Here is a 72,089-nt window from a genome sequence, read left to right as displayed (position 1 = left end):
GTCAACTTTATGTGTCACTTGTTCAGATACCGTTTGGTATCACCTTTATCTGCAGGCACTGTTTACATGAAGATCTACTGGTTGCCTGTTCAGATATGTTGAAAAAGTCAACAATTTCCAGATTATTGGTATATTTAATTGCACTGTATACATTAAACTTGATCGAATAGGATTACACATTTCTTATTTTCGTGGTTAGATTGATTGATTTTTGCAAAATAAACATTCAGAATGTTGATAGTTGTTTATAATATTCTACAAATTACTTATAATTGCTCGTTTTCTCTAGGTATACGGAGCCACCCAATTAAATTTTACTGGGTGGAAATATTTAGATCTCACCACTTTCTATTAGGCTTTTGTTAAAGTAATTTGCATGAGCACCTAAAGCAGTCCACTTGAGCTCTTCACGCTGAAATATTTTCACCCATGTCACTTTTATTTTATTAGCTCTATATTATAAGCAACAGTAAAGAAAATGTGAAGAATATGCTTTATTATACTGCTTTTGCTTATATTTAGCCACTGAAATCTTTCAAAAGAAACAAAAAATACAATATTAATCAAGCACTACTGCAATGAAAATGCAAAACCAGTTTTACTTAGACAGGCATAGAAGTTTTTTTGTCCTTAATACTTCTAACTTTTAAATGGCACTGAAGAATTTAATCTCTTGCACTCTTCTTGGCCATGTTAGTTTTTTGTATATGCTTTTAATTCTGTAACATTCATTGACATTAATGATAGTGAAATTATTTAAGTGCTCCAGTAGACTACAGAATACTTTTCTCATCCAACCTAACCCTTGCTTTTCTTATCAAAGGAGTTTAATAAACACCTACTATTAATTATTCAAAATAATTAATACATGAAAGAGATAATAAGAAAGAAATACCTGAATATAAGTTTTTCATGCGAAAAAATATTTGAGGGTTTATTATCTCAATCAATGAAGTAAGTATATTTTAAGGTATATTATTTTTGTCAGCTAGAGCAAGCACTAAAGCTTATTGAGATTCTCTCGTTCTACTCTCTCTCTCTATATATGTATTTAAATATTAAGTATTGATCTCCATGTGCTCTAACTCATTTGAAATGTTAAAACTTTGAACAAAATCCAAAACTCAAAACAGTTTTCTTTTCATATGTTTACAAGAATTAAAGGTAGATCTATATTTTTTAACATAGACGCGAATTTCTCTCAGCTTCTCTCACAAAAGGCATCCCTAAAGGTTCTATCCCAGCTCCTCTTCTATGTTCCCTTTATCTGCTACCCTTGAGGATCATCTTTTACAAACATGATGTCACGTATCATTGTTATGCTGATGATATGCAGCTGTACCTCAAAGTTAGTCCTGACATCACTTTCTCTGTAAAACCGCTGTTGAAATGCTTTGTGGATATTAAATATAGGATTGCGCAAAATTTTTTACAATTAAACAAAAATAAAACAGAGGTCATTATTTTTGGTCCTACCACATATCCAGTTGAAATCGGCATTCAGTTAGTCTCCTTGGTCAGAAACCTAGGTATCATTTTCGAGTCATCACTAAGTTTTGAGAGACAAATCTCCATGGTAGTAAAAGTCCAGTTTTTACCAACTGAGGCAAATTGCTAAAGTAAAATCCTTTCTTTCACAGAAGGACTTGGAAACAGTCATTCACGTCTTTATTACATCTCAGCTAGATTATTGTAATTCCTTATATGTGGGTCTGACAAAATTTGCTCTGTCGCGCCTTCAGCTGGTTCAAAACGCTGCAACTAGATTCTTAATTGGGTCAAGAAAAAATAATCATATCTCCCCTATTTTAGCCTCTCTCCACTGTCTATCGGTAAGGTGTCACATTGATTTTAAAATCTTGTTGTTTGCTTTTAAACTCTTGCATGGTCTCGCTCCAAAATATATCTGTGGCCTCCTTCACCCCTATGTGGCACCAAGACCACTGAGGTCATCTGGACAACTTTCTCCTTGTAGTTCAAAGATCTCAGCTGAAGTCTACGGGAGACAGTTTTCTAATATGTTGCTCATAGGCTTTGAAATGACTTGCCTTTTCACATTAGGTCTTTATCCTCTATCAAGGTTTTTAAAAGTCGGCTTTCACTATGTACAGTATAATGGGATTGTGGTGGATGTTATAATTGGTTGTTTTATTAATCTGCTTCTGCATGGTTGTTTGCATTGTGTTTACTTTAATGCTTCTTTATACATCACTTTGGCGCAACCTCTGTTGTTTTAAATTTCTGTTTATAAATAAATAATCTAATCTAGAATGGTGTCACAAGTGTAATCATTGAGCTGCCTTTACAACAAGCTAATTAATGAAGACACAGTAATGAGTGGAGCCTCAAGCCAGACATCTAGAATCTGTCTTTTCTCTTCAGACCCCAATGACTGAGTAGGAGAATATTAACAACCTCTATCTCCACCCACAGGATTTTGTTTAAAAGTTGCCTTGACTGAGTAATTGTGAGTCTAATGACCTGAGGGAACAAAGGGTCAGACTCCATGTCTGAAAGGGAAGGAGAGAGAGCAAGATCAAGTCTGAACATCAGCCTAAAAGGAACTTCTATGGTAATTGTTGGTAGAGCTCTAGTGTTTTTTCTTATTACTGACATCTCATAACTAAACAGAAACAACACTAGTATGAAAAATTGATATAATTTTTCAAAGTAGCACTGCAGTGTACTGGTTAGCACTGCTGCCTCATTGATCCAGTGTGTCTTCAATAAACTTGCACCTCAATGAGGGAAACAAAATCCAGGAGATTCACCATTAAAGCCTAATTTTATGTCATATGCAGACTTAAGAAATATGCTAATTACTTTTTTTAAATCAACATTATTTTTGCTCTACATACCTTGGTGCAGCAACGTTTACAGCCAGTTATTGTTCCCTGCTGAAGATGTGAGCTCGCTGATGCTACACTGCAATAAAGATAATAAGGGAAGCTGTAAAGATATTAGGACAGTGAAGATTTAAAAAAAATAAAAATAACATATGTTTAATTATAATCTACATGTACACAGTTTAACTGGTATTATAATTAATTAGAGTAAAATCACAACAATTTAATTGCTTTTATATTTAACTAGCAAAATACCCGTGCTTTGCAGTGGAGAAATAGTGTGTTAAAGAAGTTATGAAAAAGAAAAGGAAATATTTAAAAATAACATAACATGATTGTCAATGTAATTGTTTTGTGAGTGTTATGAGTGTTGCTGTCATCAAGGATTTGATTAGCATTATTTCTTTCAATCAGGTTCGTATTTGGAGGATGTGTTGTGTTCAAGTTACATTCCGTGTTTGTCAACTGTTGTAAAGATAACAGGTTTCATTCATCGAAGTGTTCACTACCCAAATTGGTACTCGCGAATCTAAGATGTTTAACAGGCATTCCCAGTATTAAGTTGTGGATTTGCCTGCGAAAATTTAGCAGCATCGTGTCTATGAACTTAATTTAAACTTAAGCTTTACACCTTGCTTTCCTATTGATCTGTCTACAAAGGCTTGCTCAGCTTCAGAGGGTTGTTTCTTTCTTACTGCATCAATAAACAGCTCGTCTTCCTCTTTATCTGAGACATCACACACTGCATGCACAGGTTTACCTTTCCCAGTCCTGCAAACTTTAGCGAAGTGGTTCAATTTACCACATTTTTTACACTGTCTTCCTTTAGCTGGACATTGACTTTTTCCATCGTGTGCTTTGTTTCCGGAGTAGCTGCACTTATGAATATGCTTGTATGCGTCACTCGCTTCATATTCTTTTGCTGCCTTCTCAATTGTGTAACACGTTTTTTGTTCAGCGCTCTTTGGAGCTCTTGCTTGTTGTCTGTGTATTGCGTTCACAGTCAGTTAATGTGAGCCGCTTGGAGTACATGCATCAAAGGTTCTCAGCTGTGCTTGTGCTATCTTGTGCGATCTTGCGATGTCCACGGCTTTATTTAATGTTAGCTAAGACCCGGCACTTAAAAGTGTCTCTCACACTTTCGCTGAGTTTGTGCCAAACACTAGTCAATCCCTGACCATCTCATCTTCGTTTGCATAAGCACAGTCCTTCACCAGCAATTTTAACTCTGTTACAAAGTGATCAAAAGTCTTGTTTATACCCTGCGTCTTCTCATTAAACTTGTATCTCAAGAATATTGTATTCGTTTTAGGCATGACAAACGCCTCAAAACGGTCATAATAAGTTGTCAGTACCTTGGCTTCCTCCTGGGTGAGAGTCCATGTGTTAAAAATGTCTCTTCCTTTTTCCCAGTCCACAGGAGCAGGTAGCTGCATTTCTCACTCTCGTCTTTGCCTTTTAGCGGGCCAGAAAACATCAGCTCTACGTGCTGTCAAACTTTTTCCATTCTCCCGGCAGGTTAAGAGAATCCCAGTCAATTCGTGGCGCGGGAACCCTAACAAAATCCATGACTGTCCTCTATTCTGACACCATGACTTGTTTTCACAAATTGTGAAAAATGAAATGATGGCGAGACTTTCTTTTAAAGTATGCAGGGGAACTGTATTTATTACAGCTCTTACATTCACAGCATCCATGATCTAAATTAACTTCCATAATAGTAACCTTGAGGTCCCTTTTTCTGGTGTATTCCTGATGACATAGGTGCCTAAACCATGCCTGACAATAATACATTTCAATGACATATAAATATTACAATGATCACCTCGATAGACATTTCACCACCCAAATCACTGCTCGTGAATCTAAGATGTTTCATAGGCATTCTCGGTATTAACTTTTTGATTTGCCTGCGAATATTTATCCACAGCGTGCTTATTGGATTGCTGCTGACGGACGGCCTTATATGGGCAGGCACTCAATTACATGGGAGGCGTGGGTATGGGGGACGCAACTCCGTCTCACACGGCGACCAAGCTGCAGGCAATAGCCATATATATGTACGTAAGTAGGATTCAGTTATGACCGTTATGCGTAGAATTTCGAAATTAAACCTGCTTAACTTTTGTAAGTAAGCTGTAAGGAATGAGCTTGCCAAATTTCAGCCTTCTACCTACACGGGAAGTTGGAGAATTAGTGATGAGTCAGTGAGTGAGTGAGTGAGTCAGTGAGGGCTTTGCCTTTTATTAGTATAGATTAGAGTAAATTCACATTCATCTTTCCTTGTGTTCCTGCCACACATTTAGCTTTAACAAAGCACATGTATTGTTGCTTTTTCTCTTATTTTTCATTTTTCTTAACGCAAAAGAAGGCGCACACTCATGCTTGAAGCGAATATTTGGGTCAAAACATGAGAAAAGGGCCAGTGAGGGGGTAATAGGGGCACAGGCTGGAGCAACTGTGTCCATACTTTTGTGCACATCCCTGCTCCAGATCCCGAAAATCAGCCGAAGGAATCTCCAGCAGCTTCTTGGAATGGCCAAGCAGGTCCATTGCAGTCTCTGCAGTACTCTATTTTGCTAAATTGGATTTTATCCTCAATGTAGCACTGGAACTGAGTGCCAAAATGGACTCTTGCTCTTTACGTGACTCATTTATGTGGCTCAATATCCTTTACAAATATGCTCACTGTTTCTGCACTAGATGGGATTTTGTTTGCGACATTGCAGGCTTGCTGTTTTTACAGGCCATCTGCTGCAGGCTCTGAAGCTGTCTATCTTCATGATGGAATGCTTGTTGATACAAGTAACTCCCTCCCTGGCGCATGCAACTTGCCAGCGACATTACAATACACATTGTTTATTCTTAAAGCAACATGATACACAGTGAGCGTGGAACAGTAGATGCAGGGTATCTCTTAGAAACAGTGCTTCTTTATTGGCAGTATATTTTTTTACTGAATTATGTGGTTCTTCGTAAAACTACTGTTTGACATAGCACCATTTCATTCTGAGAAAAGTTCTTTGCATTTGAATTTGGTTCTTTGTGCTTTGAAAAAATCTTCCTAACATGTATAAAAAGGCTTAAATCTTTAATGTATGGTAAGCTACCTAGCAAGACAAACAGATTAAGAAAACTTGAACTGAACTTGTGTTATTGTATGCAGCCAGAATGCTTTTAAAATCATGACCCATTGCCATTTCACAAATTGGTTACCATCTAGTCATGATTATTTACTGTATGCAGCCTGTTACTGATCTAAATAAATAACAATTCTATCTAGAACCTTCACATGAATGGGTCTTTTGAGAACCAGAAATGGTTTCCCTATGGTTTCAGTCTGAAGAACCTCTGTGACACCTTAATGCACTTTGAAGCCACACTCTTTTTAGCTTGAAAGTTTGGTGGTGACATTGGAGGAGGTCAGTTGAGGAATGCACCCCATAGGACAATCAATAATTAATCATCTATAACTTAATGGAGAGCTAGGCTTTATTTTGTGTTATGTCAATTCCCACATTACACTGTATTTGCCTTATAATCCTCTATGTGCTTTTAAAAATAAACATAACATGTTTTAGATCTGTGGACCCTTGCTGTCATTATCTCAGCAGTACAGAAATGCAAGGAGAGTTCCTCCTGATAATAAACTATTTACACAATGTGTGTGTCTGCAATTTGTCACCAGTGAACTGCATGAACATCACCATATTCTCTTAAAAATGTTAGTTCCTAAATGGCTACTTACTGAGTTGTATGGTTCCTTGTGGAAACTTTCTTTGACAAAGAACCATTTCATTCTGGTAATAGTTCTTTGCATATCAAATGTGTTCTTTGGACTTTGAAAAGGTTCCTAATATTAATGTAATGTATAGTAACCTTCTTAGCTGGATACTAATAGTTCTTTTGTTGACCTGAATAAAGCCTGTGTTAATGTATGCAAAAATCAGAAACCCATTTGCATTTCACAACTCTATTATCATCTATTCAAAGTGATTTATATAGCTTATTACAGACCTAAATGAATAAATTAATTTTTTTTTATTATTATTTTCTGGAAAATCGTATGGATGGTTCTTTTGAGAACCAAAAATAGTTCCCCTATTGTATCGCTTTAAAAAATGCTCTGGCACATTTTTTTAAGATTGTAGTGGGAGGTAAGAAATTTGGTTCTGCAAAGCCTGTCTTTTTTTTCTCCTCAGGACAAAGTAGTTGGAAGTCTCGAAGAAGCCCATCCAAGGCAGAGACATTAATGGAACATAAAGCCAGGAGGTAAGTACAACCAGCTACTCATTCTGTCTCCAAAGGCTTAGCAAAAGGCAACTCCTTACCATTTTGCTGCAATCACCTGAGGTTGCATACTTGTATTTCCAAAAAAAAAAAAATTTAGGGGAACTGAACACTGTGCCAGTCTTTTATTACTAGCTTTAATAATATTCTTTGTTGAATCATGGCATACTAGTTAGAGTTGCTCAATAAAACCTTCAGAGACATGGTTTTAGTTTCTGTCCTGTGTCAGCATCAAATTTACACACTCTTTCTTTGTGTGAGATTTTTTTACCATATACTTCCCATAATCATACTTCATATTTGCATATTTCAAGAAATGGTTAGGTTAACATAGCAACTTTGAAATTGTCCAATTTGATTATGTGTATATATGCAAGTGCCTCAGCCAAGACTGGTTCCTACCTTGAATCTAGTACTGTCAAGATCGACTCTTGTCTGTGACACTAAAACTAAGCAAAGCAGATTTGAGAATGATTGTATGAGTGTATATATTCACTTATAAAAAGCTTCTGTCTTGGTTTTCCTGATTAACCTCTAATCTGTATGTAAAAATATTTTACTACCTCTTCCAACTTAAGTATATTTTGTTGTTTTTTTTTTCCAGTTTTATTCTTTCATTATGCCCAACCTTATTTTTTTGAATTCAGGCATGTTTGTTATTGTCACCACTGAAAAAAATAACTTATTGGAGCTATTTAATAAAATCATGACACCTATTTCCACTGAATTGAGATAAATAGTTCTAACAAATGTGGAGATCTAATGTTCTCATAATTTGTTATTACAAGAGTTTATTGAAAAAATAGATTGTTGATTCTACTTAATAAAATTATGTTACATATTTACATTCAAACAAATAAAGTTGCCTTAATTTAAACCAAATGTGTAGATCTAATGTACAACTTACAACTAGCAAGTCAGACAATGTACACACGGAGTAACTTCAGGTACGTTTAGTGACTGATATGAAAGTTGGAACATTTACTTTATCCAATCATTAGTTATTACAATTTTGTTTATTAAATAGTTTTGTAACAGTGAACCATATTCAAAAGTAACAGCGATAATAGAATGCAATTTCATGTGTTAGTAGATTACATTAAATATGTGCTTGTTAACAGCCCTTTTAACAAGGAGTTAAAAATGGAGCACAAATAATCTTGTGGTGGCTCAATAGCTTTTCTGCATAGTAGATTGTAATTCAAGTGATGTGAAAATGGCTTCAATTGATGATTGTTATTGGTGAAGGGTCTGTGACTAACTGTTGTTCAATTTTCTTAAACATAAGATTTTTGAAATTATTCCCAATACTATGAAAGGACAAAAGGAACTGAAATAAGTTCTCTATCTAACTATTAATATTAGTTAAAACACAGCAATTAGTTAAAATTATATAAATAAATAAGAACTTGGAAAGGAAGTGATTTATTATATAACAGCAACACGAGTAATACACAATGGACACGAAGATCAAGGGCTTGCTGCGACTGTTTGTGTATATCAAGGAATAAAGATCAGGGGCTTAAGCCACTGTAAAAAAACGCCACTGTCCATTTTAAACCTGTTTAAGGCAGCTACACCTTTCCAGTGTTATTAATAATTCAACGCCCTTCATAATGTTGGTTCTTTACAATAATAATCTGCAAAAGATACCGTTCAATCAGTTCAGCCCTGTATATACTTACATATTTGTTTTCCCCTTTGATTTATTTCCAGAGAATGACTTTTTTGTGCTGTATCAGTTAACATACCTAAAGCAGCAGGAGAAGGGTGCTGCTGTGTGAGCTGTTTGCATGCAAATGCTCTGCCTGGTGTCCGACTAACTTGCATTGAGCATCCAAGTGGCTGTCAGACTAGTTCTTCTTCTTTTGGCTGCTGCTTTTAGGGGTCGCCACAGCAGATCATATTTTTCCATATCTTCCTGTCCTCTGCATCTTGCTCTGTTACACCCATCATCTGCATGTCCTCTATCACCACATTCATAAACCTTCTCTTATGCCTTCCTCTTTTCCTCTTGTCTGGCAACTCTGTCCTTATCCTTTTCCCAATATACCGAGTATCTCTCCTCTGCACATGTCCAAACCAACACAATCTTGCCTCTCTAGCTTTGTCTCCAAATTGTCAAACCTGAGCTGACCCTCTAATGTATTCATTCCTAATCCTATCCATCCTCATTACACCCAATGCAAATCATACCATCTTTAACTCTGCCACATCCAGCTTTGTCTCCTGCTTTTTTGGTCAGTGCCACCATCTCCAAGCCATATAACATAGCTAGTCTCATTAATGTCTTGTAGACCTTCAAAGAGGAAAATGTACAAAATATGTACATTAAAACAACTTCTCTCAAGGTAAAACTGAAACAGTAAACTCATTTTTAGTTGAAGTTGCACAGACTGTTGGTCTATGGAGGGGCCAAGATGTTTCAGGCCAATGGACAGACAGTCAAACAGACATGGGCTTTTGCAATAGGTGCTTCACACACTATATGTGAATGTACCTAAAGAACACTCAATCATACCTAAACTTTTGTTTTTTGTGAACCAGCCTCCATATAAATGTCAATACCCGTGAATAACCAATTATAACCAAGAATCTAATTAATATGCTACATAGCCTCCCGCCTTCATATGGAGTGTACATGTTCTTGTGATGTGTAATTCATTTGTCTGGTCACTGAAGACACCCAAACCTAAATCCATTTCCAATATCTGAAGAAATACTTGCTTTGCTTAAAGATTAATGATCTTTGTTAATACAACATCCAAAAAAATGAATGTCAACTGTATAAGAAGCAGATATGTACAGCTCACAGTCTCACTCGTTTTCATTTGATTTGACTTAAAGTCGGTGTATAATAGCACACTTTCCCAAAAATCACTGTTAAAGTTAGAAACATGTTAATTTTGAATAAAGTACACATAAGGCAATTGAGTAATGCCAATACATCCTAGAAATTATCTGTGTGATTGTTGCTGATGTTTAAAGCAATGAAATCCATTTATTGTAAGTTGTTTAAACATAAATTATCTTTGTAAATGTCACACCAAAAAATATAATTCAGTTTTGCTAGAAAAGGACCTGTAATGCTACTGTTGAGTAAACTTAATTCAAATCAGCTGTATATTTGCAACATACCCCAAGAATCATTTTTCGAGTGCAGAACAAAATTGTAAGAATGGTCAGAAATGCCTATTCTTTCTAATGAAACTCAATTGTCTTAAAGTGGATAATACCATAATGACACTTTTTATGCTTTGTTTTTATGTATTAAATCTACTGTCTCATTTAACTTTTTCAGTAAGGTAGTTTGGAGCTTTTCACATTAACAGCACAGTCTAAACAACATTGTCAAATCTAGTGGCAAAGTTACAAGTTTGCAGCCATCCTTTTTCTCACTGCGTTGTATCACAAACAAGATAGAAATACGGATGAATTGATTCAGATATCAACTGCTCTCTGTTTCCTAAATTTTATTTGTTGCTATCAGGTTGCACAGATAAAAACAAAATTTTGAATTTACAGTGCATCCGGAAAGTATTCACAGTCATCACTTTTTCCACAATTTGTTATGTTAAAGCCTTATTCCAAAATGGAATAAATTCATTTTTTTCCTCAGAATTCTACACACAACACCCCATAATGACAACGTGAAAAAAGTTTACTTGAGGTTTTGCAAATTTATTAAAAATAAAAAAACTGAGAAATCACATGTACATAAGTATTCACAGCCTTTGTCATGAAGCTCAAAATTGAGCTCAGGTGCATCTTGTTTCCCCTGATCATCCTTGAGATGTTTCTGCAGCTTAATTGGAGTCCATCTGTGGTAAATTCATTTGATTGGACTTGATTTGGAAAGGCACACAACTGTCTATATAAGGTCCCACAGTTGACAGTTCATGTCAGAGCACAAACCAAGCATGAAGTCAAAGGAATTGTCTGTAGATCTCCGAGACAGAATTGTCTCGAAGCACAAATCTGGGGAAGGTTACAGAAAAATTTCTGCTGCTTTGAAGGTCCCAGTGAGCAAAGTGGCCTCCATCATCCGTAAGTGGAAGAAGTTCAAAACCACCAGGACTCTTCCTAGAGCTGTCCAGCCATCTAACCTGAGCGATCGGGAGAGAAGGGCTTTAGTCAGGGAGGTGACCAAGAACCCGATGGTCACTCTGTCAGAGCTCCAGAGGTCCTCTGTGGAGAGAGGAGAACCTTCCAGAAGGACAACCATCTCTGCAGCAATCCACCAATCAGGCCTGTATGGTAGAGTGGCCAGACGGAAGCCACTCCTTAGTAAAAGGCACATGGCAGCCCACCTGGAGTTTGTCAAAAGGCACCTGAAGGACTCTCAGACCATGAGAAATAAAATTCTCTGGTCTGATGAGACAAAGATTGAACTCTTTGGTGTGAATACCAGGCATCACGTTTGGAGGAAACCAGGCACCGCTCATCACCAGGCCAATACCATTCCTACAGTGAAGCATGGTGATGGCAGCATCATGCTGTGGGGATGTTTTTCAGCAGCAGGAACTGGGAGACTAGTAAGGATAAAGGGAAAGATGACTGCAGCAATGTACAGAGACATCCTGGATGAAAACCTGCTCCAGAGCGCTCTTGACCTCAGACTGGGGCGACGGTTCATCATTCAGCAGGACAACGACCTTAAGCACACAGCCAAGATATCAAAGGAGTGACTTCAGGACAACTCTGTGAATGTCCTTGAGTGACCCAGCCAGAGCCCAGACTTGTATCCAATTGAACATCTCTGGAGAGATCTTAAAATGGCTTTGCACCGACGCTTCCCATCCAACCTGATGGAGCTAGAGATGGTGCTGCAAATAGGAATGGGTGAAACTGGACAAGGATAGGTGTGCCAAGTTTGTGGCATCAAAAAAGACTTGAGGCTGTAATTGCTGCCAAAGGTGCATCGACAAAGTATTGAGCAAAGGCTGTGAATACTTATGTACATGTGATTTCTCAGTTTTTTTATTTTTAATAAATTTGCAAAAACCTCAAGTAAGCTTTTTTCACATTGTCATTATGGGGTGTTGTGTGTAGAATTCAGAGGAAAAAAATGAATTTAATCCATTTTGGAATAAGGCTGTAACATAACAAAATGTGGAAAAAGTGATGCGCTGTGAATACTTTCCGGATGCACTGTACATAATTTAGTTATATCAACAGGTTCCATGTAACTAGTGTAATTATTTTGTAAGAAACCTTTTGTTGCAGTTCTACACATAAACCTTGATTACCACAAGTTTCTGTTGTTGTGCAGCTACCACATGCTTTGAACACAGTAGTTTATTAATAACTTAATATGTTTGTGTTCAACTACTTAACCTTCTCCAGTAAAACATGGCCCACACTTGCTATCAACACAAACAACATAACACATGTTTTTCTAAAGCTGTGCAATGGTTCACACATCATTGAATATGATGGAACATGGGTTGTATTCATTGATTGGAGTTTCAATGAAATCCTAATTACTTCTTATGGTGTATATAAGAAAAGAAGACAAAGATGATTTTGTGATGTAAGGTGGGCTACAAATTTGCCAGTGTATCAAAAAAAAATTATGAATTAGCTTCCACAACCATACAACATCTACAGCGTTCAGTAAAAAATCAGTTAAGTCACAATGCAGAAAAGGGGTGGTTCTTAATGCAAAATATCATACTTAATGAAAATATAGGAGTCATGTACATAAGGCTTACTTATTTTAGGATAAATCAACTTAATGCAATTATGTATAATGAAAATGGGCATACCATGTTTTGTGTAAAGAAATGGTAATTTTGAGTTGATGAGATGAACATAAAATAGGTGAGTAATGATAACAGCCCTGGAGACAGATTATGTCTCTCTTAAAAAGAAAATAAAGCAATGGTTTTGTTTCAATGTCAGTCAATTGTGTTAAAGTTACACTTAAGAGATTTATGCCAGTGTAAAATACTGTATCAGCAAGCATGATCATTTTAAGTTAAATTAACTTAATTAGATATATAAAATAAACATTCCAATTACTTCATTTTTTCTGCCACGCAGATTTAGGTTGTGAAAAGTCAATAGCAGCAGATTTAAGTAGTCTTTTATCCCAAGAGCAATGAGCATTTGGAATTCTACCTGCAGAGTTAACCATTCTTATTTGTAGAAATGTTTGTGGTGTGTATACTGATAACATCAATGATTATCATATGTTATCTACTGGCTTTATTTCTTGTGTCTGTATAACAATGTCTTGACATTTCTGGACGTTACTCATCTGGTGTGGGCTGCACTACGTGTGCCGCAATAATGCTTTAGGTCGCGAAGGACACTAGGCTTCTTGAATTGCTTAAATATTCAACCCCTTACTCAGAGCGCAATGTTTTATTCAGTAACAGTGCGATTTGTTAAGTGAAAGATTCTCAGTTATAAAGAGTATGAAGAACCCCCTCCCTATGACTCTACAAACTACACCTGTTTCTCGGAATGCTAGCATGCAGAACGGATGTCCAGCCCATTTAGGGTGTGTTCACTTCAGCCTTTTTCATTGAAATATCCCAGTCTTCACAGACAAAAAGCTAACAACCGAAGGGGATCCTCGAAGGCGCGGGCGTCCCTTCTCTTCCCTCCTCCTTCTCATACTCATTCTGGGGTGGCGCCTAGTCGGGGAGACTCCCTCGTAGACACACCTGTCTCGCCGGTGAGTACGATACTCTGCTCGGATGACTCGCAGTTCGCTTTTACTTTAGGCTAAAATATTCAAAGAGCCATCCCAAGCCTCAGAAATCGGACAGAATAACACGGGGATCGTCGCACGAATGGAAAACCCCAGGCGCGCGTTTCGGGAGTTTCTCACCTACGTGACTTCCCTGTGGTGTCTTTACCTCTTGTTTGTTCCTTATACCTGGTGGCGGTTTTTCCTGTTTTTTGAGTTTTTACGTTGACGTACGCAAGTAATGGCAGTGCATTGTGAAAGTGTGGGTACACTGAGTAACCGTAAAGGAGGGTGTTGAGCAAACTTCAGATGTTTTCTCGTCGCTTTTATGGGGCGAAGCTGGCGTGCTCAATGTTCCGACTGTACGATCGTTGTCGCGGATACATAAGTTAATCAAAGGGGCACTTCTGGCATAGCCGAGGGGGCAGTTGCCACACCAGCACAGCTCTGATCTCACCAGTCTTTTCTTCGATTAATGGGGGTGGGCATGTGGGGTGTAGGTGGTCAATTCTGAAGGTTTAAGAATATGCTGCCACAGCTATCATTATTATTATTATTATTATTATTGTGACTCCAAAGCCTCGAGGTGCAACTTGTTGTTTTGTAATAATAATAATAGTAGTAAGTTTGTATTTAGTATTAAGCTGTTAAGCGCAGCTAAGAGTACCAAGAACCGTGATGTTTCATTAGGGTGCTTTATAGAATGACCGTTGCAGTCGTATGTATATTGGACACTCAAAGACTTCAGGCATCCATTGCCATGGCTTTGGGCTAGCACTGTATCCTGTGGGAGTGACAGCAGGCTACTTCTTCACCCTAACAGTTGTCTCTGTGGTGGAAAAATTCCTACTGCCCTGAAATGAGTGATATTGTGGCATAGCAGTTAATGCTTATGTCATGTGGGTTTCATTTGAATATTCCTATTTATATCATGTTCGGTTGTGTGGTGATCACAAATTGCCTGTGTGCATAAGCGTGCCCTATGAAGACGTTTCACCTCGTACTTGTTGGGTATACTCTTACAAATACTGGTTCTTTAATGGCATTTTATGGTTCTTTTCTGGGTTGTGTGGTCCCTCATAGAACTATTGCTTGAGAAAGCACCCTTTAATTCTGGGAAAGGTTCTTTGCATATAAATTTGGTTCTTTATTCTTGGAATAACTTAATGTTTAGAAAAAAAGAAATCTTTAATATACGGTAGACTACATAGCAGAACACTAATAGATTAAGAAGATACAATAATCTGTGTTATTGTATGCAGCAAGAATTCTTTTAAAATCTTGAGCCATTGGTATTTTAGAAATCTGTTAACATCTCTCCATGTTTTTTGTACTGCATGGTGCCAATTATGGACCTAAATAAATAAAGGATTTCAGAAGCTGATCCAGAATGCAGCTGGCTGTCTTGTACTTAACCAGCCGAGACTGGCACATGTCACTCCTCACTTCAGATCGCTACATTGGCTCCCTGTAGCAGCACACATTAAGTTTAGATCCCTGTTGTTTGCCTACAGAGTAGTCAGTGGGTCAGAACCTGAGTATATGGAAACACCTGTGAGGTGCTATACTCCATCTCACCCACTTAAGTCTGCCAGGGAACAGCATCTGGTGATGCCACCTCTTTGTGGCATCAAGTCTCAATCCAGACTCTTTTCCTGCGTAGTTCCTAGTTGGTGGAATGGGGTGCCGATGTACGTCCATACTGCTGACTCTCTCAATGTATTTAAGAAGAGACTGAAGACCCATCTATTGTGTAAATATCAGTTGAATTGCTGAAGAAAAAATATCGTAGAGCAGGGTTTTATACTCTTGGTTAATTTGTTTAAGTTGAATTGCTTTAGTGACAGTAGGCTATGATTGCAAATGTATGATTTATTACATCTTTTCACTTGAGACAATTAAGTTTTGTTACCCGTCCTATTACACTTGCTGAACAAACAGGCCCCAGCCTAATGTTACTCAATTATGTTTACTGCTTTTGCAAGTCATTTTGGAGAAAAGCATCTCCTAAGCAAATAAATGTAATGTAAAACAAATGATGGCACACTCTTCTACAATATTTAGGAGCCTGGATCAAGAGGCATGGTTGTTTCAGAAATCTGTGGGTGCCTGACGCTCAAGATCTTGTTAGATTTTTCCATCCATCCTCTTCCGTTTATCCAGGGTCGGGTCGCAGGGGCAGCAGCTTAAGCAGAGAGGCCCAGACTTCCCTCTCCCTGGACACTTCTTCCAGCTCTTCCGGGAGAATCCCAAGGCGTTTCTAGGCCAGCCGGGAGACATAAGCCGCTTTTCCACTGCATAGTACGGCACGACACGGTTCAGTACAGCTCACTTTTGCGGGGCTTTCCACTGGGAACAGTACCTGGTACTTTTTTTAGTACCACCTCAGCCGAGGTTCCAAGCGTGCCGAACCGTTACCAAAATGCGACGTGTAAACTCTGCTGGTCACTGATTGGCCGGAGAAAATCCTCATTACTGCGTCACTGAACTTGCGACACGAGACACAACAGACCCGCGAAGGTTCGAACTGGTTTTAACCAAAAATGGCTGTTCCGTGGTCTGTTGAGGAAGTACAGACGTTCCTCTCGTTGGTAGCAGAGGAGCGGATCCAGCGAGAGCTGGATGGGGCGACGCGGAATGAAAAAATTTTCCATGAGGTTGCTCAGCTCTTGACCGCACACGGCTACCATAGGACTTACAAACACTGTAGGGACAAGTTAAAAAAAATGAAGAGCGAGCAGTAGAGGCGGCGTAACGACACGTGAATAATCCCGCCCACTCTAAAGCGGTACTAAACTGCAGTCGAAACGCAAACTGAGCTGAACTGAGCTGAACCAAGGTGAGCTGTACTGAACCGTGTCGTGCCGTACTATGCAGTGGAAAAGCGGCTATAGTCCCTCCAGTGTGTCCTGGGTCTTCCCCGGGGCCTCCTCCCGGTTGAACGTGCCCGGAACACCTCACCAGGGAGTCGTCCAGGAGGCATCCTGATCAGATGCCCGAGCCACCTCATCTGACTCCTCTCGATGCGGAGGAGTAGCGGCTCTACTCTGAGCCCCTCCCGGATGACTGAGCTTCTCACCCTATCTTTAAGGGAAAGCCCAGACACCCTGCTGAGATAATTGTTAGATTTTGTAGGCACATTTCTCTAGTCTGACTTTACGAGGCTACCATTTAAATGTGACAGCAGTAACTGCAACTATGACCCTGAACGACATTCAGTAGAATGTTCTTTCTTCTTGTCCTTGTTGTTTCCAGTTATCTATGGGTTGGTAGAGGTATCAGACCCTAAACATTCATAAAAACAGCTTTTTTTGCCTCAGTGTTTTGATGCTACTTGTTCTCAATATAGATGAAACACCAGTATCTAGGATCCTGACCCTCCTTCAAGGTTTTCGGAAGAGAAGTATTGTCGTAGGCTATCTGGACTGCATCACATTATTTAGAAGCCTTTGCCAAAATGTCTCACATGTGTGCCATGGCCTTAGCATTGGGTGTTGTGTATGGAAGAGGCAAAAAATCTAGGAACCTGGCTTGTTGCTTCAGACTTGGTTATATTTTTTTTCATATAAGCTTAAGAAGAAAGTTTACAAGTTACTTTATCTCTTAACTCTTTTTTTTTTTTATTTTGCAGGAAAAGATGGCAGTGACAGAATCTGGAATCTTGTTAATGATATTTGCATCCTTTCTTTTTCCTGTATGTCACCCCAGCCAGTCTGACGACTTAACACTGGAAAATGGTGAGGATCCACAATGGCGGAAAATTTGATTGAAATAAACACCAAGACCTCAGTAGGCCTGGGGAATTAGTTCGGGCAGTTACTCGAGACATACCATGGCTGCAAATGTGTTCCTCTTGGGGAGTAGCTTGAAATCTCCAGAAAGATTTACTTAAGTACTGCTTAAGTTGCGATTTCAGTTCAAATGTAGTATGTATGTGTTGTGGTCATATGAAGTGTGACAATCAATCTCAAAAAATGTTGGGTTGCCAGCCGGTTGACCCTGTTTATTTAATGTAATGCCTTTAAATAGAAACAGTGCATGACAGTACATATAAGGAAAAGTAAAGTTAATAGGAAATGTTGCTGTACAGGTCTGGTCCAGAGCTCCATCTCACTTGAGTCCCCGCTCTGTGAGCATCTCAAATACATAGTCCTAAGACTGGAAGGGGCAGAGTGAGTTGCCCTCACTGGGCATCTTCTGCTGGCTGTGGGAACAGAAAGAGACAATATCATTAGCAACAGTGTCCCCTCTCGTCCAAGGGTAGAATTGCTTACCCAAGATGAGTCATGAGGATGATCTTCTAACACACATGCATGACAGTGTGTATATGTACATTTCATGTGCGTTACTATACTGAAGATTTACTTTATAAGCCATGTGACCAAGCAAACAGCTCAGAAAGAGTGGTGAGAGTAATTGCTCTTTAACCTAATTTGTATGCAGTATAAGGTATAAAATGTGTTTAGTCATTTAGTAAGTCATCCTTTGGTGTGGACATATTAGATTACATGATCATGACAGTTTTTCCCCAAAGTTGCCGTTCAAGAGTTGTGGCTTGCCAGTGGTCTATTATTAAGACAAATGTGTAGCTTCATTGGTGTAGCAGTGGTTTCAAAGGTTCCAAGGAGCCTCTTATAACCTTCATCTCTACTATGTGTGTGTGTGTGTGTGTGTAAGATGCTGGAGATTTCAGTCAGGGTGGCCAGGTTTTTCAGGATTATCATCGTTGCTATCTTTTGTTTCACAAAACGCTCTTGATTTTGTGGTTGAATGCAGGGTGTGTGTGTTTTTTTTTTTCTTACTGTGCTATCAAGATTGCATGTACCTTATTTTGGTTTTAAAATTAATCGATAGCTGGCCCAGGTACTATAGGAAATTTATGTGTTCTCCACAAACACACCTGAATTTGTCCCAGGTATTTTGGTTTCATCTTACCTTCTGCATGATAGGTTCATTGGCAATTCTAAATTGGCAAAGTGTAGGTGTCCGTGTGCATGAATGTGGCCTGCAATGGTGTGCGTTATTGGTCCCTTGCACTGTAGGCAGTGGCTTTGCATAATCCTAAGAATGAATAAAGGGGCAAAACACATTTGTAATGATCTACAGTAGTGATCATGTACCCAATGACTTAGTCACCTGAATTCACTCCATGGGTGTATCTTTTTAGGTGTACAATGATTTGTCTTTAGGATTTGTAGTTTATTTCTCTCATCGAGAGATCATGATACTAATCTTGTACCTCACTCATTACAGGCAAGTTTAGAGCCACCAGTTAAGTTAACCTGCACATACAGGCCATGTCGCATTGCGTGATTTATTTCCAGCTATTTTCAGTTGTAGCCTTCATATACATAATCTTAGTGAGTTGAAGGAAGTCGGCGGCATGCTCCTGAATCAATTCAACTTAGACTGTGACTCTCTACAATAAAATCATCAGGTTGTAGGGGCAGCTCTGTGTGCATGAGAGCTGACAACCAAAGAGAGTAAAATGCATAGAATACAGTGATGAGGAATAACAAAGATGTATGTTTTGGACCTCACAAGTAGAAGAAATGCCTATCATTCTGAAGTCTTGTGTTTATGTACAAAAACAGAATGGAAAAAAAGAATTAAATGTTTCCTGACTGAATTTGAATTCACCGTTCATGTTAAATTGTTTAGACATAGTACAGTGCCGGCTCCGTTAGGCCGCACTTTATTGGCTGTCATAAAAAGGGTTGGAAAGTTGGCACTCAGTTTGTAAAGTAGACATGGGCAATGATTATTAGTCATTTAAACTGACATAGTGCAATGATAAGATCAGTGAGTACAATCAGCAAATCTGACATAACCCAGAGCTAGAAGTAGTGTAATGTGACATAGGCTATGGGACAAGGGTCCATTTTAGCCTTTTTGTGGCTCCCACCACTTTTTTCCATATGGTTTGCGGTCCTTCCTCTGGTCATGGGACTCAAACCATTTGTTTAGCTCATTTATGCCTGAAACCAGCTGATTGTAAGAAGTAATCTGGAGTACCCAGAGAAAAATGGATGCAGACACAAGGATATCAGGGGAAATTCTGATTACAAAGTATAAGTCCAACTTAATTATGCAGCCATTGAAATGTTGCCGATCTTATATTACTTAAATGCCTTATGGTGCACTCCTCTGAATACACTGCACAATAAAGTTTTTGCTTCTTGAACACTGTTGGGTGTTTCTTATAGATTTTTGGGTGCTGATCACGAATATCACATCAAAATTTACCCATCATGTACCATTTCAGTTTTGTCATGATTTTTTCTTATATTTGTATCCAAACATTTTCACTCCCATAAGTCACTTATCAACAACAGTTTGTGCAGCCTGAGCATATCCAGGCATGGAATCAGGCCAGGTTGGAAGCTGTCCTGTGGAAGCTGACATCCTGGACATGCCTGGGCAGGTCTGAACGAGCTTGACGCTGTTTCAGCGTGCTATAAATGTGGCTTGCATACACCGATCCTGCTCATTTGGTTTATATAGATAGTCAGTGTGTATGTATAGTATCAGTATAGTAAAGTATAGTATCTGTAGCAATTTAACAGTAAGTAAGCTTGATGCTACAGACGTTTTGGTGTCGAGCGATATGTCTTGTCAATGTCGTAACAGCCGCAATACATTCTGCTATATCAGGGGTGAATATACACTTGCGCCTCAGAGACGTTGGATGACTGCTCTTGTGAAGAAAGCTTATCATCTGTATTTCAGCTGCAAAATTGGAGATCAAGACAAGGAATGGGCGCCTAACATTTGCTGTGCGACATGTGCTGTCAGTCTGAGAGCATGGCTCATAGGCACTCGAAAGACGATGCCATTTGCTGTTTCGATGATTTGGCGAGAACAGAAAGACCATGTGACGGATTGTTACTTCTGTTTGACTAATGTGTCTGGTTTCTCTGTCAAAAACAAGAAGTCAATTGAATATCCTAATCTGCCTTCAGCAATTAGACCCGTGCCACATGATGACAGTCTTCCAATTCCGAAACCACCAGAGGATTGGACCTTAGACGTACCAGATGAAGAAATTGGAATGCAGGGTACTGACAGTGACATTGACCTCGATTTTGAACCGTGCTCATCAGGCGATCCACATCTGATAACACAGTCCGAATTGAGTGATTTGGTCAGAGATTTGGGTCTGTCAAAGGCAAAAGCCGAGCTGCTGGGTTTGAGACTGCAGGAATGGTGTTTGCTGTCACCAGGTACGAAAATGTCTGTGTTTTGAGGCCGATATCATAATATAACCAAAATGTTTTCTGTTGTGACATTGAAGGATTGTTCTCGGCCTTAGGTTGTGATCACAACCCGGAAGAGTGGTGTCTCTTCATTGATTTGTCAATGTTAAGCTGTTCTGCTACACAATGGCAACATGTATCCTTCAGTACCTGTTGGCTATGCAGAACACATGAAAGAAGCATATGAGAATATGGAACTGTTGCTGAAGCACGTCCAGTATAGCAGATACAACTGGAATACATGTGGAGATCTTAAAGTCATTGCTCTGTTACTAGGACTGCAGCTCGGCTATACAAAGTACTATACAAAGGCTTGTCAACCCAGCAAAGATATTTTTGCCTCCTCTTCACATAAAACTGGAACTCATGAAGAATTTCATGAAAGCACTGAACAAGGAAGGCAAAGGTTTTCGTTATTTAAGACAGATGTTCCCAAGAATAACTGATGCAGAGATCAAAGAGGGCAGCATTTTTGTTGGCCCTCAGATCAGACATGTTATGAGTGACAAGTGGTTTGAAGATCTGTTAGTTGGGCTGGAAAAAAATGCCTGGAAAGCCTTCAAAGATGTTGACAATTTTCTGGGCAATTATAGAGCCCCAAACTACGTTCAGCTGGTAGACAAACTTCTCAAAGCATACAAGACAATGAAGTGCAACATGTCACTCAAGATTCATTTCTTCCACTCACAATTGGACTTCTTCCCTGCAAATCTTGGTGCTGTCAGTGACAAACACGGTGAAAGGTTTTACCAGGACATTGCTACAATGGAGAAACGATACCAGGGCAACTGGAATCCGTCAATGCTTGCTGACTACTGTTGGACACTGCAACGTGATGCACCAGACATTAGAATACAAAAGCAAATCAGGAGCAAAACATTTTTTAATTCTGTTGAATTTAATAGCTTATCCATCCATCCATTTTCCATCCATCCATCCATTTTCCAACCCGCTGAATCTGAATACAGGGTCACGGGGGTCTGCTGGAGCCAATGCCAGCCAACACCTTATGCGAAACATAAACGTGACTAAATAGATTATGGTCAGTAAACTTATAAATGTCTATTTCTCAGAGTTCCTACGTGATGCAGTAAAACCAAAACTATATTTGTGCATACCCAGTAGGTACCTGTCACAATCAGTAAAAACTTTTCAGGAAGCAAGACTTTCAAAAAACTTGTTGCGCAGTGATATCTAATCCTTGATTGCCTGTTCACCTTTAGCTGCCTTTCTTGTAAATACAAAACAATTTAGATGCTTAGCATTTTGACTTTTGTATGTTGCCTTCAATAAAGATATCTGCCAAATACAGAAAATAATAATATTAATCAAATATAATAATTGAATCCCTTTCAGCATTGCGATTCCATGTGTGTCATTAATTAAATCCAGCTGAAATGGACAATAGCAGATGAGTGGATCATTTCTACTGTTGGTGTCAATCTTTACATTTATTAACAATGAGCATAAATCAAGCATGGAAATTTCCGTGCATTAATATGCATATGGTGGTAACGAACGTTGAGCTCTGTACCACACTAAGCCATTTAACCTGCACATGTGTCTCCTCTGGCGGGAAAGGAGTGGAACTACATTAAATACTAACAGTAGGTGTTTATAGCAAACACTTTCATTATATTAATTATTCTGTTTACTTAATAGATTCATTAATCTAAATGCTTTCCAAATCTGTTCATTTCAGTTCAGTTAAATTTTATATAGCACTGTTCATTCATTGCAAGCACAAAGTATAGATTTTACAAATTAGTAAATACAGAATTAGTACAAATAAAGACAGATTAAAAAAAAAACACAGAAAACAAATTAGAAACTGACTAACATAAATTGAAACCAACAATATTTGTCAATTAATTGCTGAACTATGGCCAGTTGATAACAGAGGAGAGGAATACCAAAACCTCCAGTCAGTAGCAATCCTAGAGAAAATAAATCTTGTTTGGGGTTCCATAGTCAGTTCGGACAAATAGCTGTTCACGCCCTCAGGCTCAAGTATTTAAGTGTGTGTATGTATGTGTGTGTGTATGTATATATATATGTGTGTGTGTGTGTGTGTATATCAAACCATCCATTATCCAACTCGCTATATCCTAACTACAGGGTCACGGGGGTCTGCTGGAGCCAATCCCAGCTAACACAGGGTGCATTGCAGGAAACAAACCCCAGGCAGGGTGCCAGCCCACACACACGCACACTAGGGACAATTTAGAATCGCCAATGCACCTAACCTGCATGTCTTTGGACTGTGGGAGGAAACTGGAGCACCCAGAGGAAACTCCTGCAGACACGGGGAGAACATGCAAACTCCACGCAGGAAGGACCCAGTTGTGTATATATAATTATATATACAGATCTATATATATATATATATATATATATATATATATATATATATATATATATATATATATATAACTTATTGTTTGAGGTAGTACCCAACTATTGATGAGATGTAAAAACTACAGAGTCAAATACTACTTTGCTCTGTACTGTACATTTGGAGGCAAAATTGTACTTTTTGTATTGCTTCTGTAAAAATGCATGAGAAAGGAGTGCAGAATTCATGAGCTGCATTTTGAAATTGTTTGGATAAAGAACAGTTTTTCTCCCAGAGTCTTCAGTGTAAAACTGATTTTTTTATTTTTCAGCATTGCAGGGATTTCCTACTGCTTCCCAAGGGTGGAAAGAGCAGGATAAGTAGTAAAACCCTGCTCCCCTGACACCCATTCCAAGGTTAGATATTGCTTTCCACATGATGCTGCTAGAATAGGTGTCAGTTCCAAAGGAACCTGCATTGGAATACATGAGTTCAGTAAATGGCTGACTATGAACTAAGCAAAAACTAGGTGATTGATATTATTTGATAAATGCTGCAAAATGATTTACCTGTTTGTTATAGCAATTGTGAGAATCTTTAGGATCTTAAGTGAATGATGTAGCCTGCTCTGATCTACACAGATAAGCAGCTGTTGGAATTTTAAATGATTTAAGTCCTTAACAACTAGAGGCAGTAACATAATGAGACATGAGAATAAGCATGAAAGTTTTTCTTATTGCTGTGATACATTGCCTAACAAGAAACCTATCTCTATAGTCTTTATAGATGAGAAAGCAGCACAATCATTTTTCAGCCGCTCCTTACTTTATAACAAGTGGGATTTTGAAGGCATTATTCCAGGCAATTTGGAGCGTGAGTGCATTGAAGAGGCCTGCAACTATGAAGAAGCCAGAGAGATTTTTAAGGATGACAAAAAAACTGTAAGTCCACGTGATATGTACTTATCTGTAATGGAGCCCACTGCTGTAGATATTATGTTCTTATTGCTTGTTTCCAAGGTTATGATTTCTTTTTGTCTAACCTACAGAAAAAGAAAAGCTGAGAAAGATTACTCTCCCTGTAATGTTCAATTTCATTAAAAAAATCACATTGTATTATAGTGTCAAAGTGGTAGATGTGTTGATGAAGAAAGAGGCAAATTGGCTAGTGGCTTTGCTACATTATGTGCTTATTCAGGCCTTTTGAAGGATGCATGTCTGTATATGACATTCCAGTGAAGGTGTGTTATTTTTTTTTTTTTTTTGTTTTTTTTTTTACAAATACAGAAGCACAAACAAATTCAGACAGCCAAAATGGGTGGATTTTATTTTGTTTAGACAGCTCATGTTCTCAGCTAAGTGGCCAGCCAAAGGTACACTTGACTCAGATTCTCTTTAAACAGTTATTTGTTTTGTAAAAGGCCAGTAATATTACTAGAATAATGGTATTGAATAAATGGGAGGCTATTTTTGTGGCTCTTAGACATTGCAGAGAAGATTTGTAGTCAGTAATGAACTTTCATTGGGGTGAACTGCTCATACTATAGTTGGAAAATTTGAATTGGGATAACAATAGGCCATTATTGGCATGAGTGTCTAATGCTGGAGCAATGCGATACCATGATTGGCTAAAAGAAAGTACATGGATGAACATGGGATTATAACTGACACAATGGCTGTAATCGTAAAATTGAGCAATTTTGGGCTGATATCAGCTGACTGATCTAATTGTGAAGATAGCCATTAGTTGCATACTGTATGATTTCTATGTATAACTGATTGTGTGATTAAAAAATTTGTGCCAGAAATTCTTAAGCACAATTTTAGTATCTAGTTTTTTGGCATGGTTGCTCGATACGGGGAGACCATAGTAGGCCAGTATAGGACTACTGTACTGCCTATGAAATGAGTGGACTTACTGACAGTTTATATAGTAAAAATATTACACTTCAAGAAACATTGGACTGCTTAATATTAAGTTTTGCTATTAAATCAGAGGAAAGAGGTGGCACTGGACCAATACGGTGCTCCTGCTATTGCCTAATAATATTGGTAGAGGTGAGTAGTTTTTACCTGACCACGTATGCTTTGTTGATTCAATGTTAGGATATCATTGATATTTAGCATTATTTGTTTACTGATCCAAATATACCGTGCAGTGTACTACATCCATGTGGCACAGTCAATCAGTAGCAAACAGATTGCTTGTAAAAAAACTGAAAATGCAGCCTTAAAATATATTTTTAATTTCTCCTTTCACTTTTTTCAATATTTTCTTTGTTTTACAAACACTGTAGAAAGTAAATGGCAACACACACATGGTGGAAGAATCAGTGTAAACTTACCAAGTAGGGGTTCTGTCCATTTATATACAGATGGATATGAGGTTGGTCACTTAAGGTAAAAAAATCTATGTCTGGTATCATGCAACAAGCAACAAACCCATACAGGAAGAGAAATATATACATTTATGCTGTCACAGATGCTTGTGCTTAAAGTTATTTGATAACCAAATATTATGCATCTTGGCCAGCAGAGGGAGACACATTTAAGATTTCTATTTACTGCTTTTTATTTGCAGATAAGCTAAATCTTCAGTTTTACATTTACAATTATACCAATCTATTGATTTTGTTACACATAAATGGAGACCCTCTAAAATATACTTGTAAAGTGATTGTTTTGTAATGCCCTAAATTCTACCTTATCCAGGTTTAAATGATGCACTGGAGAGTTATAATATTTTTGAAAATTTTCAGACACTTAAGTAAGAATTTCACTGACCTCTATGTATGTGATATTAAACCTTCACTTGAATATAAACATGAAATTTTTCAGTATGAGACTGGGAAATGTTGGGTGACTTTGAAGAAATAAATTACTGTCAAACAGCATACAAAAAACAGTCATATTATCTCTTACCTATTTGGCTTTTAATGAAAACTGCAATTGGTGTCTACTTTCACTTTCTTCATTGTGACTTGTCTGGTAATAACCAACATATCTTTTTGTATTTTACAGCAAATATTCTGGGCCATATACAAGCACAATGCTACAAGCAGTCAAGGTAAGTCTTTGTAGGCTTAAAATATAATCACATGAAATACTTTGTAAATATTTGTAAAAATAAATGAGTAAGTACTTTACTTCACAGTTAGAGATTTTGTGTTAGATATTACAAAAATTATCACCAAGTCTGAATACTCAATAAATTGTCAAAATATATGCTTATATTACTATGAAGCTTTACAGGAAATGAAAATCATCTGAAACTGCACACATTAGTGTGTTTGTGTCTGCTTTACACTGTCTATATGAGGGTGGCTCATTTGACTGTTAAACCTAAACCATAATCATTTAGGTACTGTACATCCAATGGAAAGAAAATCAAGATGAGCTGTGAATCAGTTGATTTTTTTCTCTACTGTGTTTTAGGGGATTGGATTTATTTATTCTCCTCTACTTTTGTATTATCTATATGGCAAAAAGCAACTCTGTTACAAAGGTATGAGAATATTGATTATTATGAGACTATGAAACATCTGACTTTCTATTACCTGTTTCAATTTATTTTGGATATCAAAAAGGGACAGCTAATGAACTTTACATTATGTTGGTATTGCGTACAAGAGCACAGCTAAGTACAAAAGAAGAACTTCTGTATTTATTGGTTACTTCAGCTGCATGCTTTTGAGGTTTCCCGAAACAGTGCATTGTAATGAAGTATCCTGGAGAAAATCTACTCATGCAACAACTGGTTTCCAAGTACATTCATTACATTTACAGTATGTGATGCTGGGTAGTGTATTTGTATTTGATCCATGTACAAAGCACTTTCATTGGAGTTGGCAGTTTTGTACAATGTCTATGTGGACCAGGCTCCCAGTGAAATTGTAATAGAAAGAACAAGTTCACGAAATCGATAACATAGTTAATTTCTTGCATTTAGCTTAACAGTCAGTATGATTTATAAGTGATGGTTCATAATTTTGGCCAGCAATACTCAATTAGAATGTGCTCCACAGAACTATAATTTATTTAATTATCAAATTTTTATTTTTCACTCAAGCACTGGTAGAAATAAAAGAACAGGTGTACCCTAAAGCTGCCTCATAATACTTTTACAGAGACCAGCAGAAGCCCAAAAGAAGCATCGCAATCACTGCTCAGTAAATCTCTGTTAAAATATGTGGTATTTTTTTAAGGAATCTTTATTTATAATCCTAATAATATAAAGGAGAGCAACACTGTAAGTGTATTAATTGAATGGCTGCCTTGTTCCTACAGAGTTATGTATTTACATCATAGCCTGGTCACTGTCTTTGCAAAGTTTGTACATGATCCCCATTTTCATTCTGGATTTGTTCAGTTAGCTCTTTTTTTTTCCATTTCAAAAATGTCTTCTCAATTTTGGAGTTGTGCTGTATGAGTATGTAGATAGGTGGATGAATAAATGAGGGTTCACGGCAATGGACTGACTCCATCACTCAGTGTAGCCTCTGCAAACATATAAAGGAAAAAGCAGAATCTGAAACTGAGATGAATAAATGAGGCAAATATGTAAGAGAACAAACAAAGCAGAAATTTTAGTAATTGTGATAAATAATAGTCAATACAAATTAAAATTTTAAATAATTATACAAAGATAAAAAATATGATCAAAAACATATGTATTTTTTGGCATACAAAACAAACCAAAAACAGAAAATCTGTCAAAAAATGTTACCTTAGTTCTGGCCAAACCAAGAAATGGCGCCTTTTCCAAGATAAGGCTAGCAATTCCCGCTTATAAAAACCACACAACTTTTTTCTGCAGATATAAAACAAAACACAAACTATGGAGCATTTTAGTATGTAGTGTGTAAGTTACAAGATTATGTGCAAGTCAGAAATGAACACATTAAGCACTCTAATAGACATTTTAACAAGGAATTAAAAGGACACTTTAATCCCACTGTTGCATCATTAAATGTAAACATGGTGTAACACTAATTTGTATATAACAGATCGACATGTTTTTACTTGCCTTTGGACATAAACCTAGTAACTATTATAAATATGCCGACATTTATAGTCTGTTTCACAAATTATCAAGTTCATCTTATAGCTGCTTAAAATCTAAACAAAATAAAAGCATGTGGCTCAAAGCACTTTAGAATAAATGGAAACTGAAAAAAAAACCTTAAAAGCAGCCAGTATTCCATTCATAAATTTAAACATTATGTTATTACCTGTATAGATTTTAAATCGGTCTTGAAGCATGAAAAGAAATTCACAATATCATGTAATCCTGTAACTTAGTAAATTTCTATTTTTTAAATAATGATAACTAGGGGGCTTCGCTCGCCCGCCCCCGTGCTTGGTTTACCAGATATACAATTTAAGGAGATTGTTATTTTTATGGGAATTGTTACATTTGCATTATTTTCACTTTTACTTTAAAAACTTTTGTAAAAACAATATTTGTCCTTTATTTCCGGCCCCGGGCTTGGTTACATCTCTTTCTCGCAGGACGTATAACGCTACTTACGTTGTGAAGGCGATGCTGTCGGATCATCTGCTGTCTTTCTGCTGCTGGCGAGCTGCCTGTTCTGCTTGTCGCATGTTGTTGTTTTAAGAGCTGGGAGCACATGATGCATGTCTGCCAAAAGCAATCCAACAACTGCTAGGTTAGATGACCGTGGACTTGTTTTAAATGATGGCTCACTGCCTTGTCTCGTGTGACGTTGTAAAAACAGTACTTGTCCTTTATTTCTGTCCCCAGCTGTGGTTAAATGTCTTTCTTGTACGTATAAGGCTGCTCACGTTGTGAAGGGGGGCAGCATTGATCATTTTAAAGCCTGTACAGCCGCTGTCCTTTTTGCCACTTTGTGTCTCTGCTGCTCGCGTCGTGATCACTTCTCCATGATCATAAATATACACATGACCGAACTGTGTTTTCTTTGAAATTAAACTTGTTGTTGCTTTAACTGTTGCGGGACCACAGATTATCATAGCATATGGTCCATTATTGTGTAAATCTATGTTTTGTGCATTGAATGATATGAAGGCAAAAAGACTTTGTTTTCTGCTATTTGCCTTTTATTTCTGACCTCGCTTTGTCCTGCTATTTTTTTCAATTACACCTGGTCCTGATGATTAATTTCATTTTGTTTGCGCTAATGCTATCTTTATTTGTGTTTAAAGTGTCACAAAAGTTTTACTTGAACAATTGCCAACTTCGTAACCCCAAACACAACTTTCTAGCACCCTCTCCAACCCCTCATCCCCCGGGTCTCGCCCTCCCCCCACCACATCAATCAATACCCCGCTATCAGTCTTCTGTGCTGTACCCTGCCCTCCCTCAATCGGACCTAACAGTCACTTAAAAAAAAAAGGCTTCAACCTGTCTGGGATGCTACAATACTTTCTTTCGAATTTTACTACTTTCATATTCTTTACCTTTCTCCGCATGTGTATCGCGCCATCGTTTGTTTGAGCCTTTCAAATTCCACTGCTTTCACAATCTCTTATCTGCATTTTTTCTCTCCAATGCTTTTGGGTCTCTTTTCTCCACGCTGCTCTTTCTTCTTTGCTTAGTCGTTGACGTTTCATCTAGAACGTATTGTCCTTATACGCTTTATATGTGCTGAGAGCACAGGATCTGTGTGGGCTACGTGCCTTTACACGACTGAGTGTTTTGCTGGCTCTGCTCTCTTATTTGATATTGGGTTTTTTAAGTATCTTCCGAGAAGATCACGTCTCGTCGCCCTGCTTTTCCTTTCCAGGATTTTTTTTATAATAGAGAGATATAAACTGCCCAGGATTGGTTCCTGCCTTGTGCCCTGTGTTGGCTGGGATTGGCTCCAGCAGACCCCCGTGACCCTGTATTCGGATTCAGCGGGTTAGAAAATGGATGGATGGATGATGGATGGAGATATAAAACAATGTCCAGTTGAGGATCAGTGAAGTTCTAATTCAGAACAAACACAGCTGAACAAGTAGTCTTGTTGTGAAGCTGGATTCACAACATACACTTTGATATAGACAAAAAGATTTTGATCTTGGCTTGTGCGGTGATCAATTGTTTATGCAACCCAAATCTGCAGTTTCTGTGTCTACAGCCCCACTTCAAGCCACCTGACAGTGAGCTAACACATTCCCTACTTTTGATTACCAAAAGGTACAACAACAACAACATTTATTTATATAGCACATTTTCATACAAACAGTAGCTCAAAGTGCTTTACATAATAAAGAATAGAAAAATAAAAGACAAAATAAGAAAACAAAAAGAGTCAACATTAATTAACATAGAATAAGAGTAAGGTCCAATGGCCAGGGTGGACAGAAAAACAAAAAACTCCAGACGGCTAGAAAAAATAAAATCTGTAGGGATTCCAGACCATGAGACCGCCCAGTCCCCTCTGGGCATTCTACCTAACATAAATGAAACAGTCCTCTTTGGATTTAGGGTTCTCACGGAAGGACTTGATGATGATGGTCACGTAGACTTCTGCCTTTTAATCCATCCATCATTGTTGGAGCATCATGAAGCTTTGAGTAGGTGGAGGTGGCGCAGGCCACCACCACAAAGAAACCGGAAAAAGAAACAGAAGAGAGAGTAGGGGTCAGTATGGACTTTAGAGCCACCATGAATAGTTATTATGAAGAATTGAACATACAGAGTATCAGGATTAAGTTAAATTAAGTTAAATGAAGTTATAAAAGGCCATGTTAAAGTAATGTGTTTTCAGCAGTGTTTTAAAGTGCTCTACTGTATCAGCCTGGTGAATTCCTATTGGCAGGCTATTCCAGATTTTAGGTGCATAGCAGCAGAAGGCGCCTCACCACTTCTTTTAAGTTTTGTTCTTGGAATTCTAAGGAGACACTCATTTGAGGATCTGAGGTTACGATTTGGAATATAAGGTGTCAGACATTCCGATATATAAGATGGGGCGAGATTATTTAAGGCTTTATAAACCATAAGCAGAATTTTAAAGTCAATCCTGAATGACACAGGTAACCAGTGTAGTGACATCAAAACTGGAGAAATGTGTTCGGATTTTCTTTTCCTAGTTAGGATTCTAGCAGCTGCATTCTGCACTAGTTGCAAACGATTTATGTCTTTTTGGGTAGTCCTGAGAGGAGTGCGTTACAGTAATCTAGTCGACTGAAAACAAACGCATGAACTAATTTCTCAGCACCTTTCAGTGATATAAGAGGTCTAACTTTACTATGTTTCTTAAGTGAAAAATGCTGTCCTAGTGATCTGATTAATATGATTTAAAATTCAGATTACAGTCAACAATCACCCCTAAGCTTTTTACCTCCGTCTTGACTTTTAATCCTAATGTATCCAGTTTATTTCTAATAGCCTCATTGTATCCATTATTGCAATCACTAAGATTTCAGTTTTCTTTATTTAACTTGAGAAAGTTACTATTCATCCATTCTGAGATACAAGTCAGACATTGTGTTAGTGAATCAAGAGAATCGGGTCATCAGGTGCTATTGATAAGTACAGCTGTGTGTCATCAGCATAGCTGTGGTAGCTCACGTTGTGCCCTGAGATAATCTGACCTAACGGAAGCATGTAGATTGAGAATAACAGCGGACCCAGGATAGAGCCTTGTGGAACACCATATCGGATATCATGTGTCTTGAGTTGTAATTACCACAACTAACAAAAATTTTCTCCCTGTCAGGTAGGATTCAAACCAATTTAAGACACTGCCAGAGAGGCCCACCCATTGACTAAGGCGATTTCTAAGAATATTGTGATCAATGGTGTCAAATGCAGCACTCAGATCTAAGAGGATGAGAACAGATAAATGGCCTCTGTCTGCATTCACCGCAAATCATTTACTACTTTAACGAGTGCAGTTTCTGTGCTGTGATTTGTTCTAAAACCCGACTGAAATTTATCAAGAATAGCATGTTTATTTAGGTGGTCATTTAACTGCATAATGACTGCCTTCTCTAGAACTTTACTTAAGAAAGGCAGGTTAGAGATGGGTCTAAAATTTTCAAGAGCGAGGGTCAAGATTATGTTTCTTAAGTAGGGGTTTAACTACAGCAGTCTTAAGACAGTCTGGGAAGACCCCGTATCTAATGACGAATTTACTATGTCAAGAACATTATCAATTAGCACGCCTGATACTTCTTTGAAAAACCTTGTTGGTATTGGGTCAAGGGCAGGTGGAGGGTTTTAATTGAGATATTATTTTTGTAAATCAGGTAAATCTATCCTAGTGAAAGAGTTTAATTTGTTTATAACAGGATGCTGGGGTTTAGGAGGATCCTTAGTGTTGGAGATATACTATGTTATTTCTAATATCATTAATTTTTTGATTGAAAAATACAGCGATAGCCTCACAGGTTTTACTGGAAGTACTTAGGAGGCATTCCTTTGAGTTACCTGGGTTTAGTAGGCGATCAATTGTAGAAAATAAGACTCTGGGATTACTAGCATTGTTATTTATAATCTTAGAGAAATAGCAGCCTCTCAAGACGGACAGTGTTATTGTATTCTGTTATTTTAACTTTTAATATTTCATAGTGGATAGTAGTTTAGTCTTCCTCCATTTACGCTCAGCTCTGAGGCATGTTCTCTTTAAATCAGACACTCTTTGTGTCTTCAATGGTATATCAATGCTAGAAGATTTTTTATTGTCTTTTCAGGTGCAACTATGTCAACAGCAGCTCTCACTTTAGTATTAAATCTTTCCACCTTACTATTTACATTATCCTCGCTATTATAGTTGGCACTATAAACGGACTGATTGCTTAGAATGTTTGTAAGTTTTAAAGCTGCTGCTGAGTCAAAGAAGCATTTTTTAACAATATGCTTCTCATGGGGTTTTTATCATTATTTCTATATTAAAAAGTAGAAGAAAATGGTCTGATACACCAATATCAATGATCTGCTTTATATCAACTTTCAGTCCTTAAGTAATCACTAAGTCTAACGTATGACCTGCTTTATGTGTAGGCTGATTTACGAGCTGCCTCAAATCAAAATTCTTTTACTTTTAGATCACACTGATGATCTATATGAAAATTAAAGTTCGCCAACTATTTGGAGTGTGTCATAGTTAGTAATTAAAATTGACATTAAGTCAGAGAATTCCTCAAAAAAAGACGCATTGAATTTTGGAGGTCTATACACGGATAATACTAGAACTTGAGAATCTCCATGAATAACAACGGCGAGATACTCAAAGGACTTGAACTTACCAAAACTGACATCTTTACATTTTAACCGGCTCAAGTAAATGTTTGCCAAGCCGCCTCCCCTTTTTCCCTGGCGGTCTGCACGAGTAAAACTGTAATCCGGAGGCGCAAATTCGATTAAAACAGCCACGCCGTCTGAGTTAAGCCACGTTTCACTTAGTGCAATAAAATCTATTTTTACAAGTACAATATATACTGACCTATTGAAGCTAATAAGGCAGTTACTTGAGGCAAGGGGTGGGATATTAAGCCTGGAATACAGTGAAGCCATAATATTGTATTGGAGGATTAAATAATTAAGTCATTTCTGTATTCTCCCAATAATAATATGTTGGTTTTCTGGGAGAACATAAGGCCAGTTTTTGGCAGGTAATGAAAATTTTCACTCATACATTTTACTGAAATAGAAATGTAAAGGAAAATATAAATTTCACTAATATCTGTCCCTATAGTGAACCAGAAGTGTGATTTCTGTTACTGTACAATCCAAACTTCACTTGTGTCATTTTTAAAACTTTGAATTACAGTTAATTAAAGCAAATGCAGTATTTTATTAAGCAAGTTAATCTTTTAATTTATATTAGTGCACTAACATGTTGTGACCACTAGAGGGCTCTAGCTATTAATCTTTTAATAAGCTTTTAATTACAACCATGCTGGAGCACTTTATGGATTTTAACTAGAGAGCAAGTTCTGTCCTCCAGGATAAAAGAGTTGGCATTCTAAGAAAATAAATGTGTATATGTATATATATTGTCTGACTATGGTTATTAGATTGGGGCTCTCTTAAATTAAAGTATTCAGCATCTTGCAGGTTCTTGGGTGGAGTTCTGAACCTTTTGAAAGTGCTGGGCAAACTGCCTTTCTGGTCCTTTTGGGACCACTTGGGATGGGCTGGCTCTTTGGCATTTCCACATACACTCCTCAGTGTGTCTGCACTGACAGACTTCCAGTTCCCCCTCCTGAAAAGAGAATAGAACAGGTCATCTGGCATCTAGAGTTCCCACCCTTTTCTCCAGTGGTGTCCCCTCTTGTCCAGGTCATTGGAGCAGCACAGTATTGCATAAGGTAAAAGCATTTTACAGTTTCAGAGAAGTGGGTTCTTTAACTAGCCTAGTCACTGTCTGTGTGGCATTTGCATGTTCTCACCTCATAAAAAGTCAAGTCAAGTTGGGGAGCATGCACTGGTACAGTGCATTGCTGCATCCACCACATGACGAAACGCCTCGGGTTCCTGGTTGGCATCCCCCAGGCAGACACGCGGTCTAGGCCCACCCTCCGGAAATGACCCCCTATCTGCCGTAAGCAGGTGTTGTGTGGGCATCCCCTTGGCCTGGTCCAGCTACTCGGGTCCTCAACAATGAGGATCTTGTGAGCCAGATCACCCTCTGGGAATTGAACCACATGGCTGTAGTGCCGTAACTGATGCTCCCTCATAATGCAGGTAATATGCCTCATTCAGGACTTCATGAGCAACCGCTCATTCGACACAAAGTCAAACCAGCGGTACCCAAGGATTCTCCAAAGAGACACAGTACCAAAGGAGTCCAGTCTTCATTGCCCAAGGACTCTCCAAAGAGACACAGTACCAAAAAAGTCCAGTCTTTGTCTCAGGTCACTGGATAGCGTCCATATCTTGCAACCATATAGCAAGACAGGAAGCACCAGGACTCTAAAGACTTGGACCGATCTTCGTCCTTTTGCCTAGATATCGGGAGTGCCACACAATCTCTTACAGCAACCTCATGACCCCACCATGCTCTCCTAATCCGTCTACTGACTTCATAGGAAGAGTCACCAGAGACATGAATGTCACTGCCATGGTAAGTAAACTTCTCAACAAGGTCGACACTCTCTTTGAAGACAGACACACTGCGATGGCTGTGCCCAAGAGGTCATTAAAGGCCTGGATCTTGGTTTTTATCCAGGACACTCGCAAGCCCAGACACTCGGACTCCTCGCTCAGTCTTTTGAGAGCCCCGATCAGAGTCTCGATTGACTCCGTGAAGATCACAGCATCATTGCTAAAGTCAAGATCAGTTAATCTTTCTTCACCAACAGATGCCCCACAGCCGCTGGACCCCACGACCTTGTCCAGCACCCAGTCAATGGAAGCATTTAACAGAGTAAGAGCAAGAACACACCCCTGATGAACCCCACAGTCAACTGGGTAAAACGCAGTGGTTCTGCCTCCAATCTGCACAGTACCAGTGTACAGGCCGGCCATAATATCCAGCAACCTTGAGGGGATCCTGCAAACCCTCAGGATGTCCCACAGGGCAGTTTGATCAAGTGAGTTGAAAGTTTTACGAAAATCGACAAAAGTTCTGCACTCCATGAGAACCATCTGTGCCAAGATGTGGTTGATGGTAGACTTCTTAGGCGTAAAACCAGACTGCTCTGGTCACTGGTAGGTGAACAAGTGATCACGAATCCTATTGAGGACGACCCTAGCAAGGACCTTACCTGGCTCTAAGAGCAGTGTTATCCCCGTGTAGTTGCTGCAATCCAGGCGATCATCCTTCCCTTTCCAGACAGGGATGACAAGTCCTATTTTCTAGTCATTTGGGATGAAGAAACAGAAGAGAGAGTAGGGGTCAGTACGGATTTTAGAGCCACCATCAATAGTTATTATGATGAATTGAACATACAGAGTATCAGGATTAAGTTAAAGTGAAGTTATAAAAAGGCCATGTTAAAGTAATGTGTTTTCAGCAGTGTTTTAAAGTGCTCCACTGTATTAGCCTGGCGAATTCCTATTGGCAGGCTATTCCAGATTTTAGGTGCATAACAGCAGAAGGCCGCCTCACCACTTCTTTTAAGTTTAGCTCTTGGAATTCTAAGGAGATACTCATTTGAGGATCTAAGGTTACGATTTGGAATATAAGGTGTCAGACATTCCGATATATAAGATGGGGCGAGATTATTTAAGGCTTTATAAACCATAAGCAGAATTTTAAAGTCAATCCTGAATGACACAGGTAACCAGTGTAGTGACATTAAAACTGGAGAAATGTGCTCGGATTTTCTTTTCCTAGTTAGGATTCTAGCAGCTGCATTCTGCACTAGTTGCAAACGATTTATGTCTTTTTTGGGTAGTCCTGAGAGGAGTGCGTTACAGTAATCTAGTTGACTGAAAACAAACGCGTGAACTAATTTCTCAGCATCTTTCAGTGATAAAAGAGGTCTAACTTTAGCTATATTTCTTAAGTGAAAAAATGCTGTCCTAGTGATCTGATTAATATGCGATTTAACATTCAGATTACAGTCAACAATTAACCCTAAGCTTTTTACCTCCGTCTTGACTTTTAATCCTAATGTATCCAGTTTATTTCTAATAGCCTCATTGTATCCATTATTGCCAATCACTAAAATTTCAGTTTTCTCTTTATTTAACTTGAGAAAGTTACTATTCATCCATTCTGAGATACAAGTCAGACATTGTGTTAGTGAATCAAGAGAATCGGGGTCATCAGGTGCTATTGATAAGTACAGCTGTGTGTCATCAGCATAGCTGTGGTAGCTCACGTTGTGCCCTGAGATAATCTGACCTAATGAAAGCATGTAGATTGAGAATAACAGTGGACCCAAGATAGAGCCTTGTGGAACACCATATCGGATATCATGTGTCTTTGAGATTTGATTACCACAACTAACAAAGAATTTTCTCCCTGTCAGGTAGGATTCAAACCAATTTAAGACACTGCCAGAGAGGCCCACCCATTGACTAAGGTGATTTCTAAGAATATTATGATCAATGGTGTCAAATGCAGCACTCAGATCTAAGAGGATGAGAACAGATAAATGGCCTCTGTCTGCATTCACCCGAAAATCATTTACTACTTTAACGAGTGCAGTTTCTGTGCTGTGATTTGTTCTAAAACCCGACTGAAATTTATCAAGAATAGCATGTTTATTTAGGTGGTCATTTAACTGCATAATGACTGCCTTCTCCAGAACTTTACTTAAGAAAGGCAAGTTAGAGATGGGTCTAAAATTTTCAAGAGCCGAGGGGTCAAGATTATGTTTCTTAAGAAGGGGTTTAACTACAGCAGTCTTAAGACAGTCTGGGAAGACCCCCGTATCTAATGACGAGTTTACTATGTCAAGAAATTATCAATTAGCACGCCGATACTTCTTTGAAATAATTTTTTGGTATCGGGTCAAGGACGCAGGTGGAGGGTTTTAATTGAGATATTATTTTTTGTAAATCAGGTAAATCTATCCTAGTGAAAGAGTTTAATTTGTTTATAACAGAATGCTGGGGTTTAGGAGGATCCTTAGTGTTGGAGGGATATACTATGTTATTTCTAATATCATTAATTTTTTGATTGAAAAATACAGCGATAGCCTCACAGGTTTTACTGGTACTGGAAGTACTTAGGAGGCATTCCTTTGAGTTACCTGGGTTTAGCAGACGATCTATCATAGAGAATAAGACTCTGGGATTACTAGCATTGTTATTTATAATCTTAGAGAAATAGCAGCACCTCTCAAGACGGACAGTGTTATTGTATTCTGTTATTTTAACTTTTAATATTTCATAGTGGATAGTTAGTTTAGTCTTCCTCCGTTTAAGCTCAGCTCTACGACATGTTCTCTTTAAATTCTATACTCTTTGGGTCTTCCATGGTATAATAATGATTTTTTAACTGTGTTTTCAGGTGTAACTATGTCAACAGCAGCTCTCACTTTAGAATTAAAGTTTTCCACCTTACTATTTACATTATCCTCGCTATTAAAGTTGGCACTATAAATGAACAAGGAAAGACCTAAAACAAAATGCTGTAGTAGTTGGTCAGTTCCTAAGGACATTCTGTTTGTTTCGACAGTTGGAAAAGGTTTTCTACATTTCTGACTTAAATATCTTATATTAAGCTGATTCATATTAATTTGATTCATGGCAGGATAAAGTTACTTCTGTCACTGAAATCAATATTCAATTTGATGGAATCTTGCATATAACCAGTATTTAAAAATACTGCTCCACTTAATATTTTACTGCATTGCTTTATTTGTGATGTGGATGGAATGGTGGCTCTGAGGCTAGGGATTTGCACTGGCAGTTAGAAGGTTGCCGGTTCAAATCCCATAAACGCCAAAAGTGACTCTACTTCGTTGGGCCCTTGAGCAAGGCCCTTAACCTGCAATTGCTCCGTCCTGGGTATGACATTAATCTGCATTCAGCCCTGCATGTAGGCCCTCCAACCTGCAGGGAAAAACCTGGGGGTTGGTGGCACTTATGTACCACTTATGGAGATTATGGTGGCACTCTGGCCATCATAAAAAACCTCACACTGTTCCATCTGAATTAGTGTGGTGCTGAGGTGTCACCCGTTGCATGGCTGCACTCGGGTTGTAATCTGGTATCTTGAGTTGGTTTGTCATGTGGTGGGTGCAGGAATGCGCTGTGATCGGCACGTGCTCCTAACCTCCCTCTCTCTCATATTTCATTGAATGACCTACGTCCAGTGTAAATCGTGACTGTTTCATGTAGAGTTTCTCTTTTGATTCTCTGTGTTAAAACTAATGGAATTTAAATTTGACGACTTTGTTATAATAAGGCAGATTTGCAAACATTCAACCAACTTACAGCTAGCTGCAGAAGTCTGGATACATGTAAAAAACTTAATTTTAAAAGAACAGATATAAGATTTCAAAAACCTGTCAAAGCCGGTCGCAGTGGCATTGTGCTTTTGCAGTTGCATGTTTGCTGGCTTTACCACGTTATTTAACCCTCAGAAAAAGTTGTTGGGCTCTCCAATAAGCTCTGCAGTAAAAGTTCAATCTCCTAAAAGACTCAATGAAACTGTGGGTGTCTTAGAAGCAAAATGGGGGTTAACGAATCACATTACTGCCCTAAAGGAATTTGGCAAAAATTATTAAATCTGAAAAGGATACCACATTATCCTATAACTGTTAAGTTTATCATTTGGAATGAATTGAAAGTTGTATTAGGGAATGCATAAAGCAAATGTAACTTACTAACTATTATTTACTAACAGAAAATATCATGAAACTACTGTGGTACATTGTACCCATCTTATATTTTGTGCTTTTTCAGATCAAAAGCACCATTAATTGACAGTTGGCACGATGGGCCTTTAGTTCTTATACCAATAGCAGAGCCTAAACTTGTGTACACCACTGGGAGTTAGTTTTTTTGTGAATTTTTCACAACAACCTTCCTGTATAGTCAACAAATAATTTCAGTTAAATATTTTGGATCACCATGTTCATTTGAAGGTTGTTTTCTTCTTACAAACAGTTCATCCATCTGTGCTTTTCTGTATTAAACAAGGTGTTTTCCTAGCAAGTTACTGGGTATGGCAATTAACAATGAAAGCACCCTTGGGCCAAATTGAAAATTATAGGAACTGCCAAATGTTGGCTTACTTTGGTGAAAATAATGATATCCTAGGCAAAGCAGTAACATTGTCAGTTATCTACAGTATATTTGAAGAGAAGACTGATCAATCTGAGAATATTACAAATCACCCAACCCTAAGCAGAGCGAAGCAGCTAGTGATTAAGATTTTGAATTTAAAACCCTGAGGTTTTTGTGTATGTACGGGATAAAGTTAGATTAAAAAATTACAAAAGTGTGCTTCAGGGCTACGTAATTACACCTTTACCAAGGCTATGGCGCTTCAGTTTGACTTCACTTCCATCTCTTGTAGCACGGTGATATAAAAAAGCAGACGGGTGGGCTTTTATTTATTAAAGGAGTGTGGGATGATTGGAGATGGGTTTAACTGCAGCCTGCAATACTTATGACATATTTCAGGTAATGCCTACAACGTCAGTCATGAAATGCCTATTGCATACCCTGTTACACTGTGGTTAAGTTTAGGCAAGTGATGTTAAACTGAAGTGCCGTAGCCTTGGTAAATGTGTAATTCGGTAGCCCTGAAGCGCACATTTGTGAATTTTACAATATAATTTTACCTCGTATTTACGTGAAATTATCTCATACATATGAAATATTTTCACGTACATATTAGATAAAGGTTATCCCATAATTTCTTTCACTGTGCAGTTCAGAACTTTTGTACAATTGTATCTCAAATTTTGTAAGCCCCCATGAATAAAGGTGTCAACCAAATTAGTAAACAATAATATCCATTTGTCTTTGTTTACTGAACAAGTGGTAAAATGTATATACTACATGTACTAATACAATTAACAATTACAGAAAGCTTTTTTATTCCTCTTGATTTTTAAGACCTTTAAGTAGCTAACCTGGTGAGAATGCATATTGTACAGGGAAGATTACATATTCATGGCATATCATAGGCTGATGAAGCCTGAATGTTCTTTGAGTCCAGGACGTATTGTTAGAGTTATTATAAAGTAACAGACCTTATGGATAATAAAATGATAAAAGTCTGAATTAGCATAAGATTCCCTGTTTCAAGGTGTTCATAAAAAACGTATGATAACAAGTAAACCAAAACCAGCAGAAATAATAAGTAGCACTTGAAGTTGTGCATACCACATCAATTGGCTCTAGGGGCTCATTCCCCACCAATGGGATATGAAGGGTCAAAGTTACCTCTTTTTCACAAAACCTCCAAAAAATGGGGATCTGTAATATAGGCATGTGGAGTGTTGTTTAATGTTATATCAAGGTTGCTGATCAAGAAGATGACATTTTTGATATTTGATTGTTTATTGGTTGTCCCAGCTCTCTAAAAGCCACTCCCAGAAGGTTAAAAATTTCAAACATAAGAATGTGGGGTATCATTTTAGACTATTTCAAGGTCAGTGATTATGAATATGATATTATTTTTGATGCTTTACTAGGGATCTAGCCCTCTATTCACCTCTATCAGAGGGTGAAAAATGACAAATTTGATTTACAATTAAGAATATTTACATGTTAAAACATTTAAATCGAAGCAAACATGTTAATATTTCAAACATTCAACACAACTAGCCTTATTTGTTATGTACTTCTACCTCATGGCACTTCTTCATTCCATGGCATCTTACAAAGTATATAGATACAATTATATAAAAGAATTTCAGTATCCTTTACATTTTCAGCTTTAGGGGTAGCACGTGATTATCATTGTAGACCTCTGTTCTCATTTTAGTCAAAGCTTTTTCCCAAGAATGGAACCTCAATGAGTGTTAATTTTTCAAAGTCAAAACCATAGATGGAACAATAATTTTCCCTGGTACTACAATATGAAATAAATTGTAGAGCAAAGTGCTTTTTCGAGAATGGAGTCTTACATTTAAGACAAATAATCCTGTTTTGATACTGAAATTCCAGTTTTTACAAAATATAACACCTTTTTTCAATTCAACCCGTTTTCTGAGCATGTCATATCATACAGAACTCAAAGCAAACAAGTAAAGCCTTGTGTTGTTAAAAACATGCATCACTTTCACAGTATACCAACTGTTTTTATTTTTATTTTTAAATTGGGTCCTAATAATTTCCAGTAACAAAAGGAAGTCTGACAGCTGTTTTAGTATTGCTGCAGGTATACTTTTTCAAAACACCATATATGAGCTGCAAATGTTAGAAAATAGATGGAACATAATTGTCTGTTTGTTTTTATAGCCCCCCGGGTGGATGCCAGTGCCTTAGCAGCTGGCATTGTAGCAACAGTGGTCTCTTTGTTCATTGCTATTGTGGTTGGGTGCTATTGCTACAAGTCTCGTCAGAAGACAAGAAGAGGAGGAAGGTAAGTAACTTAAGAACCAAACTAACTGTTTATTCTTAGCGTAGTAGATAAACCTGTGTTGTTAACTGTCTCCAGTTGAAGAACTGCAAAGAATAAATTGCAAATATATGGGGATTTCCTTGCAAAAGAATTCAGAAAACCTTTTAGCATACAAGTTTTACTTTATGGTATTTTTCATGTCATATTTTTGACTGAGTAGTTTTAGGTGAGAAACATTCCTTTGTTGATCACCAGAGATCTATACATTCCTTTAGATTCCTTTTTAACACCATTTCATTATCTCACTAGACAAAAGAGGTAGCCTGCTCTACTCAGGGGATCTGTTAGTGATGCATTCTGTTTGGAGTTTTACCTATCCACGTGACTGTTTCGTATGTTACTGTTTTTAGCAGATATCCTGTGCACGATATCTACCAACTTTATGTGGCACTAAGTGTTAGAGGGATTTATTCATCTTCAACTTAATACACTTTTTGTTCTTGTTTAAAAGAAACAGAACCATGAAAAGTGAGATGGCATAAGCAGTTTGTTTTCCAATGTATGGATTGTAATTGTTGTATTAGATCTAACACTTTAATATGATTTTCAGCAGTTGTGATAATTCTTGAGCACTGTGGTGGATGGTTAGCCTTGGGAACACAAGTGAATAATCCAGTGAGTTTAGTGCTTAAGGAAATGAAATCTATACACAGATAAATGGTATAGAACTGTATGATCTGGCAGGTTCCCTCCTTGTTCCCATTGCTTTTAAGATAGGTGCCTTCTTTTATCAACCTTAACAAATAGACAATGCAGGTATAATCAACAAGTGCAAGGCTTAAGCAAGTTTTATTCCTTGTTTAATTCCACTATGCTCAAGGTCTTATTCCATAGCAGGCTTTTTTTAACTGCATAAAAAATACTTTTTTCAATGACATACCAGCGTCTCTGGACTATAGACACAAAATAAGAGTTAGTAAATTTGTTCAGTCTTAAAAAGATAAGGCTCATTGATCTAAACTAGGCCTTCCAAATTCTCAAAGGCATCAATAAAGTTGGTCCAGCAGAATTCTTTTTGCTGAATCAATTTTTCTTTTCTAAATCTTGGCTTTTGTGTGGAAAGTTGTGTATGCATAAAAACAAACCTGAAATGTGCATATAAAATTTGTATAAATCTTAACTGTGTACATTATCTTGTAACTCATAATTTGACAGTCCCTAGGATATGGCACCTCAGATTGTTAGGTAAACCTGAATACTTAAGTGTACTTTTCTTTCTTTATTTTATCATTTGTAATAATTGGGGCACTTTTAACCATCAATATAATAACCTAGGAACTTGCCTTTAACTTCTTCTTGGCCCATGCTCACTAGGTTATATCTGGCTGCTTCTATCTCCTTTATTGTCATCATAGTCTTCTTGGTATCCTGCCACAATATCGGTCTCTTGCATCTCTCCCACATTCATCATCGGTTCAGCTATTATTTGCTAAATGCTGTCATCAACAGGTGTCAGCAGTATAAAGAATGCCGCCAAGTAGGAAGGTTCCTGCCTCAGCTCTTAAACCCTGAGAAAACAGAAAACCACAAATATGTCTGTGCAGTGCATATCATCTTAGTGACCTCTAAAGTGTTACTGCTAGCTTGTGCAGAATTCTGTGTGGGATTGGGTGAAAAAACTACCTGCTACAACCTCCCCCAGTGTGGAGTTAGTCTGTTCTCACAGAAGGAAGGCGCTGCATGAGGAATCTGGGGTCAATAAATCATCTCATCTACATAAACTCAGTACCAGTTATGGTTACTGTCATGGAGTATTTACATTACATGATAACCAGCGGGCGGCACGGTGGTGCGGTGGGTAGCGCTGCTGCCTCGCAGTTAGGAGACCGGGGTTCGCTTCCTGGGTCCTCCCTGCGTGGAGTTTGCATGTTCTCCCCATGTCTGCGTGGGTTTCCTCTGGGTGCTGCAGTTTCCTCCCACAGACCAAAGACATGCAGGTTAGGTGCGTTGGTGATTCTAAATTGTCCGTAGTGGGTGTTTGTGTGTGTGTGTCTTGCGGTGGGTTGGCGCCCTGCCCGGGGTTTGTTTCCTGGGATTGGCTCCAGCTGACCCCCGTGACCCTGTAGTTAGGATATATAGCGGGTTGGATAATGGATGGATGGATGATAACCAGCACTGCTGCCTCCTTCTTTATGCCCCAAAAATAATTCCTGGTCTTTAACATTATAATTACCAAAGCCTACGAAAAAACTCGTAAATCCGTCCCACCTTAAATCCCCTCACACCTCTCCGTCAGCGTCTTTTGTCTTAGAAATGTGTCGATAAGCAGCAAGCAGCCGGCACAAGTCTGTTTACCTGCGTGTCAGTTGCTTAGAGATTTATAGAGTGAGAAGTCAAGCAAAATGACACCTTTTATAAATACTATATCGTTATTTGGAACACATGCATTTCATGTGTGTTCCGTGCCTACAACAGTTTATGTAAAGACATTGTTAAAACAGAAACGTTTGTCATGTTTTAGTAATACTTGACAAAATGTAGACATGAAGCATATAATGTGTGAAGCCTGAAGTCTAAATATCAAATAAACATTTTCACAAAAGGTACTGAGAAAACTTTCTGCGGCTGTGGGGGGATATTTGCTGCTTATCAATACATTTAAAAGACAAAAGACGCTGATGGAGAGGTGCAAAGGGATTTAAGGTGGGACAGATTTACAAGATTTTTCTTAGCCTTTGGTAATTCTAGTGTTAACCTGCTGCTGTTGGCTCACAGATCAAAAATATGTTTGATTAGCATACGCTGCCTGGACCTGGTTCTTGGCAAAGGTATGAGCTGTTGGAAGGAGAATTTAACAGCTTTCAAACATATTTCAGTCCTTTGACTCCTGTTAAAGTACAATGGGTAGACCAAAGATGGGGCAAGGAAGAAAGTCAGGAGCTTTACCATTTTGTAGACAACAAATCATCAGGATCAAAGGTAGCTGTTGGTCCTAGTCCTGTGAGTCTTTAGCACTGATGATACTTAACAGGCATTGTGTTAGTTTGAACGTGTTTACAAATACAAAACTCATTGATATTAAAAGAGAAAATTACAGAGATAGTAGAAATACTTTGTGGCAGCAAAGAACAAAAACTCCAGCATTGGAGTATAGTTGTTTGCCAACAAACAATATTCAATAAGTATAAACCAACCTACCATCCACCTATCCTTTAGCAGCACTATTTAAAATTGTACAGATAATGTCCAAGAATTTTTTAAGCAACATATTGATGTTGTCTTGGGGGATCAGTTGCGCCACCACCACCTACTCAAAGCATCATGATGCACCAGCATTGCACCAACATTGATGGACTGAAAGCCAGAAGTCTACGTGACCATCATCATCAGGTCCTTCCATGAAATCCCTAAATACAAAGAGGACTGTTTGACTAATGTTAGGTAGATTGCCCAGAGGGGACTGGGCGGTCTCTTGGTCTGGAACCCCTACAGATTTTATTTTTTTCTCCAGCCTTTGGAGTTTTTTTTTTTGTTTTTTCTGTCCACCCTGGCCATCGGACTTTACTCTTATTCTATGTTAATTAATGTTGACTTATGTTTATCTTTTATTGTGTCTTCTATTTTTCTATTCATTTTGTAAAGCACTTTGAGCTACATTTTTTTGTATGAATATGTGCTATATAAATAAATGTTGATTGATTGATTGATAGTATTGCTGCCTCATTGAGCCAGGTTTGAACCCTGCTTCTGGTTACTTTGCATTTTGGAGTTTATACAGTACATTGGATGTGAAGAAAGGGCTGTTTTCTGGCCTGTGCTGCCAGGATAGACTCAGACTCTCCATGACACTGAAATTGATTAAGCAGGTTTGATTAATGTTAAATTTTGTTTAATAACTGAGCAGGGTCTTAATGACATGCCATATTGTTGCAATTCAGACCCGTCTGCCACTGTGTTTATCTGCCAGCTGTTACCTGATTAACACTAACTGTAATATATTTAACTGAAAACCTTTTGGTAACTAAGTAGGAGATTTAAACAAGTTGTTGTGACTCACTTTTCTCTGATTCCAGTGGTATTTTTCCAACACAATAATTTCCTTTTAACTTTCTTCTGTTATTTAGTGATTTTATGTACCTTGTCTTTTAAAAAACAATTTCTACATTTTCCTTTCTCTTTAAAGCTGTAATCCAACTTAATTTTATGTAGGTGTTAAGGGTGTGCCACAATTGGCATAACTTCCCATAGACACTTATTCTAAAAAATTAAAATATTTTGGAATTTTGGTCCAACACTTAGTCACATTCAGCCACCAAGCACACAATAAATCTGTCTACAAATATGTTCAGCAAACAAAAAATAAATATTGTACAGAAATACAGTATTTACAACAAAGGACAGTCAATGTTAGTCTTACAGTGCCACTAACTGAACTAGTCAAAGTTAACCTATAACATTAACAACACACAATATAAACCAGAAAAAAAGTATGGCAGAGGAGGAGTGAAAAGTCTCAGTGTTGATGCTTATACTGAATACAGGGAAAGTGGTGTCTGGCAAAAGAATAGGTTTTCCAAAATAAATAAGTTTAGTCGTATCAGAATCTTGAAATCCAGCCACTGGGGATGAACAAACCCCTATTTCTTCGTGCTGGTCCCAAGCCTGGATAAATGGGGAGGGTTACATTAGGAAGGGCATCCGGTGTAAAATTTTGCCAAATCAATATGCGGACAACAATGCAAATTTCCATAGCGGATAGGTCGAGCCCTGGGTTAACAACAACCACCACCAGTACTGTTAGCTGTTAGGGTGCTGGCAGAAATTGGGCTACAGTTGGCCAAAGAAGAAGAAGGAGAAGAAGAGGGGGGAGACATGTCCGGAGGCAGGAGGAGAGGAGGAAAGTAAAGAGAGTGGAACTGAGGGTAGGAACTTTGAATGTTGGCAGTATGACTGGTAAGGGGAGAGAGTTAGCAGATATGATTGAGAGAAGGAAGGTTTATATATTGTGTGTGCAAGAGACTAAATGGAAGTGGAGTAAGGCTGGGTGGATTGGAGGTGGATTCATATTGTTCTATCTTGGTGTGGATGGGAGGAGAAATGGGTAGGAGTTATTCTGAAGTAACAGTATGTCAAAAGTGTTTTGGAGGTGAAAAGAGTGTCAGGCAGATTAATGATTATGAAGCTGGAAATTGGAGGTGTGATGATTAATGTTTTTAGTGCATATGCACCGCAAGTTGGGTGTGTGTCATGGGTGAGAAGGAAGATTTTTGGAGTGAGTTGGATGAAGTGATGAACAGTGTACCCAAGGGACAGAAAGTGGTGATTGCAGCGGATTTCAATGGGCATGTTGGTGAAGGGAACAGTGGAGACGAGGAGGTGATGGGTAGGTATGGTGTCAAGGAGAGGAATGAAAAAGGTCAGAGGATAGTGGATTTTGCCAAAAGGGTGGACATGGCTGTGGTGAATACATATTTTAAGAAGAGGGAGAAACATAGGGTTACGTACAAGAGTGGAGGAAGATGCACACAGGTAGAGTACATCCTATGCAGAAGAGTTGATCTGAAGGAGACTGAAGACTGCAAAATGGTGGCAGGGAAAAGTGTAGTTAAGCAGCATAGGATGGTAGTCTGTAGGATGAGGTTGGAGATCAAGAAAAGGAAGAGAGTGAGGGCAGGGCCAAGGATCAAATGGTGGAAGTTGTAAAAGGAAGACTGCAAGGTTGAGTTCAGGGAGGAGGTGAGATGGGCACTGGGTAGCAGTGAAGAGTTACCAGACAGCTGGGAAACTACAGCAGATGTAGTAAGAGTGACAGCAAGAAGGGTGCTTGGCGTTACATCTGGAAAGAGGAAGGAGGAAAAGGAAACCTGGTGGTTGAATGAGGAAATAAAGGAGATTATACAGAGGAAGAGGATGACAAAGAAGAAGTGGGATAGTCAGAGGGATGCAGAATGTAGACAAGAGTACAAGGAGATAAGGCACGAGGTGAAAAGAGAGGTGGCAAAGGCTAAAGAAAAGGCATATGTTGAGTTGTATGAGAGGTTGAACACTAAGGAGGGAGTAAAGGACCTGTACCGATTGGCTAGACAGAGGGACTGTGCAACAGGTTAGGCTGATAAAGGATAAAGATGGAAACGTACTCACAAGCGAAGAGAGTGTGTTGAGCAGATGGAAAGAGTAATTTGAGAGGCTGATGAATAATGAGAACGAGAGAGAAGAGGTTGAAAGATGTGGAGATAGTGAATCAGGAAGTGCAACGGATTAGCAAGGAGGAAGTAAGGACAGCTATGAAGAGGATGAAAAATGGAAAGGCCGTTGGTCCAGATGACATACTTATGGAGGTGTTTGGGAGAGATGGCAGTGGAGTTTTTAACCAGATTATTTAATGGAATCTTGGAAAATCAGAGGATGCCTGAGGAATGGAGAAGAAGTGTACTGGTCCCGATATTTAAGAATAATGGGGATGTGCAGGACTGCAGCAACTACAGGGGAATAAAATTGATGGGCCACAGCATGACATTATTGGAAGGTTAGTGGAAGCTAGGTTAAGAAGTGAGGTGATGATTAGTGAGCAGCAGTATGGTTTCATGCCAAGAAAGAGCACCACAGATGCAATGTTTGCTCTGAGGATGTTGATGGAGAAGTTTAGAGAAGGCCAGAAGGAGTTGCATTGCGTCTTTGTGGACCTTGAGAAAGCATATGGCAGGGTGCATCAAGAGGAGCTGTGGTATAGTATGAGGAAGTCAGGAGTGGCAGAGAAGTACGTAAGATTTGTACAGGATATATATGAGGGAAGTGTGACAGTGGTGTGGTCTGTGTTAGGAGTGATTAATGCATTCAATGTGGAGGTGGGATTACATCAGGGATCGGCTCTGAGTCCTTTCTTATTTGCAATGGTGATGGACAGATTGACAGGCGAGATTAGACAGGAGTCCCCATGGACTATGATGTTTGCAGATGACATTAAGATCTGTAGCGATAGTAGGGAGCAGGTTGGGGAGACCCTGGACAGGTGGAGATATGCTCTAGAGAGGAGAGGAATGAAGGTCAGTAGGAAGATGACAAAATACATGTGTGTAACTGAGAGGGAGGTCAGTGGAATGGTGAGGATACACGGAGTAGAGTTGGCAAAAGTTGATATATGGGTTGGAGATGGTGACACTGACCAGAAAGCAGGAGACAGAGCTGGAGGTGGCAGACTTAAAGATGGTAAGATTTGCATTGGGTGTGACGAGGATGGATAGGATTAGAAATGAGTACACAGAGGGTCAGCTCAAGTTGGACAGTTGGGAGACAAAGTTAGAGAGGCGAAATTATGTTGGTTTGGACATGTGCAGAGGAGAGATGCTGGGTATATTGGGAGAAGGATGCTAAGTATAGAGCTGCCAGGGAAGAGGAAAAGAGGAAGGACTAAGAGATTTTTTTATGGATGTGGAGAGAGAGGACATGCAGGTGATGGGTGTAACAGAACGAGATGGAGAGGATAGAAAAATATGGAAGAAGATGATTCGCTGTGGCGACCCCTAACAGGAGCAACCGAAAGAAGAAGTTGTATCAGAATCTTGGAATTGAGGCAAAGAATACAGCACCTTCAATTAAGAGTCTTCTAGTGTGGTGCTGAGGTGTCACCCATTGCAAGGCTGCGCTTGAGTCCTAATTTGGGATCCTGAGATGGTTCATCATGTGAAGGGTGCAGTAATGTGCTGTATCAGTGCATGCTACCAAAAGCGCTCCTTTTTTTTGTTTGGTTTTTTTTTTCCCTTGATAGATCCTTACAAACATCTGTAGTATTACCTGGATGATCCCAGCAATTTAGACTGCCTTGGCAATGAAGTAGAAAGGTTTCACATGTAGACATGTAGTCCTGCAGACCATCACTCTTTCTGTATGTGTATAATTACAATACTTAGACCTCCATTACCATCTATTTGTTCTAAAGAGTACTTCAGTGTAAAAAAGAAACCCCATAAAGGGTCATCGCTGCTTTCTGCAAGCAGTTCTGCTTGAAAGATGTAGTCCTGTTTTACATAACAAAGAAGACTGCACACTTACCAGCTAAAAGTAATCAGACATATACAATAAGAAATCATGTGTAATGTAGATGGATTTTCCTTTGAAATCACACCACTGTCATATTTCAAAGGCTCTCCTGGATAGTATCTGAAATACGTGTCTGGTAGAAAAAAACAACTGAATTTTGGAATTGTTGTGCATTGTTCATGGACCATGGCATTTCAAAAATTCATCTCTAGTTTTTCACATACTGCATTCTCCAGGATAACCTACATGGTAAGATGTCAAGCAGTTGTTGAGTGTGCAAAAGGGATCCCATCAGACTCAGCAGTGGTGTTCTTTCATTCATAGCATTCCTGTGAGAATGAGTGGAGAACTGGGAACTGAAGAGAGTCTTGGGTTGAATACTTTCCATGATATCCCAGGATCCAGTGCACCTGGTTTACCATCATATGAAGATGCACTGGAGCATACAGGCCAACATGATGCCCCGCCACCTCCATATGAAGGGTAAGTATGACTGGAGTGCCATACAGTCAGAACTATGTACTATTGCACTGTAGGTGCACGTCAGCAATCCATAGTCATAGATCTAGCACATGCGTCGAATAGACCAAAAGGAAATTAGATTTTATAAAATTCTGTTTTTGTTTGTTTTTTTACTTATACAGTATACTCCTGACCAAGGGAAAAGTTAATAGGAACCCAGCTTATACTGTCACTGCAGTAATGATTTCCATTGCAAAATATTTATAATAATTTTGCAGCCATGCTCCTCAGTTTGCATCATTATACATCAGGAAACATTGATCTGGGACCTTGTAGTAAAACTACAGTGTGCTGCACTTGTCAAAACTAATCTAATCAGAGAGGCTGACCCTGTCAAAATTCTGGCTGATATGCAAATGGATGATATATTAGACAAAAGACAGCATGAGAGAAAGAGATGGAAATGCTTATTTGGATATATGCTTTTTATATATTGTATCACCTTAGTTCTACCATTTTTAAATGCTTTAAAATGTTCTTTTAATTTAAACTTCCTTTTTTAATCTGATTTAATTTAACCTATTTAACTTTATTGCACAGTGTCATGGCCGATCAGGGGACATTTCACTTCATGTTGTACTTGTGCATGTGACAAATAAAGAATCTTGAATCTTAAAAGGGAGAGTGATGCCTTCCTCTGTAGCCCTGCCCCAGCACACACTTGTACCATTCTCTCATGCAAGTGGTTTAATCAGGTAATGGACTCATTTCCTGGGCAACACAAAAACCTGTTTATCCACCTTTTCTGCCACTTTTACATAGTCCACTAATACCACTGCCAGCTTTTTTACGGAAAAATTCATAAAGCAGTTTGCTTTTCCCTTAAAGTCCATTGTTTGATAAGTTTAAGCTTTGGACATTTGGACATCATAATCCAAATGATATCAGGCTCTTTCACTAGGTGCCAGGCATAGCTCAAAAGTTAATAACTGAATTAGTACAGGAAATGTCTGCTGTAACAAACTGTCAAAAACAAATTAATTTAATTATGCTTGATGTGCCATTCATTTAAATATTCTTCAACACATATGCAATATTGCATCTGTGTGTGTGTTCTATGCCTATTAGCCCTTGGTGCGTGCAGTAAAATTATCGCACAAGATTGCCTGTCATAACAGGGTGACATTTAGTTTCTGACCAATACAATGTCATTCACAGTGATTATCTTTACATGGTGTTTTACAAAACATGATTACAGTACAAACCAACAAACAGACACTAATAAAGTAGACACTGCAAAGCAACTGAAAATGAGGTGGCACAAAATCACAATTGGATACCTGAATGTGCACAGGTACAGACAGCACAGCAAAAGCAGCATCAGTTTAGTAGGCACAGCAGAATCAGTTTCACTAGGATAGTAAGGATGGCAAAGGAAAAGAGGAAAGTGCATTTTCATGTAAGATTTAAATAAAAATACTTACAAAGTACACCAGCTCTTTGTAAAAGTTGTTCATTCCCAACACTACAGCATAGGTATAAAATGAGGGGTGGGCTACAGAAAAAGACTGATGTGTTACAATGCAGTGATCTGTGCACACATCACATGCCTGGAGGTGCCCCTTTGTTTAAAGGCAGCTTGATCTGATGATCGTCAAGCTCAAACTATGACAGTCTGTTCCAGTTACAAAAAGAAACAAGATTAACCCCTTCACATTTTTTCCCTGCAGGCAGATCAGTCCAGGTCAGAGGGAATGAGTAGATGAAGCAAGGGATGGATTAATTCATGAAAGAAAAACTCTGAGCCACCTTCACATGGGGGAATGTTAAAGGAAGTTTACTGAAGTAATTGGACAGGAGAAAGCAGCATTCTGAACTCTCTCATGTACTGATTGCCTTTATTATTTATGCTCCCACTAGACAAAGGCTGATCTTGGACTCATGTTAGAGCAAAATGGCATTCTCCACTTGAATCAGGATCAAGGCAATATGAAGCAAGGATCAGTGACTGAAGCAATGATTTTTTAATACCATTAATACAAGCATCTAAGAACAGGTATCACCTTTACTGAATGCATTAAATCAAAGTATGAATAAAATTATATCCCTCCTCCCAAAAACCCAGCCAACTCAGAACAAACTGTTTTAGGGCTGAATATAATAAAATAATAATACCTTGATTTCAAGTGGGTGGAAGTGCCAAAACAAAGACTGGTACAATTACAAAGTCATGTTCTTATGTAACCATCAGAGAAGGAGCAATCCATTGAAGACTGTAATAACAGATCTCGGTGTATAATCAGGTAAGTACTGTCAAACAAATGTACATAGTACCAAGGCTACTTATTACAAATTCTGCACAATTACATAAATAGGACCTTCATATATTGTTTACTGATAAACTGCCACCCATCAATGTACTGTAGCATGTGATCACCGGTCAGGGCCAGTATTTTAAAGGAAGATTTTAAGTTTCCACAGTAGAGTACTATGGGAGAAATATACCAGACAGATGATAGATAATATGGCTTGTGTGACAAGGAAACAGAGCAATTTGCAAGATCAGAAAGTGCCTTGTGCAATTGGCTTGGCAGTAAATCAGAGCTGTGAGGGCAGAAAATATCACAAGATGGTGGCACTGACATGTTCAGTTATACAGTAACTAGATCATATTTCTATGGTTCTGGCATCTTTGCAGTGATATTTTATTCTATAAACATACCAAATCAAAGTACCGAATCAATCTAGACAGCAAGAGAATTTCCATCCAGCAAGTTGGCATGCCAGCAATTTTGAATAGTAAGGATGTTTTAAGGAAAGCACATGCATGTCTTTCCAGTGCTGAAATCTGAAATTCCCACAATATCCAATTTTGGATGATGTAAAGACAGTCAAATAAAAGTGATACTTATGAATATAAACTCAGATTAAAGGTATAATTTAAATTAAGGCTTTGGAAAATGCCCAGGAGGTACTCCATAAATCAGGAAAAGAGTAACACTGAGGATTCAACCCCAGGGTGCAACCATTAGACAGCTGTAAACTTTGAAAAATAGCATCCACTATCAAAATGAATGAAACCATAGTTTTTATTTAAAAAAAAAAAAAAACTTGTGATAAGTCCTTGTTTTGATGCTAAAGCTGCTGTTTCCAACAACCAACTACATACACAAACAATTGGCAACATTCATCAAAAATCAGTGACATTCTAAAAAGAGGGCTGCAGAAAATGGAATTTAAACAAAAAAGTGAATATAAGGAAACATAAAACTTGACAAGAACAGATCAGTCATCTCATAATAATTTGTTTAGTGGTAATTGCAGGTTGAAAAATAAAATACTATCATTTTGTAATCATTTTCCAAAAATAAAAAATATTTGTATTACAGTATGTCTTTTTTGACAGCTTATTTTAACTGCTCCTAAGAAGTAGTTTGTGTGCGTAGTATATCATTTTACCTTAAACATACAACTTTTGTATGAACTAAAAAAATAAACAATTTCTATATTCTTTGCACATGATACGATCAGTGCAGGTTACAACAGAAAAGGTTACATTAGAAAATGTGTTTTCCTGGACATTATTTGTTTTGGAATTGTGCACGGCCACTCCTGAGAGTTTTGGACAGGTGAGCAACCTGAGAGAGGACACAGTCTTTTATTATCCTTATTGCCATTGATTAGCACAGTTTAATATGAGATATAAAACAAACATGCTGTGAATAAATCGCAAAGACCACAACAAAGGTTTGGGGTAGCCACCCTGTATACTTCAAGACAGATGCAAGATTGAAGTTAAATATGTAATTTAAGACCAAGCTCATTACAGAGCTGATGTTTGTCTAGAGATTAGGAGCATTAGGTGGGACTTCTTTCTAATTGTCTGCAGAGGAGGTACAAGGGAAAGTGTTATCGGACAGCACCAACCCCTCACCAATCACACTTATTTGGACCTGTAAACTGTCTCCTAATCATACGTGTGTGATAATGCTAAAGGGACAGGTGGCATAGTGGTTGTGTTGCTGCCTTGCAACAACAGAACTGGGGTCTTCACTATGTGTGTGCCATGCATGGAGTTTGCATGGTCTTCCCGTGTCCACATGGGTTTCCTTAAAGTGCTCTGATTACCTCCCACAGTACAAAGACATGTAGGTTATGTGAGCTGACATCAATAAATTAACCCTAGTGTGTCTGTGTGTTTTTGCTCAATGATTGTCCAGGTGTTCTACCTGCCTTGCACCTGATGTTTGCTAAGATAGGCCCCAGCTGCTCTGTGCCCCTGCCCTGGATAAGTGAGTTAGGAAAATGGATGGATAATTAGGAGAGAACAATTCTGTAGGAGACGTTTTTCTTTTAAATAAACAGATTAAACTGAATGCAATTTAGAATTTTTTAATTCATGTGCAAACATATGGTTATAAAAGAATGGATCATCCATAAATTTCAAAATATTCAATGGCCGTTTGATCAGTGTATGAAGCAATAGAGGTGAACTTCAAAGTACTTGCACACTGTAAGCTACAGTCCCATGAGATCAAGGACGACTAATTTAAATGTTCTGCCTTCTGTTCTGGCTTATTTTGACCTATATATTGATTCTTTTGTTAAATTTAAGGTAGGGTGGCAGAAAAGCCCCCAGGTTCTTAAAGCTGTCAAGTATTGAATACGACTTTTTTAATAAACGTATTTGTTTTTGTATGGCTAAATCTTACTGATAATTTCTGAAAATATAATTACCTATAGACACTGTTGATTAAAATGTATTTTAGTGTTTCCCTTATAATCAATTATTATTAACTGGTCAATATTCCTCTGTTATGCTTACGCATTTGTGACAGTCTATAGGAGAAAATAGCAAACAAAGTTGTGGACCATATATTATTTGACCTGAAGGACCTGGATTAGTATCTCAATCCCTCATTTTATGAAACCTACTTGACCTCTTTGACCTGTGTTATTGGATCCTACAGAACCTGGGTATGTATTGCTAGTATCAGAATACCACAGATGTGGACAAATTTGTTGGAACCCCAACACAAAAAAAAGAGGAACCCACAATTGTCTTTGAAATAACTAAAAACTGACAAAAGTAACTGGCACCCATCGTTGTTAATTCCATATTTTGCAAAAATCTGATTTTGCTTTAGAGTTTTGAATCAACATAACACAAATGAAGATGGCATGGACACAAATGATTTGTACCCTTAACCTAAAATTTTGTTGCACATTCTTTAGAGACAATCACTGCAAACAAGCAATTCCTGAAGCTCTCAATGAGACGTCTGAACCTGTCAACAGGTAGTTTGGCTCACTCTTCCTGAACAAACTGCTCCAGCTATGTCAGGTTTGAAGGGTGCCTTCCTCAGACTGTATGTTTCAGTTTTATCCATAGATGCTCAATAGGATTCAAATCAGGGCTCATCAAAGGCCACTTCAGAATAGTCCAATGTTTTGTTCTTAGCCATTCTTGGGTGCTTTTAACTGTATATTTTGGGTCATTATCCTGTTTGAGGATCCAGTATGTTTCACTCCAGAATATCTTGAAAGTCTTGAGATTTCATAGTTCAAAGCACCCCATGCCAGATGCAGCAAAACCACCACCAAAACATAACTGAGTCTCCTCCATGTTTCACAGTAGGTATGGTATTCTTTGCTTTTAAAACTTCACTATATTGTTTGTGGACATACAGTTAATTTGACTTGCCAAAAAGCTCTAGTTTTGTCTCATCTGTCCAAAGGGCGTTCTCCCAGAAGCACTGTGACTTGACAGTATGCATTTTAGCAAATTACAGTCTGCCTTTTTAAATTTAACTTATACTTCTTAATAATATTTGCATCTGTTTTCACAGGAACATCAAGCTGCTTGGAGATGGTCTTATAGCCTTTCACTTTAACATGCTTGTCTATAATTTTCTTTCTGATCCCCTCAGACAGCTCTCTCCTTTACTTTCTCTGGTCCATGTTCAAAGTGGAGACACAAGATGATATCAGTGAACACTTTTCTCCATTTAAAAAGGATTAATAGCTGATTGCATGATTAGAGACATGTTGGATACTAATTAAAGAAAACAGCTAGTTTGAAAAAAATCACAGTAATCCAATAATTTATGATCATGGGGTATTAACAAATGTGTCCAGGCTATTTTAGAATATCTTTGTAGAATAAATAATACTTAATCTCTTTTCACACTTGCTTTGTTTTTCTCAATGACATAATCATAGGCATGCAGGTATACACAGGACAATTACTTTTCATTTAATCACATTTCATACACCACTTTTTCAATGAGTTGTAAGGGCACAAACAAATTTGTTCACTTCTGTTCACAATGCATGAGTTGCAAAGGCTTCTCTGCAAAACTTTGAATTCTAAAAGATGTCACACCTTTCCTTACTTCTAGACTTGACCCCACATGACTGTCATCAGGGATGTGCGGTCAGGGGAGGCAGGTGAAGCTCATGAAAAGTAAAAAAAAAAAAATAATGATAACATAAATTTGTCCACTGGTCTTTGCTATAAGTTTGTTTTCTGTATGATTCCAATAACTTTGATAATTTTTATAGTCAAAATCGCTGAATTGGAGCATTCCCTATTCAAATAAAGGGGAAAAACATGAGGTACGGCAGCAACTGCGCTATCCCTCCCTCACACATGGGGTTGATACATGCAATTGCCTTTTGCTGTCTCTCTGTATGTTGCCAATATAATGTCTACAGACACGTTTATTATACATCCTGACTTTCCACAGTTTGGCCATTATCTTTAATAAATTTGTGTGACATATTCAGTCTGGCTGATCGGATATAAAACCGCAGTGAAATGGCACAAGGTGAGGCAGACAGTACCGTGCTGCTCTGAAGGTGGCAGATGTGAGCCCAACAGGTGCTCATTACTGCTGCTCTTCTATGCAGAGTCTCTAGGTGCCAATAAGTTAGCGATATCAGAAAGTCAAGTGCACTGCAACGGTCTGTTTATTTTTATTTTTTGTTCCGACTGACTGTCAAAATGGAAGATTAAGATTTTTTTAAACTAAAGGAAAATAAGGATGACTTTTACGAGAAATTGACGGAGATTTTTGTGAAGAAGGATAGGCGCAAGGACTTAATTTACAAGTAAAGGAAAGACCATAAAAGGTTTTAAAATTAAAATCCGTTTTTTTGGAACACTACTCAATACTTCATTTGTATTGAATGAGTATGAATTGTGGAATTGCAATGGTGAATTAGAACACATGGAGGGTGCAGAGCAAATACCCTCTCTCCAGCCGCTATAAATATAATGTTCTTTCTTAGCCAAATATGTACCTTATACCTATGTGTGTGTAAAGAATGCTGATGAGATACGAAACATAACCAGTAGGCAATGTGCAATGTGCTGCCAATTGAATAGTGAATAAGCTGCTCTTTTGGGTTCATATATTTGTAAATCTGACTCTGATGGAGTCAGTGCCTCACCAGGGGCCTCATGTATAAACGGCGCATACGCACAGAAATGTTGCGTAAGAACTTTTCCAAATTCAAATCGCGATGTATAAAACCTACACTTGGCGTAAAGCCACGCACTTTTCCACGGTACCTCATACCTTGTCATACACAAGTTCTCCGCTTGGTTTTGCAGACTGGCAGCACCCAGCGTCAAAGCAGTGCTACTGTTCCTGTGTGGTTACTCTTTATTTTCCTGGCGCAGCTTTATAAATACACTTAAAGTAACCGCATATTGTTTATTAGCGTAATGATTGTAATTAACTTGTAACAATATAATGGCCCAGGGAATAGCCATAGTATTCCAAATACCATAACTGCTTTAGTGTTGTTACTCTAACTGCACCTTCTTCTTTCAGCTGCTCCCTTTAGGAGTTGCCACAGCGGATCATCTTTTTCCATATTACTCTCACTGCACCACTTGGAGTATTTATATCACTGTATCTGAGTGGGGAATCACAGCAGGAGCTGGTCGGAAAAAGAATTATCGGTATACAGCATCAAGCCCACGCTGCCTCAGCCACGGCAAAACGTTTCAAAGCCTTTCCTGTACGGACCTCGTGGTTCAGAAACAGTTTCATCCCAAGGGCTATAAACGCACTCAATCAAGTGCTCCTTGTAGAACTGTTTGTACTTATAAGTACAATTACCCCACTGTAAACTTGCACTACAGTTATAATATTACACAACCTGCGCCACTTTATAAAGTGCATATTTACATATGATGATGGTATCATTTGTAAGATGAAATGCAGCAAAATATGTTGATTATATTATACAGATAAAACTTTAACTTCATTTAAATAATCTGTATTGTTAATAATTAAACATGTGAGGACACAGTGCCGCAGCGCTTGCATGTTCACGTATTGTTCCTGCCTCGCGCTGTATATTTGCTGGCGCGACACTGGAAGGATAGATGGATAGAATAATTAAACACGTACTATGAAGAGATTTCAATGTTCCTTAAAAGTTTTGAAGAATCGTCGTTGTAAGCTTATAGATGGCTTAACGTCTATTACAGAGTTGATTGTGTGGCGATTGGGTATTTGGGGAAAGAAAAGCAAGGACAAGAATTGAAGGTTAGTATGTTTGAAAGAGACAGTACTGCTACAATAAATTATTTCATCGAAGGTCGCGCATGGCGCAGCAGCATCTTGTATGAGACATGAACAATCACTGCGCCATCATGTTCTTAATAACATGCTTTTATTCAAATCATCATAAAAATATCATGTATACATCTCAGTATTTTAATTATTCAGAGAGCTGTAATATCACGAATGTAATGGATTCTGTGTCCTGTTGGAGAAAGAGAAAGAACGGAAGCACGTAGTGATTCACACACATACAGCACATTGAAGATCAAATACAAAACAAAGCATTTAACGTGCTACTTTAGTTACGATGGGATTTGAGAAACTAGTAAATTAAATGATTTTAAGATGAAGTTTATGTTCTACTTTAATGACAAAATAAACTACGTGATTCATCCATCCATCCATCCTCTTCCGCTTATCCGGGGACGGGTCGCGGTGGCAGCAGCTTAAGCAGAGAGGCCCAGACTTCCCTCTCCTCGGCCACTTCTTCCAGCTCTTCCAGGAGAATCCCAAGGCGTTCCCAGGCCAGCCGGGAGACATAGTCCCTCCAGCGTGTCCTGGATCTCACCCGGGGCCTCCTCCCGGTTGCACGTGCCCGGAACACCTCACCAGGGAGGCGTCCAGGAGGCATCCTGATCAGATGCCCAACCCACCTCATCTGACTCCTCTCAATGCGGAAGAGTAGCGGCTCTACTCTGAGCCCCTCCCGGATGACTGAGCTTCTCACCCTATCTTTAAAGGAAAGCCCAGACACCCTGCAGAGGAAACTCATTTCAGCCGCTTGTATTCGCGATCTCGTTCTTTCGGTCACTACCCATTGCTCATGACCATAGGTGAGGGTAGGAACGTAGATCAACTGGTAAATTGAGAGCTCTGCCTTACGGCTCAGCTCTTTTTTCACCACGACAGACCGATGGAGAGCCCACATCACTGCGGATGCCACACCAATCCGCCTGTCGATCTCACAGTCTATTCTTCCCTCACTCGTGAACAAGACCCCGAGATACCTGAACTCCTCCACTTGGGGCAGGATCTCTCCCCCAACCCTGAGAGGGCACTCCACCCTTTTCCGGCTGAGCACCATGGTTTCGGATTTAGAGGTTCTGATTCTCACCCCATCCGCTTCACACTCAGCTGCGAACAGTTCCAGAGAGAGCTGAAGATCACGGCCTGATGAAGCAAACAGGACAACATCATCTGCAAAAAGCAGTGACACAATCCTGAGTCCACCAAACTGTACCCCTTAAACACCCTGGCTGCGCCTAGAAATTCTGTCTATAAAAGTTATGAACAGAATCGGTAACAAAGGGCAGCCCTGGTGGAGTCCAACTCTCACTGGAAACGGGCTTGACTTACTGCCTGCAATGCGGACCAAGCTCTGACACCGGTTGTATTGTATTTGTATTTGTATTTGTATTGTATGGATTATATTGCAAAATAAAACTTGTCTATTTTTACTGTGGTTTCTCTTAATAGGTCAGTTGGCTTTGTGATAGTTCTTAACAATCCTTTAAGATGTCGTTGTTGATGGTAAGATACTACGTTTTTATGGTGCTTTTAGATTTTGCAGGCTTGTTTAGAATAGTGGTTTCTTGTGTAAACTGCTCATTGCAGAAGCAGTTCAAGGCTTTGGTTTCATTTTCTTAGCCATCCACCAAAAAGAGGATCTGACTCCTACTCTTGGCGACATGCCTGAGACATGTGTTTGCACCTGACATCTGAATCAGCCCCAGCCTCCTTTTGCCACTCCATGGAGATTTACATCATGATTAATCCGGAGTAATTTATTTTCTGATATAAAGCAGTGTTTACAAAGCTCTTTTAAACAGTGGCAAAAGAAAAGCACATGTTGGATGTGATTCATCATGAAAATGTACACAAAAAGCATTTTAGCCTCCAAATGTTCTTATTTTATTGGTGGACAAGAAGAAATGTCCTTTTAACTGTTCCTTAGCTTATTAAACTTGTTTTACATGTACACTCTGCAATAGATAACCCTAGAATCTTTAACAAGGGTGGGATACATGCTGCCGACTGCACAACCACAACCTGCTCCCAGTTTTCCACCATTGCAAGGACTGGACCTGAATGAGAATCTCCCCATTATATTACTGCACCTGAAGCACCTGCATTAGGATCTCCGTCTCTTATCCTCCAGAATACACTGACCTTTTTGACTTGGGTTATTGGATCCTACAGAAGCTGGATGAGTATTGAACGTCAGCAAACCATAAGTTACTTTCAGTGAGATAACACCAGACTTTATTTCAATCTAAACTAGCATTTATTTGCAGAGAAACCAGGCATAGTGAATACTAGAAGTGAAAGTAGAAGAAAGCATACAACCTGAATGAGTCAAACCAAAGTCAATACAGTAAAGCTTTGTATCAGATAGCCGTTTTTCTATTACTGTCTTTATCTTTTGTTTTCTTAAGCCAGCGAAGGTGCAAACCATTAAACAGTCTTGTTCCTCTTAGGCTAGTTCTGATGCTTGTGAGTGTTGGGACACTATTGCAGGTGGCTAACCTGACAATGATGTTGAAGAAGTGCTTCTTCTTTAGTTCCTTGGTGGCTGATCTTGCAAAAAATTTGAAATAGTTGCTTCAACTGGAATTGGGCAGCTGATGAGTTCCAATGATCTTGTTATTTGTCAGTGAAGCTACTTTTTGCTAAATACAATAACATGTTCACTGAAAGTTCCCAAACCCTTATTTCAAATTTTCTTACAAATTCATACCCTTCCACACACACCGGTAAACGTATCTCAGCTTAAAGCTTATACAATAGTTATAATGCCATATAAGTATTTGCTTTTACATTTGTATATATCACAATGTTCTTTTTTTCTATTTGCATTCATCCCATTAACCTATCCCTTTTGAAAAACACCTACTCATCCCTATGATCTCCATCCTGTATATGCTGACTGACCAAATCTCTTGTCCAAAATGGCACTTGTTTAAATATACACAATCAAAAATAAGACTATTCTTGTTTACACAGTACATTCGCTTAAAAATGGAATCTTCCCTAAATAATCCTATATTTCTATTTAGCATATCACGCAAATTAAATATTATGAGTCTTATTTAAGAAACTGTAGAAAAAACACAATTTTTAACCCGAATACAGGATGTCTGAGTAGTTTCAGTAAATCAGTCGTTTTCTAAGCTAGCACAAGGTAGGAACAAACTCTTAACAGGGTGCCAGTCCATTGCAGGGCAGACACACACACAGGGCCAATTTTAGGATTGCCAGTTTACCTAACATACATGTCTTTGGACAGTGGGAGGAAAATGGAAACAGGGAGACTATGCAAACTCCACTCAGGGAAGACCTCAGATGCAAATCTTGGACTCCTTGCTGCTAGGCAGCCGCGCTACCCCTGCGCCACCATACCAACCTGTTTTAGTACGTGATAAAGGTTAAGGAGTGGTCAGAGCACTGCCATGGCCAATTGGAGCCACCAACAAACCCTACATGCCAGTCCATCTACATGTTTTTGGACAGTGGGAGGAAACCCACACAGACATAGGGACAACTTGCACTTTCCACACTGGGAGGACCTGGGACACAAACTCTGGTCTCCTTACTGCGAGGCAGCAGTAAAGTACCACTGCACCACCCCTGGAGCCATTGTCTCTCTTAGAATAGGATTTTAAATGATTGCTTGCAGACAGTAGGCGAGTGCACTGGTTAGCCCTGTTGACCCACATGTTTGATTATCTTTCTGATCAAGGACTGTGTAAACCTGGCACATTCTCCCTATGCTCAATGGTTTTCTTCCCATATCCACCATTTATATATACTTTACTATATTTTTATTTTTTTTAAAAAGGCTAAACTCACAGAAGTGTACCTAATAGAAATAAATTAAATGTATTTTAATTTAATTTATTGTCATAACCTTGCTGCTTTGTCCATGAAAAATTCTACTTCTGTTTGATTAATTGTTTTAAGTTTGGATAAACTCTGAGTACTTTTTTTGTTTCAGTTCAAATATATTTTTCAATCTCAGAATGAACTCATTTATTGTCAACACTAAATTAACACAAAGTAGGCTACCAAATTAACACAAATCATACACCTTCATGTTCATATTAATTTAACTAGTGAAATACGTGGACCTATGCTCGTAAAATAAAGGTGGTCCATACAGAGCAAGGTGACCTTGTCTGTGTTGGCAACACAAGTTTTTGTTTTCACCATTAAAAAATACAGCTTCACAGTGATCACATTGGTGAAGTAACTTGCCTAAGTAGTGCTCTTCAAAGAAATATTAATATAAGGATGTGAGGCTAAATTCCCATTACAAGCCTGTTTATCTCAGTTCAGATTTTTTGCTCAAATCGGATTTTCCTATCTTAAAGGTTCACAAGTAACTTGTATCTAACCATAAAGTGAACGCATCTAGCCACCTAAATATGTACATGTATATGTACATTGATACGTTTGTGTATGAGTCATCTTGCATCATCAACAATAAAAAATGTCATATTTGTAAGACAACTCATAGTATTAAAACTGACAAAGTGAACGGGACAGTTGCCAATGCATGCATTGCATTTTGCTCAGACAGTTTTTTCAGCTGTACATGATTAGCTAGAGAAGGTGAAAAAAATCTAGACGTCCAGCTTTTGCTGTTTTCACAGCTACTGCTGGCACTACTGCACCACCAGATGTGTGGGTACAAGCAGGGAGCCAGCAATGGAGGGGCTATGGCTGTTGTCACAGCTGAAGGTGTCCTTCATTGTTGCTGTACTGTGTTGACGGTGCTGACTGTTGATGACAGCAGTGCTCGGCCCAAGAGTACAGGCAAAAAAAACACATGAATTCTGATGACTGTTCTCATTCATGCTGCATCTGATCTAGGACCACATATTGTATGAAAGTGACTCAAATCTGATTTGAAAAGATGGAGTTCTGTGTCCATACAACCCTGAAAACATCAGATTTGTGTCACATTAAGTCAATGGTTCTCAACCTGTGGGGCAGGCCCTGCTAGTAACAAAAAGGGGGGTGCAAAGATGTGAAAAAAAGAAAACGAATCAAAAATATGAAAAAAACATCTGTTGAAACCAAAACAAATTAATTTAAACTACATTCTGATACTAGAACAATGAATATAGAGCTAGATAAATGTCGATAAAAGGTATAATAAAATATGCATCTACATTTCAAAAAAATGTTGGGGGGGGAGTGCGATTAAAACTGTTATGAAAACTCGGGTCGCAAATACTTAAAGGTTGAGAAACGCTGCATTAAGTCAAAAAATTGGATTTGATCACTTCATCCTGGTAATATGAATGTAGCTTAGAAGCAATGCTTTCATATGTTTGGAGGTTTTGGCCATTTGATAAGGCTTTCAATCAAGCATCAAAAACCAAGTTAAAGCTAAGCACATTCATTTAAAATGGTGAAGTGAGGAGGGATTTGCGTTAAGGAGTGGGTTGCGTGACAGAAGAAACGGCTTGATATAAACAACAGTTAACTCTCCACCAGTTGTTTACATAAGTAAGAACTCCCACTTCCTTCTGAATTATGTGACAACTGAATGTATTTCTCCATGTTTGTTGTTTCTGCAATCTATATCCTGAAATTGACATTCAGCACTGCACTTCTTCCTATTACAGCGTCCTTCATAAAGGCATAGAACTCTGTAATCTGCTAGATACTCAACAGAGGTTGCTGGTGTTCTTTTTCTTTCTGCCATGCCACTTCATTTACTGATCACTTTGCTGTAATAAACCCATGAGCAGAGGTCCATTTCTGAGTTCCCTGCAACCCCATATTTTTGGCGTTTCCAGCATGTATCAGGTCATAAGCTTTCAATCAACATCAATTAATCATTCGACAGGTGGACAGACCTTAACATTTTATATATATAAAATCAGATCTGGACCAGGGCATCACTGAGCTCCTGGACAGTCTGAGGTGCAACCTGGTGGCATTGGATAGACCAATACATAATGTCCCAGAGGTGTTCTATTGGATTTAGGTCAGAAAAGTGTGGTGGCCAGTCAATGGTATCAATTCCTTCATCCTCCAGGAACTGCCTGCATACTCTCACCACATAAGGCCAGGAATTGTTGTGCACCAGGAGCCACTGTACCAGCATAGGGTCTGACAATGGGTCCAAGGATTTCATCCTGATACCTAATGGCAGCCAAGGTGCCTTTGTCAAGCCTGTAGCGGTCTGTGTGACCCTCCATGGATATGCCTCCCCAGACAATCATTAACCCACCACCAAACTGCTCATGCTGAATGATGTTACAGGCAGCATAATGTTCTCCATGGCTTCTCCAGACCCTTTCACTTCTGTCACGTGCTCAGGGTGAACCTGCTCTCATCTGTAAAAAGCACAGGGCACCAGTGGTGCATCTGCCAATTCTGGTATTCTATGGCGAATGCCAATCGTGCTGCATGCTGCTGGGCAGTGAGCTCAGGGCCCATTAGAGGACATGGGGCCCTTGGGTCACCCTCATGAAGTCTTTCTGGTTGTTTGGTCAGAGACATTCACACCAGTGGCCTGCTGGAGGTCATTTTGTAGGGCTCTGGCAGTGCTCATCCTGTTCCTCCTTGCCCAAAGGAGCAGATACTGGTCCTGCTGATGGGTTATGGACCTTCTATGGCCCTCTCCAGCTCTCCTAGAGGGTCCAGGTATCGCCTCATGCTACCAGTTTCATTGACTTTATGCTATACTCTGATTAAAAAGTGTTCCTTTAATTCTTTTGAGCAGTATATATATATATATACATTCTCTCGATGAGCTTCCTGAAATGGTTTTCACTTCACAGGTGTGCCTTATCAGGGTTATTTAGTGGAATTTCTTGCTTTATCAATGGGGTTGGGACCAGCAGTTGTGCTGTGCAGAAGTCAGGTTAGTTGGACGATCATTTATTTTTCATTAGGACATTGACCCCAAACACACCTCCAGGTTATGTAAGGGCTATTTGACCAAAAAGGAGAGTGATGGAGTGCTGTAAATGGTCATGAAAATAAAGAAAACACATTGAATGAGGAGGTGTGTCCAAACTTTTGGCCTGTACTGTATATATATATATATTGTAAAAGAAGCACAAGACACTTGCAAAAAGGTTTGGGGTTTTGCCCCATATACTGTAACAAAAATAAGGTCTTCTCTTTTAGACATAAAAATATCAAAATCATAAGACAAAGATGGCGGGTTGGGGGGACAATATAAAGGGATGGACCGGAAATCAGAAGTGATGGATGAAAGGAAGGTGTGATGGATTGTGGGAGGTTGATGTCATCTTTGGGGGACCAGAGGGAAGAAAGGAACCCGGAAGTGGAGACCGTTGTGTATTCCGGGTTTTATGGCGATGTCGCTTCGTCTTATATATATATACAGTGGTACCTTGGTATACGTCCTTAATCCGTTCCAGATCCTTGGACTTATACCAAACAGGACTTATACCAAATGAATTTTTCCCATAAGAAATAATGGGAAAATGATTAATTCGTTCCCATGAAAAAAAAATCCTATTGTTATTGGCAAATTATACATTGATGAGGTTGTATAAAATAATTTAAATACTGCTTAATACTAAAATACATAAATACAAAAGCAATTAGATGAAATAAATGAAAATGACTTGTCCAATAACAATGAGTTTAATTTTACTGCACAACAAAGGAGAGCGTTACAGTTCTTCCAGAGGAGCCACTTCAGGCGATTGTGTAGCACTGCCGTTGTTCTTCTTCTGGCAGTCTTCAATCCAAATCCCTAAAGCAGATTCCATCCAGACTACTGCCTTATTACATCCACTTACAACTCGTTTTGCACCCTGGTTAAAAGGACACTGCGGCCGTAGATCTTATATTCCTTTCCTACTTTTTAAATAAAAAGAATCGTAGCCTTCAACAAATCCAAAACGTTTACCTTTTCGGCAATCATTAACATCTTCCGTTTGCACTTGGGCACGTCCCCTGAAGCAGTAGCAGGAGCAGATCATTTTGGAGCCATAATGAAGGGCTTGACTATGCACAAAGATAAACACAAAAGAGCACAAAAGTTAACTCTTTACACAGCGAAACACGTTGATGCTGAATGAGCGAGACGAGACTTCCTGGTTAACACTGCATTCAGCACGCAGGAACTTAACTGCGTGCTCTGATTGGTTAGCCTCTCAGTCAGGAGAACTTAACTGCATGCTCTGATTGGTTAGCTTCTCAGTCATCCGCCAATAGCGTCCCTTGTATGAAATCAACTGGGCAAACCAACTGAGGAAGCATGTACAGGAAGTAAAAAGACACATTGTCCACAGAACCCGCGAAGCAGCAAAAAATCCGCGTTATATATTTAGTTATGCTTTCATATAAAATCCACGATAGAGTGAAGCTGCGAAAGTCGAAGCGCGATATAGTGAGGGATTACTGTACAGGTTTAAACTTGGCCCTTTTTTTTGAAGGTGCGCATCTGGTATACCACACGTGTTGTTCTAGCACACGAGTCGTATTCCAAGCAAAATATTTTGCCTCTAAACAGGACGTATACCAAGTTGGACTTATTCCAAAGCAGACGTATACCGAGGTACCACTGTATATATATATATATATATATATATATATATATATATATATATATATATATATATATATATATATATATATATATATATATATACACACAGTGGAACCTTGGTTTGCGAGCATAATTCTTTCCGGAAACGTGCTCGCAATCCAAAGCACTCGTATATCAAAGGGAATTTCCCCATAAAAAATAATGGAAACTCAGATGATTTGTTCCACAACCCAAAACTATTCATATAAAAATACATAATACAAATTAACCTGCCTTTACCTTTAAAAAGAATCATGGCTGGTGTGAGTTTCTAAACTCATGTGGGATTCCACCCAACGGGACGACACGTGGAAGAGCTTCCCAAAGCAATCGCAGTCTCCCAGCACTGTAGCAGTTCGCCGTATAAGCGCATCCAAAAAGATCGCAGACATGCTATAAGCGCCTGTCGTCAATGGGTCATACAAGGAACATTATAAATAACAGCGCTGTTGCTGTTTCAAGCTGAATAAAGCTGGTGTTAAAGTACTGAGACTCAGCTTCATGTTTTGGGGAGCAAGATGGGGACTCGCATTTCACAGCGCACACACACACAGTCACAATGCTGTAGTAAACAATATACGCTTGTACAGATGTTGACTATATGAATGAGGCACACAGACTTAGACGGAGAATAGGAGACGATTGCCAGAGAGAGAGAGAGAGAGAGACAGGCGAGCGAGCGAGATAAGGAGAGAGAGAGAGACGCGCTGGGCGAGCGAGCGAGATAAGGAGAGAGAGAGAGAGATGCGCTGGGCGAGCGAGCAAGCGAGATAAGGAGAGAGAGAGTGCTGAGCGAGCGAGATAAGGAGAGAGAGAGAGAGAGACGCGCTGGGCGAGCGAGCGAGTGAGATAAGGAGAGAGAGAGTTGTGATCACATGACGCTCAGCAGACAAAGTGTATCCATACTACTCGTATTGCAAGACATCGCTCGTTTATCAAGTCAAAATTTATTAAAAATTTTTGCTCTTCTTGCAAAACACTCGTAAACCGAGGTTCCACTGTATATATATATACTGTATATATATATTTATATCCTCTTTAGTAAAACCCCTGTGTGCGTCCAGGTGTCCGTGTGTGTCTCTTTTGGTGAAGTGCGCATGCGCGGGGCCGCACGTGTTCAGTCTCTCCCTGTGCATTCCCTGTGCAGAGAGAGAGAGAGAGAGAGAGATACACAGGCGCACGAGACAGAGACACATACAGGTGCATGAGAGAGAGACACACACACACACAGGTGCGTGAGAGACACACACAGGCGCGCGAGTGCATTGTTGCAATGTTACTTTTTTTGGTTTATTAAATTACGGATTTTTCAAATGTTCATTTTTTTCCCTGTGCTTAAAACTCATTAAAAAAAGTGTTTTTAGCGAGCAGTTCGTAAGGATATAGCACAAACTCTTACAGTGTTAAGTTTTCTCTGTTGTTCAAGGTTTTCTCAGTGTTATTCAATGTTTTTACATTTAGTTTACTATTACGCTGTGCATCCTATGGTATAATTAACTATACTTGTGCTTAAAAACTTAAAAAAATATAGATTTATATACAGTTCGTACGGTCTGGAACGGATTAATTGTATTTACGTACAATCCTATGGGGGAGAATACTTCGGTTCACGACCAAATCGGGTTTCTGCCAGAGTTTTGGAACGATTTATGGTCGTGAACCAAGGTTCCACTGTATTACTGTCAGAGAAAACTACAGACATTTTACGGAAATACAAACCAGTATTACTGCAAGAGAAAATTAAAGGCACACAATACAGTGACGCATATTACAGCCACATATAAGGTCCCTTGCCATTTAATATAGACTGTTCCTACTAATGCTTATGCACTACTGTTCTAGCGCCCATTATTGTAACGGGCTTAATATCTAGTATATATATATACAAAGTATATAATATATACTGTATATTGTGGTGAACAGCCCAGACGCAGACAAGCAGACACCGATGGTTTCAAACCACACATACCTTTATTAAACATTTCTTCTATACAATGTTCAACAGCAGACAACCCAGTGCCCCAGCACCAATCACCCTTTAGTCCAGGCCTCTCCCAGTGCTTCTCTCTTCACCGCCTCCACTCCTCTCCTTCAGGCTTCGTCCTCTTCCACCTGACTCCAGCTAATGAATGGAGGGAGATGGTCCCTTTTATGTTCATCCAGACGTGCTCCAGGTGTCTCCCGATGAACTTCCGCCGGCACTTTCTGGTGTCCCTGGTAAGCACTGACGTCCAGGGCTTCTCAGGCATCCGGGTGACCCCTTGCGGTGATCACGGGCCCCTATAGGGTTAAGCTTCCATGTTCTGTTCCCGTGGTCCCCATACCAACCAGGTCGGCTGCCCCCTCGTGCTCCGGAGGAGGCATAATCCCTCTTCCAGTCCTTCCAGGCATCCCAGCTGGGTACTGCTCCCAGCCGCTCGCCACTATATATATATATTGTGGCCCCCGGCCGGGGCTGGAGCCCGGCCGGGACGCCAGGAGGACGTGAGGAGGGCTTGTGCCTCCTCCAGACCGCGAGGGGGCGTCCGTCCTGGTTCTATTGGGAGCCACGGGTCGAGGGCATGGAAGCCCTACCCTGTAGGGGCCCGTGGTTACCGCCAGGCGGCGCCCCGATGCGGTTCATCCCGTGTGGCCCTCGGCCGGGGGTGGAGCCTGGCCGGGACGCCTTAGAGGACCGGAGGAGGGCGTGTGTCTCCTCCAGACCGAGTGGGGCGTCCGTCCTGGTTAGACAGGGGGCCTCGGGTACAGGGCTTTGAAGCCCAGCCCTGTAGGGACCCGTGGCCACCGCCAGGCGGCGCCCGGTGCCTAATTATCCCGGGAGCCCGGCACTTCCGCCACACCAGGAAGTGCCGGGGAAGACTTTGTGTGGCACCCGGAGAGCTGCCAGGAAGACAGCCGACACTTCCGCCACGCTTGGGCGTGGCTAACGACGGAACACCTGGGGCTCATCCGGGAGCCTTATTTAAGGGGCCGCCTCCCTCCAGTCATTGGTGGAAGTCGGGAGGAAGCAGACGGAACTGGAGAGAGAGGACGGGAGGCGGCCAGGAAGGCACAAAGACTGTGGGCCCTGGACTTTGGGGAATCAGTGCAAGAAGGCACTGGGGGTGCACGTGAGCAAACCTTGTAAATAGTGAGTGTAAATAAATGGTGTGTGGTGAAACAATGATGTCCGTCTGTCTGTGCCGGGGCCAGGTTTCACAATATATATATATATATACTGTATATATACATTCAACATGTTTTTAAAACATCATACATGATACTGTTAAGATATACTGTACTGTATATTACTAATTTACTAAGAATAAGTGCTGGTAAATCTCTTTGTCATTACAGCAGCAGTGTTTGTAACCAAAATCCCTGAGGTGCTTGTATTAATTGTCACAGTTTCTTCCAGTTAAATTTGGAGACAATTTGAAAATCGCCCTTTTCACACATAAATTCATAAATTATTTAGACCTTTTTTATCTAATAAAACTGTAGTATGTCTTTGTTCCAGAATGTACATCGTGGGCTCAAGCTAAAAATGTATAACCTGCCACCAAGCACAGATTTCTTCCAATGAAAAAGTGTAATTCAATTCAATCATTACTTATAAAGTCCACCAATGTATAAGCACAATGCACTATACAGTAATTAGAAAGGCAGTCCATTTTGATATAAATGACATACAACAGAAACCCATAAAATAATGTTTGAATGAAAAGCCAATATTTACAAAGAAAAAATGAATACAGTATATGCTGTATATATATGAGGGTTGTTGAAAGGTTTTGGGCCATGACTTATCTAGAGACACACTAGTAAAAACAAATAAACTGTGTTATTTTTCACCATAATCCCCGTGAACATTAATGCAGTCATAATCCCATTAAAAAAAAATATGGCTTTATATATTGTCAGAGATGTACGGGGACACTGCCCGGCCGGGACGCCTGGACAGTCCCCAATGGGGACAATACTTCTCCTCGGCCACGAGAGGGCAGCCGCCCGGGTCTATTTGGGGGCCACGGAGACAGAGCTGGGATGCCCGTGAGAGGACGTGGCCACCGCCAGGGGGCGCCCGGTCAGTTGGGGAGTCCTGGATGGCAGCATTTCCGCCACA

The 72,089-nt window shown here is 39.1% G+C and overlaps 1 protein-coding gene across 1 annotated transcript; it reads left to right on the top strand.

The window, feature by feature from the left end:
* Positions 1–13,626: 13,626 nt before the first annotated feature.
* prrg2 (proline rich Gla (G-carboxyglutamic acid) 2) lies at positions 13,627–54,209 on the top strand. The gene is made up of 7 exons (XM_039776359.1): positions 13,627–13,821; positions 17,468–17,573; positions 24,205–24,368; positions 26,448–26,493; positions 42,217–42,340; positions 50,681–50,839; positions 52,549–54,209. Exons 1-7 carry the CDS (start codon positions 13,627–13,629, stop codon positions 52,574–52,576), a joined length of 822 nt encoding a protein of 273 aa, XP_039632293.1. The 3' UTR covers positions 52,577–54,209.
* Positions 54,210–72,089: the final 17,880 nt, after the last annotated feature.

This window comes from Polypterus senegalus, chromosome 13 (genome assembly GCF_016835505.1).
Source record: "Polypterus senegalus isolate Bchr_013 chromosome 13, ASM1683550v1, whole genome shotgun sequence".
NCBI lineage: Eukaryota > Metazoa > Chordata > Cladistia > Polypteriformes > Polypteridae > Polypterus > Polypterus senegalus.
This window is presented reverse-complemented; position numbering and strand designations above follow the sequence as displayed.

Excerpts from the sequence above, each read along its gene's own strand:
- prrg2 (XM_039776359.1), top strand. The coding sequence starts at position 13,627 with ATGTCCAGCCCATTTAGGGTGTGTTCACTTCAGCCTTTTTCATTGAAA. Across the intron at positions 17,574-24,204 it reads CGACTTAACACTGGAAAATG|TCTTTATAGATGAGAAAGCA; the intron begins GTGAGGATCCAC and ends CTATCTCTATAG. Across the intron at positions 42,341-50,680 it reads AAGACAAGAAGAGGAGGAAG|CATTCCTGTGAGAATGAGTG; the intron begins GTAAGTAACTTA and ends TTTCATTCATAG.